The sequence below is a fragment of the Globicephala melas genome, chromosome 13 (assembly GCF_963455315.2).
Source record: "Globicephala melas chromosome 13, mGloMel1.2, whole genome shotgun sequence".
In the NCBI taxonomy this organism is placed as follows: domain Eukaryota; kingdom Metazoa; phylum Chordata; class Mammalia; order Artiodactyla; family Delphinidae; genus Globicephala; species Globicephala melas.
In genome coordinates, this window is record NC_083326.1 from 306,400 (window position 1) to 378,488 (window position 72,089).

The 72,089-nt window shown below is 41.4% G+C and overlaps 2 protein-coding genes, 1 long non-coding RNA gene and 3 pseudogenes across 4 annotated transcripts; 4 read left to right on the top strand and 2 right to left on the bottom strand.

The window, feature by feature from the left end:
* Positions 1 to 1,250: 1,250 nt before the first annotated feature.
* LOC138842950 (uncharacterized) lies at positions 1,251 to 2,287 on the top strand. Its single transcript, XM_070047073.1, has 2 exons — positions 1,251 to 1,569; positions 1,710 to 2,287. The coding sequence occupies exons 1-2, from the start codon at positions 1,251 to 1,253 to the stop codon at positions 2,285 to 2,287; spliced, it is 897 nt and encodes a 298-aa protein (XP_069903174.1).
* Positions 2,288 to 7,735: 5,448 nt separating this feature from the next.
* LOC138842951 (mucin-22-like) lies at positions 7,736 to 9,526 on the bottom strand. Its single transcript, XM_070047074.1, has one exon. It carries the CDS (start codon positions 9,524 to 9,526, stop codon positions 7,736 to 7,738), a length of 1,791 nt encoding a protein of 596 aa, XP_069903175.1.
* Positions 9,527 to 15,721: 6,195 nt separating this feature from the next.
* Positions 15,722 to 22,406, top strand: LOC115847789 (uncharacterized protein C2orf78-like; annotated as a pseudogene).
* A 108-nt stretch (positions 22,407 to 22,514) lies between these two features.
* On the bottom strand, positions 22,515 to 42,389 carry LOC115850570 (uncharacterized). 2 transcript variants are annotated; one of them, XR_009566345.1, is made up of 10 exons: positions 42,163 to 42,389; positions 40,680 to 40,755; positions 39,574 to 39,697; positions 36,557 to 36,691; positions 36,153 to 36,276; positions 33,541 to 33,727; positions 32,512 to 32,572; positions 27,450 to 27,496; positions 26,679 to 26,759; positions 22,515 to 25,135 (listed from the first exon to the last, which is right to left on the bottom strand). It is a non-coding gene; the product is annotated as an uncharacterized lncRNA (long non-coding RNA). The 2 variants fall into 2 exon arrangements; XR_009566344.2 differs by lacking the exon at positions 33,541 to 33,727 and having other exon boundaries at positions 22,517 to 25,135.
* On the top strand, positions 30,137 to 30,817 carry LOC115847790 (RING finger protein 11-like; annotated as a pseudogene).
* A 3,684-nt stretch (positions 42,390 to 46,073) lies between the features above and the next one.
* Positions 46,074 to 52,090, top strand: LOC115847796 (uncharacterized protein C2orf78-like; annotated as a pseudogene).
* The last annotated feature ends 19,999 nt before the right edge of the window (positions 52,091 to 72,089 follow it).

The following is a 72,089-nucleotide window of genomic DNA, read 5'->3' on the forward strand; positions in this document are numbered from 1 at the left end:
CACCATGTGCAATGTTGCCATGGGCACTGAAACCATGGTCACTCTCACCATGAGCACTGTTACCATGGGCACTGTCACAATGAGCGCTCTCGTCATTTGCACTGCTACCATAAGCACTATCAGCATAAGCACTGTCACCATGGGCACTGTCAACATGGGCTCTGCCACTGTGAGCACTCTCACCTTGAGCACTGCAACAAGGAGAACTGTCACCATGGGCACTGCCACCATGAGCACACTCACCATGGGTACTATTACCATGAACAATTTCACCATGGGTAGTGTCACCATTTTGCACTGCGACTATGTGTAATACCACTATGGGCACTGTCACCATTGGTACTATCATTGTGAGCACTGTCACCATGCATGTTGTCCCCATGGGTACTGTCACCATGTGCACACCACCATGTGCACTGTCACCAGGGGCACTATCACCGTGAGCTCTGTCACCACGGGCACCTTCATCATGGGCACTATCACCTTGAGCACCATCACCATGAGCACTTTCACCATCGGCACTCAGACCATGTGCACTGTAACCATGTGCACTGCCAGCGTGGGCACTGCCATCAGGAGCACGATCACCATGAGCACTGCCACCATGAGGGCTTTCACCATAAGCACTGCCACCATGGGCACGGTAACCATGGGCACTATCACTGTGAGCACTCTCACCATGGGCACTGCCACCATGGGCACTATCACCGTGAGCACTGTCACCATGAATGATGTCATCGTGTGCACTGTCAGCATGGGTACTATCAATGATAGGACTAACACCGTAAGCACTGTCATCATGAGCAATGTCACCATGAGCAGCATCACGATGGGCACTGCCACCATGGGCACTATCACAGGGTGCACTGTCACCATGAGCACTGTCATCGTGAGCACTTTCAATAGGTGAATTACCACTGTGAGCACTGTCACCGTGATCCCTATCACCATGAGCACTGTTATCATGGGCACTGCCACGATGGGCACTATCACCGTGAGCACTGTCACCATGAGCCCTATCACCGTGAGAACTGTCACCATGGGAAGTATCACAGTGAACACTGTCACTATGGGCACTATCACTGTGAGCACTATCCCCTTGAGAAATATCACCGTGAGCACTGTCACAATGAGTACTGTCACCATGTGCACTGTAACCATTGGCACTATTACCGGAAGCACTATCACCATAAGCGCTGTCACCATGTGCCATGTCACCATGGGCACTCTCACCACTTTGCACTGTCACCATGTGCACTACCATCATGGGCACTGCCACCATGAGCACTATCACCATAAGCACTGCCACTGTAAGGGCTTTCACCATAAGCACTGTCACCATGGGCACTGTAACCATGGGCACTATCACTGTGAGCACTGTCACCATGGGCACTACCAACATGGGCACTCTCAACGAGAGCACTGTTACCATGAGCACTGTCATCGTGTGCACTGTCAGTATGGGCACTATCACAGTGAGCACTGTCACCATGAGCACTGTAACTATGGGCACTATCACCGTGAGCACTATCACCATGAGAAATATCACTGTGAGCACTGTCACCATGAGTACTGTCACCATGTGCACTGTTACCATTGGCACTATTACCGAAATCACTATCACCATAATCGCTGACACCATGAGCTATGTCACCATGGGCACTGTCACCACTTTGCACTATGACCATGTGCACTACCACCATGGGCAGTCACCATGGGCACTATCACCGAATTCACTGTCACCATGGGTACTTTCACCATGGACACGGTCACCATGAGAACGGCCACCATATGCAATGTCACCACGGGGATTATCATCGTGAGCACTGTAAAAATGGGCACTGCCATCCTGGGCACTGTCATCATGGACACTGTCACCATGAGCACTGTCAACATGGTCTTTGCCACAATGTGCACTCTTACAATGGTAACTGTCACCATGTGCAGTGTCACCATGTGCACTGTCGCCACGAGAAATGCCACCTTGGGCAATGCCACCATGAACACTGTCACTATGAGAACTGTAACCATGAGACCTGCCACCATGGGCAGTTTCACCATGAGTAATGTCAACATGGGTTTTGTCACCATGGGCACTGTCACCATGAACACTATCACCATGAGCATTGGCACCATGGGAACTGGCACCATTGGGCCTGTCACCACTAGCACTGTAACCATGGGGACTTTCACCATGAGCACTGTTACCGTAGTAACTGTCAGCATGGGCATTGTCACCCTGGGCACTGTCACCGTGGACACTGCCACAGGAGCACTATCACCATGAGCACTGCTATCGTGAGTACTATCAGCATAAGCACTCTCAACATGCACACTGTCATGATGGGCAATGCCACCATGGGCACTGTCACCATGAGCAGTGTCACAATGGTCTTTGCCACAGTGTGCACTGTTACAATGGGAACTGCCACCATGTGCATGATAACCATGAGCACTGTCATCGTGGTGACTGTTACCATGGGAATTGTCACCGTGAGCACTGCAACAAAGGGCACTGTCACCATGAGCACTGTCACCACGCGCAATGCCACCATGGGCACTTTCACCATGAGAACTGTCATCATGGGTATTTTCACCATGAGCACCGTCACTGTGAGCACTATCTCCGTGAGCAATGTCACCATTGTCACTTTCACCATGGGCAATGTCTCCATGGGCAGTGACACCATGGGCACTGCCACCATGGGAACTATCATGGTGTGCACTGTCACTGTGAGCACTATCACCATGAGCACTGTTACCGTGAGCCCTATCACAGTGAGAACTGTCACCATGGGAACTATCACCATGAGCACTGTCACCAAAGCACTCTCATCATGGGCACTATCACCGTGAGCACCGTCACCACGAGCACTGTCATCGTGTGCACTGTCAGCATGTGCACCATCACCGTAAGGACTATCATTGTAAGCACTGTCACCATGAACACTGTCACCATGGGCAGCCTCACGATGGGCACTACCACAATGGGCACTATCACGGCGTGCACTGTCACAGGGAGCACTGTCACCATGTGCACTTTCAACATGTGCATTATCACTGTGAGCACTATCACCATGAGAAATATCACTGTGAGCACTGTCACCATGAGTACTGTCACCGTGTGCACTGTAACCATTGACACTATTACCAGAAGCGCTATCACCATAAGCGCTGTCACCATTAGCTATGTCACCATGGGCACTGTCAACACTTTGCACTCTCACCATGTGCACTACCACCATGGGCACTGTCACCATGGGCACTATCACCGAATTCACTATCACAATGGGTACTGTCACCATGGGCACTATCACCATGGGCACGGCCACCATGAGCACTGTCAACATGGTCTTTGCCGCAATGTGGACTGTTACAATGGTAACTGCCACCATGTGAAGTGTCACCATGTGCACTGTAACTACGAGCAATGCCACCTTGGGCAATGCTACCATGAACACTGTCACAATGAGAACTGTAACCATGAGTCCTGCCACCATGGGCACTTTCACCATAAGCACTGCCACCATGGGTTTTGTCACCATGGGCACTGTCACCATGGGCACTGACATCATTGGGAGTGTCACCACTAGCAGAGTAACCATGGACACTTTCACCGTGAGCACTGTCACCGTGGTTACTGTCATCATGGGCACTGTCACTGTGAGCATTGTCACCCTGAGCCCTGCCACCATGTGCACTGTTACAATGGGCACTGTCACTGTGAGCACTGTCATCGTGGTCACTATCACCATGGGAATTGTCACCATGAGCACTGTGACCATGGGCACTGTCCCATGAACAGTTTCACCATGAGCACTGTCACCATGAGCACTGTCACCACGCGCAATGCCACCATGGGCACTTTCACCATGAGAACTGTCATCATGGGTATTTTCACCATGGGCACCGTCACTGTGAGCACTATCTCCGTGAACAATGTCACCATTGTCACTTTCACCATGGGCAATGTCACCATGGGCAGTGTCACCGTGGGCATTGCCACCATGGGCACTATCACAGTGTGCACTGTCACCATGAGCACTGTCATCATGTGCACTGTCATCATGGGTACTATCACCGTAAGCACTGTCACCATGAGCAATGTCACCATGGGCACTGTCACCATGGGCAGCATCAAAATGGGCACTTCCACCATGGGCACTATCACGGTGTGCACTGTCACTGTGAGCACTGTCTTCGTGGTCACTGTCACCATGGAAATTGACACCGTGAGCTCTGCAACCAAGGGCACTGTCACTATGAACAGTTTCACCACAAGCACTGCCACCATGAGCACTGTCACCATGCACACTTTCACCACGCGCACTGCCACCATGGGCACTTTCACCATGAGAACTGTCATCATGGGTATTTTAACCATGGGCATTGTCACCGAGAGCACTATCTCGGTGAGCACTGTCATGAATGTGTCACCATGTGCAATGTCCCCATGGGCATTTTCACCATGGGCACTGCCACCATGGGAACTATCATGGTGTGCACTGTCACAGTGAGCATTATCACCGTGAGCACTATCACCATGGGCACTATCACCGTGAGTACTGTTACCTTGAGCCCTGTCAGAGTGAGAACTGTCACCATGGGAACTATCACCATGAGCACTGTCACCAAAGCACTGTCATCATGGGCACTATCACCGTAAGCACTATCACCATAAGCAGTGTCACAATGAGCATTGTCACCATGGGCACTGTCACCATTTTACACTGTCAACATATGAACTACCACCATGGGCACTGTCACCATGGGCACTGCCATCATGGGCACAGCTAACATGGCAACTGTCACCATGGGCACTATCAACACGGGTACTGATACCATGGGCACTATCACTGTAGTCACTGTCACCATGGGCTCTGTCATAGTGGACACCATCAACATGGGCACGGACACTATGTGCATTCTCACAATGGGCACTATCACCATGAACACTGTCACCATGGGCACTGCCATCATGGGCACAGCCACCATGGTAAATATCACCATGGACACTATCAACACCGGCACTTTTACCGTGGGCACTGTTATAGTGGGCACTGTCACCATGGGCATGACCACTGTGAGTAATGTCACCATGGGCACTCTCACCATGGGCACTGTCCCCATGGGCACCAATACCATGAGCACTGTCACTATGGGCACTGTTACCATAAGAAGTTTCACCAGGGGCACTACCACAATGGGCACTGTCACCATGGTATATGCCACCATGGGCATGGTCACCATGTTGCACTGCCAACATGTGAACTACCACCATGGGCACTGTCACCATGAGCACTGTCACCATAGGCACTGTCACCATGGGCACTCTCAACATGGCCACTATCACCTTGAGCACTGGCATTATGGGCATTTTAACCATTGGCACTTTCATCGTGAGCTCTGTTCCCATGGGCACTATGACCATGAGCACTGTCACCATGAGTACTGTCACCATGGGCACTATCACCATGAGTATTCTCACCATGGACAGTGTCACCATTTTCAAATGACACCATGGGCCCTACCACCATGGGCACTGTCATCATGGACACTATCACCATGAGCACTGTCACCATGTGTACTGTCAGCTTGGGAACTGTCTCCATGGGCACGGCCACCAAGTGTATTATTACCATGTGCACTATCACCATGAGAACTGTCACCATGTGCACTGTCACTGTGAGCACTGTCATTATAGGCACTGTCACCGTGAGCACTTTATCCAAGGGCACTTTCACAATGGGCAATGTCACCGTGAGCACTGTCACAATGGGCACTGTAATCTTGGGCACTGTCACTATGAACACTCTCACCTTGGGCAATGTCAACATGGGAAGTATCACCTTGGGCATTGTCCACATTGGCACTGTCACTGTGGGCACTGCAACCGTGAGCACTATCACCAAGCGCACTGGCACCATGGGCACTGCCACCATGAGCAGTGTCACTGTGAGCAGTCACCGTGAGCAGTCACCATGAGCACAGTCATCATGGGCACTATCACTATGAGCAGTCTCACCATGGGCTGTGTCACCATTTTGCAATGACACCATGTGCCCTACCACCATTGGCACTCTCACCATGGGCACTATCACAGTGAGCGCTGTCACCATGTGCACTGTCACCATGTGCACTATCACCATGAGCACTGCCACAGTGAGCACTAGCACCATAAGCACTGTCACCATGGGCACTGTCACCAGGAGCACTATCACCATGGGTAATGTCACCATGGGCACTGCCACCATGAGCACTGTCACCATGAGCACTGTCACCATGGGTACTGTCATCATGGGCACTGTCACTGTGAGCCCTATCACTGTGAGCACTGTGAGCCTGGGCGATCTCACCATGGGCATTTTCCCTGTGAGCACTGTCACCATGGAACTATAACCATGGGCACTGTCATGGTGGGAAGAGTCACTATGGGCCCTATCACCGTGAGCACTCTCAACATGGGCACTAACACCGTGAGCACTGTCTCCATGGGCACTATCACCATGAGCACTGTCACCATGGGCACTGTCACCATGGGCACTCTCACCATGGGCAATGTCACTTTGAGAAATCTCACCATGGGCAGTGTCACCATGGGAACTTTCATCATGCGCATTGCCACTGTGAACACTGTCACCATGGGTACTGTGACTGGGCAATGTCACCATGGGCACTGTCACCGTGCGCACCAACACCATAGTGTACGTCACCATAGGCACTACAACCATGGGCACTATCACCATGAGCACTGCCACTGTGAGCAGTATCACCATAAGCACTGTCACCATGGGCTCTATCACCATAAGCACTGTCACCATGGGCTCTATCACCATGGGCACTGGAACCATGGGGACTCTCACCATGAGCACTGTCACCATGAGCACTGTCACCGTGGTCACTGTCATCATGGGCACTGTCACCGTGAGCACTCTCACCATGGGCACTCTCATTGTTGGCACTCTCACCATGGGCACTGTCATCGTGGACACTATCACCATGAACACTGCTACTGTGAGCACTATCACCATAAGCACTGTGACCATGGGCAATGTCACTATGGGTACTGCCACCATGGGCACTATCACCGTGTGCACTGTCACCATGGGCAATCTCACCATTGTGCACTCACCATGTGAACTACCACCATGGGTACTATCACATTGGGCACTATCTCCATGAGCACTGTGACCAAGAGCACTGTCACCATGACAATTCTCATGGTGACAGTGCTCATGGTGACTGTACACTCGGTGATAGTGCCCATGGTGGCAGTGCCCATAGTGACAGTGCTCAAGGTGATAGTGCCCATGGTGACTGTGCTTATGGTGATAGTGTTCATGTTGGCAGTGCTCATGGTGATATTGCTCAGGTGGCAGTTCCCATGGTGACAGTGCCCACAGTGATAGTTCCCATGGTGACAGTGCCCGCAGTGATAGTGCCCATGGTGATCGTGCCCACGGTCACAGTGCCCATGGTGACAGTGCCCATGGTGACAGTGCTCACTGTGATAGTGCCTATGGTGGCAGTGGCCACGGTAACAGTGCCCATGTTGACAGTTCTCATGGTTGCAGTTCCCATGGTGTCACTGCCCATGGTGACAGTGCTCACAGAGATAATGCCCATGGTGGCAGTGCACATAGTGGCAGTGCCTATGTTGACATTACCCATGGTGACAGTGCTCTCAGTGATAGTGTCTACGGTGAGAGTGCCCATGGTTTTAGTGCATATGGTGTCAGTGCAAAGGGCTGACAGTGCCCATGGTGACAGTACTCCCGGTGATAGTGTCAATGGTTTCAGTGCCCATGGTGACAGTGCTCATGGTTACAGTTCTCAAGGTGATAGTGCTCATGGTGGCAGTGCTCATGGTGACATTGCTCAAGGTGGCAGTGCCCATGGTGACGTTACTCTTGCTGACAGTACTCATGCTGACAGTGCTCATGGTTGCACTGGACAAGGTGATAGTGCCCATGGTGGCAGTGCTCATGGTGACATTGCTCAAGGTGGCAGTGCCAATGGTGACAGTGCCCATGGTGGCAGTGCTCATGGTGATCATGTTCACAGTGTCAATGCCCATGGTGACAGTGCTTATGGTGAAAGTGCTTACGGTGTTAGTGCTTATGGTGATAGTGCTCACGGTGATAGCGCCCTGGGTGACAGTGCTCATGGTGACAGTGCCCATGGTGACAGTGCTCATGGGGTCAGTGCTCAGGGTTGCAGTACCCATGGTGACAGGGTTCACAGTGACTCTGCTGATGGTGGTAGTGCCCATGGTGACAGTGCTATCGGTGACAGTGCCCATGGTGGCAGTGCCCATGGTGACAGTGTCAATTGTGACAGTGCTCATGGTGATAGTGCACACGGTGGTAGTGCCCATAGTGAAAGTGCCCATGGAGACAGTGCCTATGGTGAAAGTGCCCAGGGTCACACTGTCCATGGTGACAGTGCTCATGGTGACAATGCCCATGGTGATGGTGCTCATGGTTAAACTGCCCATTGTGACAGTGCCCATGGTGATAGTGCCAGTGGTGACAGTGCTCACGGTGAAAGTGCCCATGGTGACATTGCCCACAGTGATAACGCTCAAGGTGACAGAGCTCACGGTGATAGTGGCCATGTTGACAGTGCCCTTGCTGAGAGTGCTCATGGTGATATTGCTCATGGTGACAGTGCCCATGGTGAGAGTGCTCATGTTGAGATTGCTCATGATGACAACACTCATGGTGGCAGTTCCCATGGTTACAATGCTCATTGTGGCAGTGCTCATGGTGATAGTGCTTATGTTGACAGTGCTCCCAGTGACACTGTCAATGGTTTCAGTGTCCATAGTGACAGTGCTTACAGTGATATTGCTCACGGTGGCAGTGCTCCTGGTGATACTTCTCAGGGTGACAGTATGCACAGTTCCCATGGTGAGTGTGCCCACTGTGACTTTTCCCATGGTGACAGTGCCCACGGTCACAGTCTCCATGGTGAGAGTGTGCATGGAGACAGTGCACATTGTGACATTTCCCACAGTGAAAATGCCCATGGTGACAGTGCTAACGATGACAGTGCCAATGGTGACAGTGCCCATGGTGACAGTGCCCATGGTGATAGTGCCTATTGTGACAGTGCTCATGGTGACAGTGCCCATGGTGAGAGTTCTCATGGTGACAGTGCCCATGGTGACAGTGACCACAGTGACAATGCCCATGTTGACAGTGCTCACAATTAAAATGCTCATAGTGACAGTGCCCATGGTGATACTGCCCATGGGGTCAGTGCTCACAGTGAAAGTGCCCATGGTCACATTGCCCACTGTGATAGTGCACAAGGTGAGAGTGCTCACAGTCTTAGTGCCCATGGTGACAGTGCCCATGGTGATAGTGCTCATGGTGATAGAGCCCATGGTGACAGTGCCCATGGTGGCAGTGCCCATGGTGACCATGTTCACAGTATCAATGCCCATGGTGACATTGCTCATGGTGACAGTGCTTACGGTGAAAGTGCTTACAGTGCTAGTTCTTACGGTGATAGTGCTCATGGTGATAGCGCCCTGGTGACAGTGCTTATGGTGACAGTGCTCATGGTGAAAGTACCCATGGTGACATTGCTCATGGTGACAGTGATCATGGTGATAGTGCCCATGGTGACAGTGCTCATGGGGTCAGTGCTCAGGGTTGCAGTACCCATGGTGACAGGGTTCACAGTGACTGTGCCAATGGCGGCAGTGCCCATGGTGACAGTGCTCATGGTGACAGTGTCCATGGTGACAGTGACCACAGTGTCAGTGCTCACAGTGATAGTGCCCATGGTAACAGTGCCCATGGTGACAGTGCTCACGGTGATAGTGTGCATGGTGACAGTGCACATGGTGACATTGCCCATGGTGAGAGAGCTCACAGTGAAAATGCCCATGGTGACATTGCTCATGGTGACAGTGCTTACATTGAAAGTGCTTACGGTGATAGTGCTCATGGTGATAGTGCTCACAGTAGCAGTGCCCAGGGTGACAGTGCCCATGGTGATAGTGCCCATGGTAATAGTGCCAACAGTGACACTGCTCAAGGTGATAATGCCCATGGTTACAGTTCCCATGGTGCCAGTTGCAATGGCAATGCCCACTGTGGCAGTGCCCATGGTGACAGTGCCCATAGTGACAGTGCTCATAGTGACAGTGCTCATTGTGGCAGCGCCCATGGTGAGAGTGCTCGTGGTGATAGCACCCATGGTGACAGTGCTCATGGTGACAGTACTCATAGTGACAGTGCTCATGGTGGCAGTGCTCTTGGTGACAGTGCTCAGGGTGATAGTGCCCATGGTGCCAGTGCTCTTGGAACAGTGCTCATGGTGATAGTACTCATGCTGACAGTGCCCATGGTGGCAGTGCCCATGGTCGCAGTGCTCATGGTGATAGTCACAGTGGCAGTGCCCACAGTGACAGTGCCCATTGTGATATTGCCCATGGTGATAGTGGCCATTGTGACAGTGCCCAGGGTCAGAGTGCCCATGGTGACAGGGTTCACGGTTACAGTGCCCATGGTGACAGTGCTCATGGTGACAGTGCTCATTGTGGCAGTGCTTATGGTTGAAGTGCCCATGGAGACAGTTCTCACAGTGGAAGTGCCCATGGTGGCAATGCCCATGGTGACAGCGCACATGGTAACATTGCCCATGGTGACCCTGCTCAAGGTGATAATGCCCATGGTGACGGTGCCCATGATGGCAGTTCCCATGGTGACAATGCCCACTGTGGCAGTGCCGATGGTGACAGTGCACATGGTGACATTGTCCATGGTGACAGTAGTCACAGTCATATTGCCCATGGTGACAGTGCCCATAGTCGCTATACCCATGGTGACAGTGCTCACGGTGATAGTGTCCATGGTGACTGTGCTCATGGTGGCGATGCCCATGGTGACAGTACCGATGGTAACAGTGCTCTCGGTGATAGTGCCCATGGTGCCAGTTTCTACAGTGACAGTGTCCATGGTGGTAGTGCACATGGTGGCAGTGCAAAATGCTGACAGTGCCCATGGTGACAGTGCACACAGTGATAGTGTCCATGGTGACTGTGCTCATGGTGTCAGTGCTCATGGTTGCAGTAACCATGTTGACAGTGCTCACAGTGACAGTACTCACAGTGACAGTACCGATAGTGACTGAGCTCACGGTTATAGTGCTCACGGGAATATAGTTCACGGTATTAGTGCCCATGGTGACTGTACTCATGGTGAAAGTGCTCGCGCAGCTTTGGATTTGGCCCCTCCTCTGCATGTAGGTCGCATGAGGGTGTCTGTTCTTCACTCAGGACGGGGTTAAAGGAGCCACTGATTCCGGGGCTCTGGCTCACTCAGGCCGTGTGGACTGAAGGGTATGGATATGGGGTGAGCCTGCGGCGGCAGAGGCCGAGATGATGTTGCACCTGCCAGAGGCGCGCTGTGTGTTCTCCCGGGGAAGTTGTCCCTGGATCACGGGACCCTGGCAGTGACGGGCTGCAGAAGTTCCCGGGAGGGGAGGTAGGGATAGTGACCTGTGCTCGCACACAGGCTTCTTGGTGGCTGCAGCAGCAGCCTTAGCGGCTCATGCCCGTCTCTGGGGTCCTCACTGATAGCCACGTCTCACGCCCTTCTCTGGAGCTCCTTTAAGCAGTGCTCATAATCCCCTCTCGTCGCGAACCAGGAAACAGAGGCAAGAAAGAGTCTCTTGTCTCTTTGGCAGCTGCAGACATTTCCGGACTCCCTCCTGGATAGCCGTGGCACACTAACCCCTTCAGGCTATGTTCATGCCGCCAACCCCAGTCCTCTCCCTGCGATCTAAGCTCAGAAGCCCAAGTCTCAGCTCCCAGTCCCCGCCCTTCCCGGCGGGTGAGCAGACAATCCTCTGGGACTGGTGAGTGCTGGCAGGCACCGATCCTCTGTGCGGAAAACTCTCCGCTTTGCCATCCACACCCTGGTGGCTACGCTCTCCTCCATGACCCTGAAGCTTCCCCCCTCTGCCACCCGTAGTCTCTGCCCACAAAGGGGCTTCTAGTGTGTGGAAACCTTTCCTCCTTCACAGCTCCCTCTCACTGGTGCAGGTCCCATCCCTATTCTTCTGTCTCTGTTTTTTCGTTTTTCTTTTGCCCTACCCAGGTACGTGGGGGAGGTTCTTGCCTCTTGGGAGGTCTAAGGTCTTATGCCAGCGTTCAGGGGTGTTCTATAGGAGCAGTTCCACGTGTAGATGTATTTCTGATGTATCTGTGGGGAGGAAGATGATCTCTGCGTCCTACTCTTCCACCATCTTCTCCTGTCTCAATTTCTAATTTCTGAAAGTACCTTACATACACTGTTAGTAATCTTCACAACCATTTGAGCTGGGTAAACTGAGTCAGGAAGGTCAGAATTATTGAACGAATGAATGAATGAGTAAAAAGTTCAGTAGCTTTAACGTATCTGGGACAGTCATAGTCTAACCAATTTTCAATCCACAAGCATTTTTTACAATTCTGAAAACTTCCACATAATTGTAAATGGGACAATAGTAGTAAATTACTATTTGGATAAAGAAAAGATACAAGGTAGCACAACATAGTTTACCAACTTACAAACAGACACATTCAATTTGGTGCTAAGTCATGAAATATTCTTTTGCAATTTATGAAAAATATCCAATAGGCATGTAATGGCCAAAAAGTACAAATGATACAAATATCTATACACATGACAATGTACAAATTGTGACATAAATCTATCAGAAACTAGAAAATCTATGTTGGTCTTATAGTTCCAGCTTGCTAAAAGATACAGGCTTTGGGTGGGAACACAAAAAAATCCAGACCTGGCAGGGTTTCCAGAAAGTATGGGAACTAGCAAAGAGTATGCCTCTGGATGGCAGTGGGTCCAACATGAAATAAAACAGTGCCTTAATCGGTATGTTGTATGCTGGGATGGAAAATATAGGAGCAAGGGATATTTGGAGAATCAGACAGCTAAGTATTTGACACTAACAAAATCTACCAGTATCCCATAGGGCCTCAGGTACCATGCAAGGGTTTGAGGGATTCCAGTATTTAATTAAATCAAAATGTGACAATGGGAAGAATTAAGGACAGCCTCAGGGATAGATGAACTGGGTATGTTGCAACAGGACATGTCTCAGTTAACCTGATGGGTTCAAAATGCAGGAAGTGGGTATACGGGACAAGACAATACCCTAACTGTAAGAATAAAGGTTTCGGTCAGGGTAGGGCCTCATGTTCCTAAGTGTTGAAATAGAGCTCTTTAGTTTCTTCCTCCTACATGTAAGATTCTTTTAGAGGTTAAGATGATGCTGGGCCTGCAAGCTAAATTTAAATGGCTGGAATTAGGGAGAGAAAATAAGTGACATAGGCTCGGAACCAGGAAAAGCCGAACTAACGGTTTGCCTAAATAGAATTGAATGTTGGAACTGAATATTTTAATATGTAAACATTTTACTGATACCAAAATGTGGCTTACCACACTCCCCCCAATCTCACACTGCCCACCCTAACCTGCAGTAGCTATGGGTCCCTTGATTTCCATGGAAATATAGAGAAAAGAGACACTGATCTGGCTTGCAGGTATTTAGTAAGTTGTTAGCCTCACATCACATACTAGTATCATGTAAGTAGGCCATCTGAAGTAGGAAGCTAAGGGGAAAAACCTTGAAAAACACTTAAAATCTTAAGCCACATCTCTATACTACAACACCTTTCACAATTTCTTCTCAGATAAGCATCATCCCCATCAGTGAAAAAACTAGTATCTCATAATAATAAAAACAGGCCTAAATATTAAATGTGTGTCTTTGGAGGTCCCATCTATGGGATATCTTCCTGGTACTAGAAAAGTCGCCAGAAAGATCAATCTTTGCACCCCTCCCTGAAAGCTTACCACCAAGGAAAATGACTAGATCCATAGATTTCCTCCCTCAAACCAGCTTACCTCAAACATAAATCATTAGCAACTCAGCCTTTACTCACATTATCACAGTCACAAGAGTGGTTAGGGAGCAAAGCACTAACCACGGGAACTAAAACAGAGGTCACCCAGGCCAAGTTGGGCTGATGGCAGATATCTGCTCCTTACGCTTGGGTGCATAATGCGACTCGCCACAATGCCTTTTTCACAGACCCTTTTTAAAGTTTCTCCACAAAATCCAACAGGTCATGTTCGTTCATGATGCTTCGAGATAAACAATTGTCAAGAGAAAAACATGCAGTATGTCTTACAATGTTGCAGTCCTTAAAAATATGACAAGGAGATAACCATGTAGACAAAACCAGAGCATTTAAAATAATCTGTATTCTACAAACATACCAGTGAATGCTATTAATAAGGTAATATGACATAAAACAAAATGAGACATATATGTAAGACTGTTCCCTTTAGTGTACAGAAATCATGGCAGTTGCTGCACTATCGAGCTACTTACATCTATGACTGTCTGTTCTGGTAATACAAAATGAGGCCAAAGTGTGTCAACTTGTTTCCCACAGAAACCAAAAAATCTACATGAATCACTTTTCTCCTGTGCCCTTTCACCTTATCTGCTCCCAGTTCTCCACGAATGTCCTCTTCCTTCTCTAATTATTCTCCTCTTCATTTTGCTTGGCCTTGCACCCAAGCATGCAAGACAGAGAATCCTAGAGGTCCAAGATTCTAGAGTGGCTGTTTGCAAGGGGGAGGAGATTACAGTAACTGCCACACTGTATATACTTCTGTGCAAAGAAAAAGGGACAGTATTCAGAATGTCTCTCACATATAAAAGAGCTGGATGGCAGGATACCTGTGTGGCCCAAAGAATCAGAACAACCAAAGGCTGGAAGAGGAAAGGTCTGCAACCAGCTCTGTCTGCTAGCTCTCTGGTATTTGCTTCCAACAGGCAGAGTATATTTTGTGAAGCATCAAGCACTGAAAAGAAGACTCCTGCTGCTGGAAGATGACAGCAAGTAACATTCATGAGGGTAAGAATGCAAGATCAAGGTTTGTCCTAGACACAATGCCCATAATGGAAAAAAAAAAAAAAGAAAGAAAGCAGAAGAGAAATGTTAGTCCAACCTGGCCCATCCTCGCCCTGCCCAAGGAAGGTAGGAGTCAAGGAGACGAAACTAAAAAAGAGCCTTGGACCACAACATTCTCCACAAGGTACACTCAACAAACTTCACCCTACTCTTTAACTAAGTTACAAAAAGAGCTTCTTAATCCCTACACTTGCTCCTTAAAAGCTGCTATAAGTTCACTAATTAGACAGATACGATTTCAGAACAACTGTAATAGTTCAAACTAGATGGCTCTTTCCTTCCAAAGGATATTAATTAAGATATATATAGCTCTAAGTATATGATACATAAAATATTAATACTCTGTAGGATATAAGTAACTGTTAGTAAATTATATTAATGAATGTCTGTAAGAAATGTTGCAATGATTTTCCTAATGTAGGAGCCTGGGGGAGGTAAATTGGTCTTCTAGGATTTCCTCCCCAGAGCTCAGAAATTTAGGTGTTGTTTTAGCTATCCTACACTTTCTCCATCCACCCCCGCCTTCCTGTTGGGGATCAGACCTCCCTATTGGCTATCTCATACCTTGAAACTGCCTGCTTTGTGACATCATTCTCCTACCAAACCCACTACCACTTGGTAGAGTCTTGGGGTTTCCGTGGAGTTGTCTGTAAATAAATTTGGATCATCACAAGTGACCAGTGACCAGTAACCAATGACCTTTGTACTGGACACATGCGCCATTCAGCTGCAGCCACTCAGAAATGCTCTGGTGTTGTCTCCTCATCCCTTGTATCTGCAGTTGATGCTTCTTCTTCTTCTCTGACCATGTCAGGTAAGAAAAGAAACTTTTCAAAGTTTTTCATTAGATTTATTTTGCCCCTAAATTTACTAGTAGATTCAAAATAGCACGGAATAATGAGGGAAAGTATTGAACTAGAGCTCTGGAGACCTAATTTCAGTTTTGATTTTGGCATTTACTAACTGTGTGACTTTGGACAAATCATTGACTCTCTCAGAAAGCCTGATTTTTTCCTTATCTGTTACATTAGGATAATACATTGGTTGACCACTCTGATCCCTTTCTTTTCTAATATTGAGCCTTAAAGGGTACCCATGTAGAAAATGAAATCAGAGACTTCTCAAGAGTGTTTCAACAGAAAGACAGAAAAGCCAGGTGACAAAGAAAACTAGCAATATATACCAAGATGTTTCATCTCTAATGGTCTCCCTCCACTAATATTTCGACTAGTTGAAAAGAAAAAACAGGGAGAGAGGATGGAGAGTACTCGGCTATAGGGAGGTCCAGAGTCAAATGTAAGGAAGTTTAGGATAGTTTTCATCAACTTTTCACCAGAAAAGTCATACTCTGTTTTTTTTCTTTTACTGCCTCTCTGAATACAGTTGGTACTTGACAGTTTTGAATATAAATATCTTAGAAATATGTTCTAGAAATGATGCTTCCTATATACAAGAAACCAAAGTGGTTATCTAGGGGTCTGCTTTTCAATGTTTTATTCTTTCTAATTTTTAAACTATGTAGATGTTTCTCCAATTAAAAATTTTAAACGATATCTTCTAAATTGAATCAGAAGGACTATTTCCTTTGTGTGATATGTAGGTTCTAAGGCAAGGTTGCTTTTCATCTTTACAGTTCTTTCCTTCCTAACACAGAGAGCACATTGATCAACAGCCATCATTCATTTTTAGATCTCAGCTACCTAAGAAGAAAAAGTCAAGCCACACATCTCTAATTCCACATTGAGGGAATTCGCTGGCGGTCTAGTGGTTAGGACTCGGTGCTTTCACTGCCAGGGCCACGCGGCGTGGCAAAAAAAAAAAAAATTCCACATTTATCTAGAACAATATTGTGGAGTCCTTTCAATGTTCTTACGTTTGAAAATCTCTTTTAATTGGATTCTAGTGATGATGGTGTTTTTAGGTTTTGGGATGTCATCTTCTTGGATGCTGAAGATGATTATAATCTAAGCTCTAGGATAAATACAAAAACCTTCTTGATACTTTTTAAGCTTCCTTTCTGCTTATTATATATTTCTATTCTTTGAAACATATATTTCTACCAGGCTTAATACCTGTTACTTGCTGTGTAAAAATATGAATGAGCACAATAATGAAATTCTTTTACACTTATTATTTTGCTGTTTGCTTTGTACCAGTTTTCACTGAAATACTTGCCTGCATATATTGTGGCTACCTATACATTCACATTGATTGAATTTTGTTGCTTGTTATGCATTTTTACTGATATAGCTTCTCTGTCTGTATGTATTGGCTAGGAATTCATTCAAAATCACCTTCTATCGTGTTTTTTGGTTAATAGTATTCACTAAAATACAGTGGACAAAATTCACTTTCATAACATTGCACGTATGGTACAGAAGGTCATTTGTTAGTAAACTCATTATGCTTTGATACTTGCCACATACCCCAGTTTTCATAACTATGTATTTTGTTTTCATTATGTAATATGTTTTTCATGATTTTTCTTTGTCTTTCTAGAACTTATTGCATCTTCCTGCATATAAATCATACACAATATATCAGTTTATTCATGTATTAATTATTACTGCTATTATTATTGGTGGTGGTGTTATAACCACTTTATAGATGAGTAACCTGAAGTAATCAGATAATTTTTTCTTTCCAAAAGCACTTAAGAAATTCACTTTCGGGTAATCATTTTGAGGTAGGATGAGAAACCAGGCTTGAAGAGGGTAAAAATGACTCTTTAAATTTACCAGGTGGACTGAGCTATATGTGAACTCTAGGTAATAGCGTGGGAACTGCACAAGCAAAGTGAGACACTGAAGATTACAATGGTAATAGCTGTACTGTTTTCTAATGGACAAAAAAACTGCCTATAGTATAAGTTCTATTTCTCCTGCTTTCTGGCAGTATCATGCTCAGAGTAGCGTCCTGCCAAGGAAGTCAGGATACTTAGCTTCTGAAACCTGGCTAGGATACTAACATAATGAGAGAATTTGAACAAGTCAACCCGACCTCTCTGAGCCTCAGTTTCCTTCCTCATGACACTGTGAAAATAGAAGTTCTCTAAGGACCTCCTAGTTCTAAAATGCTTCCAGTCTAGGAAACAGCATAGAAGTCAATACTAGTGCAGGCTGAAGGGAAAGATAGGGTAGGGAGAAGGTTGCTTCCAGCCTAGAGAACAATGTCTGAACCATACCACTTGGGTCTTCTGCCCATCTGTGCCCAACATGGGAGCACAGGCAGTTAATACAGAAGAGTGTAAAACTGCTCAGTCCTTACAACCATCATAACGGTCTGATTTTTGGTTTCTCAGTAAGTATTGACATTAGAGGTGTCCTGATAGCAAGAATCTTAAGATAATGCTGTTCCTCAAACATAGTGAGAATTTATCAATCTCCCTGATTTTTTCATTACCCTCTTGTTCTTACAGAAAATTTCCAAAATCCACCTGTACTTGGAACTCTAAATTCTCTGCAGCACTCTCTTCCTGCGGTGAGGAATGCAACTTCCCTAACAGGAAGGGTCTGCAACTTCTCCAGAGTCTCTGCTCCTGCCATCAGTTCGGCATCAGCTACGGCTACCTCTTTCCAGACACTCATGGGTAGTGCCTACCTTCACCAACAGTCTAGCACAACTATGTTATCTGCAGTTACTGACCAGAGCCAGATCTCCACTTCAGCTGCTTCCTATCCAGGTGTTCTTGACTGGGACATCACAGGAAGCACTGAAAAGAATTCTTCTTCACTCGGCGACTTTACTCTGGCCATCACTGACCAGCACACAGCTGCTTCCTCCATGTTTATGGCAGCCCAGTATGATAAAACTGCAGACCCCAATAACATGGTCCCTCTATATCCATCACTTTCTGCCAGGCTTGCTCAGGGAACACCATCTCAAATTCCAAATCAGGGACACAGCCTGTCACTTCCCTACCAGGAAGGAAGCCAGGTATATTACTATAACTAAGGCACATTGGGGTCTTTACTGTATGGAGAACTTGGCTCCTGCATGCAATCCTATGGCTCTGTGTCATACACATGAAGTAGGGCCTCTGTGAAACCAGAAATGGTAATGGTACTAAAGGAGATTCAACCCACAAATATCCAACCACCAGCTTCCACCTCTGGAATCTACTACCCTGTGCCTGCTCAACCCATCACAGAAACAAGTTTTCAAGGTGAGTACAAACAGCAAGAAAGTTGAACAATGAGGTCAGCATTAAAAAATGGGGTCAAGTCTACAGCTGGAAAGTGGTGTACAGACAGGTAGAATTTAGATCCTGAGCCTTTAATAACCACTACCTTCGCTCAGGGCTCTCTGTTTTTAGACTCTATATTAGAACACCTAGGGCTTCCCTGGTGGTGCGGTGGTTAAGAATCTGCCTGACAATGCAGGGGACACGGGTTTGAGCCTTGGTCTGGGAAGATCCCACATGCCGTGGAGCAACTAAGCCCATGTGCCACAACTACTGAGCCTGCATTCTAGAGCCCGTGAGCCACAACTACTGAAGCCCACGTGCCTAGAGCCCGTGCTCCGCAGCAAGAGAAGCCACCGCAATGAGAAGCCCACACACTGCAACCAAGAGTAGCCCCCGCTAGCCACAACTAGAGAAAGCCCATGTACAGCAATGAAGACCCAGTGCAGCCAAAAAAATTCATGCATAACATAAATAAGTGCAAAAAAAATAAATAAAAATAAATAAAAAAAAAAAGCACACCTAATTGAGGTGGGAAGGTGGGAGGGACTCTCTAAAGGTCATCTATGCTACATGTACAAGAACCCCGAGAGCATACCAATAGGTACCACATTTTTCACTGTTGTAGCCGATCATTCCCCCTGTACTACCACAGTGTATCACTCCCTTCCCTGATCTACTGCTAGAGTCTCTTTGGAAGGTGTTTCAGATCTCTTATTATGATAGTGCCAGTTTACCTGTCCTCACTTCCTTAAATTATACGAGGATTTAAGACCTTGTGGTCCGGGATCCTGTCCAGAGCAAGTAGGCTAAGACTCTGTCTTTGTTTATATGTTTCATCAGGAAGGGCTCTACTCCCTCTCCTAGTTCATGGTGTGAAGTGTTCTTAGCCTTTCAGGAAAGTGGGGAGAATTGAAAGGACTCTATATGAGAATGCTAGGCTTTGTAAAACATTTCATTTTTTAAAAAATAAGACTCATTTTTTATTTGACTTCTAACAATCCTATGAAATACAAAGAAAGCCAAGAAATCAGTGACATGAAATGATCACCAGTAAGAATTACAACAGTCTCCGCTTATCTCGTAGCATAGGGCACTGTCTGTGATTCTTAAGAAGAGTTAGTAGAAATGCCTTGCCCATCTTGCCCCTAAGCACCAACACAGCAATCACGTAACTTGAAAGGTACGTGATTGCTGTGTTGGTGTTTAGGGGGAGCATCTCACTTACCAGGGAATGACTTCTACCTTGATTCCTTTGTAGGGATGGAGACTTCCCTGGTGATGAAAAATTCCCTGGGATTGCAGCCTCCAAGCCAGACATTTTGTGTGACACAAACTCAAGAACTCCCCAAGTCCTGCAGGGGCAGAAATATTCAGATAATTGAGAGTAACCCACCACCTGAACTTGGGGACATTTCAGGGACAGCTCCAGTCCAGAGTGCCAGTAGTCTCCTGGCCCTGCCTCCAGCTCCAAGCCAGGGAAAAATAGACAGGAAGCACTTGGAGGATATTACAACCAAGCTTTCAAAGCCTCTGGATGCCTACCAGATCCCAAGAGAAAACCAAGAGCCTCCACTACTCCCTTTAGATATCCCTGATATTCACCAGCTCCTGGCCTGCACCGATCCCCTCAGCCAAGAGGAGAAGCCTGGTTCTGAAAATACTGATCTGGGAAAGAACAGCCTGAGTCTTGAGGACCGAGGGACAGTTGAAAATGGGATGGAATCTAGCAGTGGTTTTGCAGATATTACTACACTGGCGGAGGATATTCACCTTCCCCAGCTCTTTAATTCTTTGAAAGACCTTGATCAATCCAAAGGTCCCAACGTGATCAAAGCCAAAGACACCAGAGCCATTAAGGCGAATCAGGTGCAGGAAAAGACAAGTGTCATAAAGGTTCCCTCTGATCAACCCAGGAAGAACAAACATAAAGCCTCTGAGCCTATCAGTGGTGCTCCCAAGGCCAAAATCCAGCCAAAGAATCCAGAGGGGGAGAAGTGGTTCTATGCAATGCTGCAGTCAGTGACAGGGCTCCTGTGAACATGGTCAAGGATTCTAAAGGCAAACCTCAGAAAGCTGCATCCAGAAAGATCAGCAAAATGAAGAGCCATGGACAGGAAAGGACCACAAGGACCAGAGGAAGAAAGAAGGCTGAAGAGAATAAGCAGTCAGGGAACAAAGTCAAGGCAGAAGAGAAGCCAACAATTCCCCAGACGAAGCGAAAGCAACACCAAACTGAGCTTATCCAAGAGAGCTTTAAAAAGCCTCGAACCTCCATAGGCATGCGCATGCTGGAGTCTGTGAAGGTTTTTCATGCACTGGGGAAGAAGAATGATAAGAGAACTGGGCTCTCCTCCTGTTGGGTCTTGGGAAATTCAAGCAAACCTAAAGACCCCCAGCCACCCCAGCTATCCAGCCATGGCGGAATACCCCATGTGAGGGTAAGGGTCCTGAGAAAACTCAAGTCGAAGCCCAGAAACCAGACAGCAGTGCTGAAAGAGAGTGTCCGTCTCCACCCCAGTATGAGCTGCTGCCTCCTGGGAAGGTCAAGTTGATATATCTGCCTTTTTCTGCCTGGGACAAGCCTCAAGCTCAACCTGCTCCTCGGAGGCCACAGTCTCTGGCCTCACATCGGCCTGCTGTTGCTGACCGTGCCCACCCTGCTTCTACTAACTCAGCTCAACCTGCTTTAGTGAGTTCATCCTAGCCAGCTCCTGCCTCTTTGCCAGGTCCTGCCAAACCATCTCAGCCAACTGTGACCAACCCAACCCAACCCAACTGGGTTGGACCGACCGTACCCAGCCTAGTGTCCCTCAGTCTGCTGCTCCTAGGCCTGCACCCTAAAAAACTTCATCTTGCACTTCTCTCCAGCAAGAGCCTGTTCCCCCTGCTGTGACTAAGCGCCAGTCCCCAGCCAAGCTCCAAACCCCATTTCTACTCCAAGACTTCAGCAAGCAACCAGTTCCATGGAGGGAACGCAATGTTCCTGAGGCAGTAATGTCAAAGCCCATCGAAAAAGAGCAGAGGCCAGAGCGGGAGGTCATGAAGAGGCGGGCCCAACAACAAGGTGAGAATGCTGCCAAATACACCTCTTTGGGGAAACTGCAATTTTTCATTGAGAGGGAAAAAGAAATGGAAATTGCTGACTACTACGGATATTTAAAGTAAGAGCTGCTAGGATTGTTGGTGCCACCTTGGGGACCAGCTGTTCTTCCATGTATAGATAAGATAGGTATAAATTTCTCTATTTATTTTGATGTATTTTCAAACAATAAAACTGAATAAATAAATGTAATAAAATTAATAGGTGAGTAATAAAACTTTTGAATTTTGAGATGCTGCTAACTGTGGTGTGTGTTTTTTTTTTTTTTTTTTTTTGATGGGGTTGGAATCAAAGTCTGCATGAGAAAGGAAGGACTGAAAGTTGGATGGGACAATGAAGGAAAGGGGTAAAAACTGAGGAAAGAAAAAGGAACTTGGCCCAGGGCTAGGAAGGCCAAAAGACATTTATGGATTTATGAAAGGAAGCAGGAGTGAGGATGAAATGGCAGAAGTAAAAAGCAGGGTCAGAGGTCAGGGTTGAAAGAACCAAATCTGAGTAGAGTTGAAGATGACAGAAGGTGACTCTAGGTTTACTAGGAGAAATAGAAAAGGTCTCTTGGGGAGGCTGGCCTTAAGTCTCACAACCACCAGATAGGTATTTAAGAAAACAGGAGGTTCAGGACACATCTCTGAAAGGTTTGAGTTGCCTTATTCAGGTGTGATTATAGTGGGGGGATAGGGAAATCTACGAGAGAGGTGGCTAGGGCTCAGAGTTATCCTAGGGGTAGCTGACAACAGGGGCAGAACCAAGGGAACTGCTGCATCAGGAGGCCCACGAATAGGGCCTGGTATGTACATCACCCTGTACTCAACACCTAAGCACCAGGGCAGCTAATGCACTATTCAGTTAATCCTGGCAACGACAGGCAAGGCCAGTATTCCTGTGCCACTTCACTTAGAGAGGTGCAGCAAAGGGCTGAGGTCACGTCGCATGTGGAGGTACAAGGCCTCAACTGGAGGCCCAAATGCCTCCGAAGTCCTCAGTATTTACAAGTGCCTGCAGGCGGCCAACCTGGCTTTCAGAGCACAGCATCCTGAGGTTACTGGTGGACGAGATCAAACTTCTGGATGGGCCTAAATATTATCTTGAGGGGCTTCCTCCATTGACCAGGGCGTGTGCCGCCTTCTGTAAACATCACCATCAACTGAAACGCACAAGAAAAATCTGACGGAAGCGTCCACTCTCACGGGTGAAAGCGGTGGAGGCACGCACACTGGGCAGTCGCTCCAACAGCCACAGGACCCAGGTGCCCAGCGGTTCACGGGTTCCCTGGGAGGCCTTGTGGGGCAGGTCGAGGGAGTGAGGATGGGAGAGAGTGGCAGGGGTGGGCGTCAAAAGGAATATAGTGGGGAGAAGGGAGAGATGGAGACAGTGGATAGTGGATAGTGACCATGGGAAAACTGGCAATTTTCATTTTCAAAATTAATTTTTTGAGATGTTATTCACATGCCATAACATTCACCTTCTGAAACTGCAAATTCAGTGTCATTTCGTACATTCACAAGCCTATGCAACCATCACCGTCATCTAACCCATCACGTTTTCATCACCCCACAAAGAACCCCACGTAACCATCAGCAGGCCCTCTTCATCCCCTCTTCCTTCAGTCCCTGCAACCATTAATTTCCTTTCTGTCACTATAGTTTTGCCTTTTCTGGACATTTCATGAAATAATACAAATGTGACCACCGTGTGTGGCTTCTTTCACTTAGCATAATGTTTTCAAGTTCGTCCATGTCGTAGAATGTGTCAGTACTTCATTCCTTTTTATGACTGTATAATATTTCACATATACACCACATTTAAAAAATCCATTCATCCATTGATGGGCATTTGGTTTTTTTACACTAATAATCTCCATTTATTGACAGTTTATTCTGTGCCAGGCAGCACCAGGCTAAGTTACTGACCTTATTTCACAGATGAAGAGGCCTGGAGAGTGTGAAGAGTTTGCCCAAGATCAAGAGCTAGTAATTTGGGGAACTGGGGTTTGAACTCAGGCGAACTTCAGAGGTAATAAATTCACATGACAGAACATTAGAAAAGGTACACAAGGGTATTCAATGAAAAGTCACCCTTTTCCCCACGTTCCCCAGCCACACATTTCCCTCCTCAGAGACATCTGCTTTTGCCATGCTGTGGATCCTTCCAGAGAACAATTTATACCTCAACATGTATGTATCACAATTTATTGACTAATCTGTCCCACTGATTTGAAATGTCACTTTTATGGTATAATAGATTCTTTTTTTTTTTTTTTTTTGCGGTACGCGGGCCTCTCACTGTTGTGACCTCTCCCGTTGTGGAGCACAGGCTCCGGACGCGCAGGCTCAGCGGCCATGGCTCACGGGCCCAGCCGCTCCACGGCATGTGAGATCTTCCCGTACCGGGGCATGAACCCGTGTCCTCTGCATCGGCAGGCAGACTCTCAACCACTGCGCCACCAGGAAAGCCCTATAATAGATTCTTATACATATTTATATTACTCTTTTCAGAGCTGTCCTGACTCTTTTTTGCCTATCTTTTATGTTTTCCATTTCTCTAAAATTCTTTTTATCTTCAAAAATAATTTTTCCTTTTCCTGTTTGTTTCTCTTAAGGTATTATGTTCATTCACTCATATGATTTTATTTAAATTATTTACTTTTGGAGGTGTCGGGTATTAGTCACAGCATGTGGGCTCTTCGTTACAGTGCGTGGGCTCTTCCTTGCAGCTCGTGGGCTCTCTAGTTGTGGCGCGTGGGCTCCACAGCACGTGGGCTCAGTAGTTGCAGTGTGCGGGCTTAGTTTGTCTGCGGCATGGGGGATCTCAGTTCCTCAACCAGGGATCGAACCTGCATCCCCTGCATTGGAAGGCAGATTCTTAACCACTGGACAACCAGGGAAGTCCCCACTCTTGTATTATTTTAAATTTAGTCCTCATTTCTGAATTTTTTTCCTTTATTTTGAATTCTGTCCTGAGTTCTAACATCTTACCTAATTCTGGTTTATGCTGTTCGTTCACCTTTTTTTCATTATGGTAAAATATATATAAAACAAAATTTAGTATTTCAACCATTTTCAAGTATACAATTCAGTGACATTAAATATATTCACAATGCTGTGTGACCATCACCACTATCCAAATTCAAAATAATTATGTCTAAAGATTGAGCAGGACCTCAGAAAGATGGAGGCAGCAGCATAGTTTCTGAATCTCTCCAAACCCTTTCATGGAAGAAGATCAACTAAAACCAAACACCCATAGGTGGCATTTATCAGCATTTACCGTTTCCAGAACTTTTTCACCATCCCAAACAGACTCTAGAGCCATTAAACAATAACTTCCCATTCCCTCTTCGATCCATGTTCTTTCATCTTTTCCACTGTTTTTCCTAACGTCTTTTAGCCCACTTTGAAATAATAGGTTACAGTTTTGATCTGTTTTGTGGACCTGTCTTTTCCAAATTTATTTTATTGTCTGAAGAGATGCTATTCTTATTCTCTTTTCCCTTACACTACCTCTGTACGGGATTTGATCCCAATCCTTTTCTTTTATTGATTTTTGGATGAAAATAGGTTTAAAGCACTTTGAAAAGGAGGTGCGAGGCCATGTGGAAACATGTTCCTCATGGCTGTTTCATCAATGCTTCACTTATTCTGGTGTTTTTTTTTTTTTTTTTTTTTTTGGTACACGAGCCTCTCACTGCTGTGGCCTCTCCTGTTGTGGAGCACAGGCTCCGGACGTGCAGGCTCAGTGGCCATGGCTCACTGGCCCAGCTGCTCCGCGGCATGTGGGATCTTCCCGGACCGGAGCACGAACCTGTGTCCCCTGCATCGGCAGGCAGACTCTCAACCACTGCGCCACCAGGGAAGCCCTACTTATACTGTTTTGAAATAACTGTTTTCCAGGAGGCATAAACCAGTGGGCTTTATCATTGGACAGAGTGCAGAGAAAGGACCCCGCGAAAGCTGATCACCTTAGCAAAAATGATTTAGTTATGGTTTCACCCAAGATTGGTCACAAACCAGCCTGGGAAACTCAATGAACCAGAGACAAGGTATAATGCCATCTTTCCTTCTCTCTGCCTCAGCTCTCAAGGATTGGTCACCTACATGTTATTAGTAATTATTAGTTGGTTTCTGTTCATAATTACTATCAGAAGACACAGCACTTATGGGCCTAATTATACTGCCCAGCTACACACTATTCTTCTTCATTTTGGCTTCCTGTCCACCAGCAGGAACCTGATTTATTTTTGTTCTCCCTTCACCACAGCCCAGTAATTTCTGTGAATGACTCTCTGTCTCACCAGAATCTGTATCTCTCACTCTGCCCCAACATCCCACCCCATCATTCGTTCCCCGAAGTGTACTCTAGAAATTTAGGTAAACTGGATATTTTACCACTGTTCACCATCTCTTATGAAACCAGAAGAGCAGCTTTCTTATGGAATGATGGAGAACTTGTAAAGATAAAACACCAGTCTGCAGGAGAAAGGGGAGAAGAGAATGATGGAAATAGTTTCCGGAAAACTATTTTTACATTTTGTTTTGTTTGTTCCTGGTAAATAAATTGAAATCTTCTAAACATTAAAAGAAAATCTAAACCACTAAATTCAATAATACAGGAATATAACTTTTTAAAAAAATTTCTTTGGCTACGCAGCATGTGGGATCTTAGCTCCCCAACTAGGGATTGTACCCATGCCTGCTGCACTGGAAATGCAGAGTCTTAACCACTGGACCACCAGGGAAGTCCCAGGAATATAACTTTTAGAGGAGAAGTTATAAACCCCTTGGTTATATGAACTGGAGATTTTTAGTAAGAAGTCAGATATTTTAAATGACTTGGAGCTTTAAAGAAAGGAAGAAAGGAAGGAAGGAAGGAAGGAAGAAAAAGGGACTTCCTTGGTGGTGCAGTGGATATAGTATCAAAAATAAAGTAATTAATTAAAAAAGAAAAAAAAATGCTGAAATCCACTGACTAATTATTCAGGCTGTTATATCCCGCTATTTCCAGATACATCCCTTTAAAAACTTTTGGTAAAAGGTTATCTTATGTCAGAACAAATGAATTACAAACTTTTCTTTTTGTCCAAAATTTGAGAAATTCCCCTACACTTCTACCTTCAAATTTTATAAAAAGGGAAAAGTAGTGACAACCGTTATACTTACATCCAATTGCATCATCTGGCCACATACCTTCTACATCAATCAAATATCTACAAAACAACAAAATTCGAGTTATTTGTAAATATAAAGAAAAGAAAATCAAGGTTTTGCAAAAAACGGTCCAATCTCACTTTACAAATATAGATATAAAAATCGTAAGAAACTATCAGCACATCTAATCAATAATTATTAAAGAATGATATACACCAGGACTACAAAAAGGCATTATTCCAAGGATGCAAGGCTAACGCAACTTTAGAAACTCTATTAATATAATTATTTACATTAATACAACAACTTAACTAATAAATGAAAGAGAATAAAATACAGGACCAAACTGGCAGATGTTAAAAAGTTATCTGATAACATGCAACAGTTTCGGTGAAAATGCTCTGTACGCTAAAAAGAGGAGACTTAATATGACAGAGTATTCATCAAGAACCAACAAATAACAAAAGACAAATTAGGATAAATATTAACATCATATCTAAAAAACCCTATCTAACCAACCATAGGAGCCAGAAACTTAGGAATCACCATCACTGACAGCTATTTCTCCCTCACCCTCATCCTCAACCCACCACCAGTGCTAACAATGATACTGCCTACATACCTCTAGAATCTGTCCACATCTTTCCACCAAAATGACCACCATATCCTGGTTCAAGCCACCATTATGCCCAATTTCTACAAAAGTCTCCTAACTTGTTTCCTCACTTCCATTCTTTTTCCCTGCAGTGTATTCTCCACTCAGTAGCAAAATGATAGGTTGAAAATGCAATTGGGTATGTTCCACACACTCATCTTCAACAAAAAAAGTTCAATGGTTTCTTATTACTCTTAAAGTCTGAAACCTTAAACATAAGCCTGCACGATTGAGCTCCTACCCTCACTTGTAGCTCCATTATAATCACATGCTCCCCCAACAGCCCCACCTTCCTGGCCAGTTCCTCCAACACAACATATGCTTTCCTCTTATAGGGTCTTTTGTTATTCCTTATGCTCAGAAATCTCTCCGAAACGTCCCTATCTGCTTAATACCTACTCATCCTTCAGATATCAGCTGAAACATCCCTAAATAAACCTTCTCTAATCTCCATGATGAGATCAAATCCTCCCTAAAATATGCTCTCATGGTACCATGTTCCTCTCCTTGGCACTTGTCAGAGTTGTAATTCTACATGCAGAGTATGATTCTTGAATATCTATTCTTCCCTCTCTGGACTGTTAGAATTCACAAAGGGCAGGTCAAGTCTCTTCACTCACAAAATTTCACAAGTCTTTTTGCTAGCAACCAGCACAGTGTTTAAACATAACACATGCTCAATAAGTATTTCCTGCATGAACCACCATAAATTGGTACAGTGTAGCAACATCCACAAAAAGCATAAGGGCATCAATTCTTTGATGCAGAAGTCCCATTCTGAGTGAAGTTAACTGAGATAAAGCATATATATTCAAAGGTGTTCACACAGCAATGTTCATTACTATGACGTTTTATAATATCAAAAACTTCGGACTTTTATATGTTCATCAGTGAGCAAAGCAACAATGCAGCCTTAAAAAAAAATAAACAAATGGGACCTAATGAAACTTAAAAGCTTTTGCACAGCAAAGGAAAGTATAAACAAGACAAAAAGACAACCCTCAGAATGGGAGAAAATATTTGCAAACGAATCAACAAAGGATTAATCTCCAAAATATATAAATAGGTCATGCAGCTCATTATTAAAAAAACAAACAACCCAATCAAAAAATGGGCAGAAGACCTAAATAGACATTTCTCCAAAGAAGAATACAGATGGCCAAGAGGCACATGAAAAGCTGCTCAACATCACTAATTATTAACGAAATGCAAATCAAAACTACAATGAGGTATCTCCTCACACCAGTTAGAATGGGCATCATCAGAAAATCTACAAACAACAAATGCTGGAGAAGGTGTGAGGAAAGGTAACCCTCTTGCACTGCTGGTGGTAATGTAAACTGATACAGCCACTATGGAGAACAGTATGCAGGTTCCTTAAAAAATAAAAATAGAATTACCATGTGACCCAGCTATCCCAGTACTGGGCATATACCCAGAGAAAACCATAATTCTAAAAGACATATGCACCCCAATGTTCAATGCAGCACTACTCACAATAGCTAGGTCATGGAAGCAACCTAAATGCCCATCGACAGATGAAAGGCCAAAGAAGATGTGGTGCGTATATGCAATGGAATATTACTCAGAGATAAAAAAGAATGAAATTGGGTCATTTGTAGAGACGTGGACGGACCTAGAGACTGTCATACAGAGTGAAGTAATTCAGAAAGAGAAAAACAAATATTGTATATTAATGCATAAATGTGGAATCTAGAAAAATGGTACAGATGAACCGGTTTGCAAGGCAGAAATAGAGACACAGATGTAGAGAACAAACGTATGGACACCAAGGGGGGAAAGCGGGGCAGGGCGGGGGTCAGTGGTGGTGAGATAAATTGGAAGATTGGGATTGACATATATACACTAATATGTATAAAATAGATAACTAATAAGAACCTGCTGTATAAAAAATAAATAAATTTTTAAAAGTCAAAAATAAATAAATAAAAAATTAATTAATTAATTAATAATTAAAAAAAAAAAGAATGAGGTTGGAAGACTGTCAAAACAGCACACAGATCACATACTCAAGCCCCGGAAGATGGGGAAGTGCCGTAAGTCCCCCACTTTGGATGACATCTCCCTGCCTCACAAGTCTCAGTCTGACTGGGCTAGCTTTGGCAAGGGGACGGAGCTGGATCAGGAGCCGCTGCTGCCATATCTGGATCAAGTTCCAGTTTTAGTCTATCATCCAACACCTAGCCAGACTTGCCTAGCAACTCAGCTGAGAGGAACAAAATAGGATAGCTCAAAAGAACAGGCCTCATACAGCATCAGCCTAAAGCAGTTTATGACCCTGGAAGAAATGGATCAGAAAAAATGATCCGGGGGACTTCCCTGGTGGTGTACTGGATAAAGACTCTGCACTCCCAATGCAGGGGGCCCGGGTTCATTTCCTGGTCATGGAACTAGATCCCACACGCATGCCGCAACTAAGAGTTTGCATGCCACAACAAAGGAGCCCACTGGCTGCAACTAAGACCCAGCACAACCAAAAAAAAAAAAAAAAATCAATCAATAGAATAAAACAAATATTATAAAAAAAGATCCGGGAGTGTGTGATCTGTATGATGGACTTTGTTTATGAGAACCCAATTTGATTTCTGCTGTGTATGCAGATCACCTGGGCTGTACAGATGACTGGCTGATGAGATCCTTCACGTGCCCCTCCTGCATGGAGACAGTTGATGCAGCACTGCTTTTGTCCTACGAGACTAACTGAGCCAGTGTCTCTCACCTGACTTCAAGAGAACCATCATTTTTGGTGGTTTTGATCTTTTGTCATTGAGCCCAAAGAGCGGGGGATTAGGAATAAGATCATGCATGAAAGTTTCCTAAAAATTCCTGAATGGCTGCAGATGTTGGGGAAAAGTACGTAATAGTTTAGAAATTTAGGGGGAAAAGAAGGATGTTATTTTTATGTAAAGCCTTCGCTCAGTGTTTAAAAATATAATTGTATTTAGATCTTGTTATTGCTCCAGTACATAGGATTTGTGTAAAGTGTTACAGCAGCTATATATGTTTCAGTTGTGTGTCGAAGATTAGGATAAAGATAGTGGTTGTTTTTCCTAAGTGAGATATCTTTCTTCTTTCCCCTACCCAAATTCTTTTCTGAAGTTGCTGGCATTTAGGTCAAGGTTTTATTTAAAGCTACATTTTATAACACTGACACAAAAAAGTAGTTTTAAGCTTTTTTGCATAGTTCTTTTTTTTTTTTAGAATAAACATAGAGCATTTATTTTTTACTTTATAGGAACTCCACAAGTTAAGGTCCCATTGTTCTTTTGCTGTGATTGTTGTTCCTATTGATGCTGCTGTTTTCTGTCTTTGCTGGTTCTTTCTAATCTACCATTTGTCATTATTGGCATACGATCATCTCAGGGTCACAAGATGGCTGCTGTAAAACCAAGTATCATATTCTAACAAAACAAGGAGGAAGCAGAAAAAGAGTCCCAACGGTCATTTTCCTAATGCATATTTATCTTTCTTCAGAGAAAAATATCATTCTCATAAGCACAATAACAGTCTTCCCCTAATTACTCATTTGCCAAAACAGATTGATATGACCATTCATAAGACAATTCATGGCAAGGAGGGATATGATAATGATTGCCTCAGTCTAACAAGGATTTATCCACGAAAGCTGAATTCTTCTCTCCTCAAAGAAATCAACACTTTTCTACATACAAAACACAAGTCTCTTGAAGGGTTCTTCATAAGTGCATTATAGAAGAATTTAGTATGTCATAAGCACTTAAGGATTTGACATTCAACTGTAGTAGTATCCATGTTGGTTAATTTTCTTACAAGTCCCATGATGAGTTTGAGAAAACCTGAAAGAATTAGAGTATCAGGTTCTATTAAATCCTTACATGTATCTTGCTTAAGTTTTGGTTCATTAATTTATATCCAACTACATAAAGCAAATTTGGAGGGAAATAAATAAATAAATAAATAAATAAGATTGAGGTCTCCAAATATTTTCATAGGAAGATGTCCACCATATATTAAATTATAAACCAGAATGTCTAAATACTATACCATTAAATCAAATGTACAGTCAGTGCTGTATATCCAACGGTTCCATATCCTGCAGATATGGAAGGCCGACAATACTACATCATTTTACATATGGGACTTGAACATCGGAGGATTTTGGTATCCATGGGAAGTCCTAAAACCAAACCCCTGCAGATACCAAGGGACCACTGTATATGCTTCTATCTGCATTTTTTACATCTGAAAAAATATGTACTAAATTATTACTGGTGGTAACCTCTGAGTAGGGGGCACAATTGCCTTCCACTTCATACATTTCTATGACTGCATTTTTTGCATTCAGCTTACATTAGCTTACATTACTGCTGTAAACAGAACAATTTAAACATGGTCTGCCTCTTGGGGTTGGCAACTCACCTGCAGATATGGCAGCCAGTCCTGTTTAAATTATGGGTACAGTGGACACCAATAAGTCTGTCTATAAAACAGGGAATATGGAATTAAGTAAGCAAAGTAAATACACTAAAACCAAGTTATACAATTTTCTGAAGAGTAGCCTTTATTAATTACCACAACACTACCACTATCCTGAAAAGGAAAAACTCTGAAGAAAAGAGTGTTTTTGCAGGAATGTACTATCAAGAATTAACTACTATATGTCAAAATTCATTGTCTCTGGGAAATTTTGCATAGCCTCCAATCAGATGCAGTAGCGTGGACTGGAGAATGCCCATCAGGAATTTATGTGACTATAGAAAAAGGGAGTGGATTAAAAAAAAAAACAGGCTACCAGAAGAATAGCATTTGTTTTTGAGTGAAACAGATGGAATGCCTTCACTTTCAATGCTCAATATTAAAAAGAACAAACGGTTTCTGAAGGGCTCTTGGGGTCCCAAAGCACTTCCATTCCTTCTCTCATTCAGTGCTCCTCACATGCCACGGGTCTATGTGCTTGTGGAGTTCCCGGGTTAACTAGTACCGTTTTTGTTTCACAATGAAAAAGTAAGGCTTGAGACGTAAGCCCAAGCTGCACAGCAGGCAAACAGAAAAAAGACTAGAATTGAGTCTCAGGTTTTCCCAACTATGCCACAGTATTTCGTGGTCCAGCACTTAAAAAAATTATATGAGAAAGTAAATAAAACACAACAACACGTAGCTGATCTCTGCAAAAGATATGTCTGTGACTATGTGGTGATTGGCATTCGTCATCTCCTGCCTGGATTACTATCGCCCTACAATTCTAAAAATCTCTTCTATTTCAACTAATCCACAACATGGAAGATGTTATCTTTCTAAAATATAAACTTGGCTGGATTGCTCTGTTGCTTAAACATCTTCACTTAGCACAGAATAAAGCCCAAGTTTTTAGCACAGCATTGAGAACTCTTTACAAACAAGTATCAGTCTCTCTCTCCAACTGCATTATAAGTTCAAACTATGACTTACGGGCTTCACTGGTGGCGCAGTGGTTGAGAGTCCGCCTGCCGATGCAGGGGACACGGGTTCGTGCCCCGGTACAGGAGGATCCCACATGCCACGGAGCGGCGGGCCCGTAAGCCACGGCCGCAGAGCCTGCATGTCCGGAGCCTGTGCTCCACAACGGGACAGGCCACAACAGTGAGAGGCCCGCGTACTGCAAAAAAAAACCCACAAAAAAACCACGACTTACAAGGACCTACATCATCCACCTCCCTCCTTTGCCCTGCCAGCCTCCCTGATCTCATTCTCTACTGCCCTGCCCTCACTCACTTTCCCCTGTCCAGCCACACTGGCTTCCTTACTATTCCTCAAATATGCCAAGCACAGTTGTGCCTCAGGGACTTTGCACCTACTATTCCTTCTGCTTCAGAACACACCCTCCCACCCCATCTCCACTCTCCCAGAACACACCCTCCCACTCCATCTCCACTCTCCCACATAACCAATGGCTTGTTTCTCACTTCAAGGCTCTGCTCAACCGACATCTTATTAGAGGGGACTTCCCTGATCACCTAACACATTCCCTTACCTCTTCATCTTGTTTTGTTATTCTCCAAAGCATTTACCACCACTTGACAATCCATATATTGACTTATTTATTCATCTCTCTCCCCCACTAGAAAGTAAAGTACGTAAGGGCAAGAACTTTGTTCTCTTCCTACTTCCTAGAACAGTGCCTTCAACTTAGAAGGTGTTATACAAATATTTGCTGAAAATGAATGTATGGATTCTTTGCCCTTTCACATTACCCTCTAGTCACACCAGAGGCTGCCCTTCCAGAGCACAAGTTCAAGCCCTGTGCCTTTTGTACCTGTTCCCAATACCTGGGCTGTCCTTTCCTCATTCCGCAAAATCCTCTTACCCCAAGCCCAGCTCAAACGCTGTCTCCTCAGTCAGGCCTTCCTCAATTTCTCCTCTATATTCCTGATGCACTTGATTCTTTTATCATAATTAACCCACTTATAGTCACTACATGTTTATCTTCCTAGATAACTGTAAGTTGCTACTGAACAAAGACTTCTACTCACCTCTGTATCCCCGTGCCGTAACAACAAACCTATAAGGCTCTCGGTGTTTACTGAAACAATTTATTTTCTGAGTCTCTACCAATTCTAGGGAGTGGATAGTATAGTCTCCTCCTCATTATCAGTGAGCCTGGCATCTGTGGGAGGGGCTTATAGCAGAGGAAATCACCAAAGGATCATAACTAAGGTCCTGAGACTGCAATGGCAGAGAGTATGGTGAAGTTAGCTCACTGGAGGCAGAAGACCCACAGAGGAGTCAGCATATGCAATGGACTACACTTGGTATAACATGTGAACAATCAAGGTTTACAAACGTGTTCTCATGCACTTGTAAGGATCTTCTAGCCCATGGGGAACAGACAGAACACACACACAAAGGAGCCTGGAGGAAGCAAGTTCGCCAGCAGCTGCACCCTAACATCTTAAGAGGTAACATTTCTGTGACTACAGCTTACACAAATCAGATAATTTGCCTCCTTTCTAGACACCCTGGTTATCACACGCAAGGCCAAGCCTGTAAAGTTTTAAAGCTAAAGTACAGGGACAATCTGTGAATAGGGCTTAAGATATTTAAGAGCTAGTACCTGCATTAAGCCACCAGGTTATAGAATGAAAATTTATCTTGAAATTCCAGTCTCTTCCTCTCTCTCTCACCTCCTTTCCCCTATCTTCCCACCTCCATCTCTATTCCTTCTCCCCTACTCCCTGTTTTATGTATATATGTGCATCATTTTATATATACACGGAATATTTACTGTCTGTTAGATTTATTTAATAAAGTGCACACTCCTCAGGCTCAATTTAGAAAGAGGACAAAATGAACACTTTCTCATAGGGGTGAGTGGCGTTCCAAAGACAAAAGATTCCTCAGTCTTAAAACATGGCAAACACCATGTTCCTTCTGATAGATAGATGCTAGAAAAAGGCATGTGGATCCTTAAAATTCACAAGCTTTTAAGACCTACTATCAACAGAGTAGATCCTAAAGCAGAAACAATAAAACACCAGCCTTTTAAGTTCTTCCTGCCTGAAGATGAGAATAAGAGGTGGTAGTGTACTTCCTCACTTGCACCCAAAGTGTAAAGGCAGCAAAAATATCTTAAACAAGTATGATGAGGAAGCCACTCTTCTGGTCCACTTGTTTTGCTTTGCCTCTAGGGATCTGTCTCACTGCAAACCTTTGCTTTATGTTTTCTCTTTTATATACGCTAAGAACCTGAGAGTCTTAACCTTTTCTTCCACCGCTCAACCAATAAATAGGACAAAAGAACATTTTTATTTTTTTATGTATTTTCCATTCAAATTTTTAAAAAAGAGATAAGTAAGCTAGTTCAGTTCATATTTCTCACAAAATCACTTTCCAAACTAAATTGTTTGTGACCATGAACAGGAAAAACACCGTCCTCTATTAGCACCATCTGACATTTCCACCTTAATGTTACCAAGCACAACAGGCCTAATGTCAGAAGTATTAAAAATGTTAAAAATCCCCAACCCCACTCAAAATGCATACCAAAGTTCTGGTAAAGGAAAACAAAAACAAAAACAACTCACCATTATCTTTATTTTCTTTCAGAAACCCATTAACAGCACACTGGAATTTAAAACTAGTGTCGTCATCTGGCACCTGATACCCAATTGTACAAATTTCTAAATAAGGAATAGTTTCTGGTAAGTCCTATAAGGCAAAACCATGAAAGTATGTATTATTTCCTTTGTAGGGAAAGAATAAAATATTCATTAGAGAAGGCAGAATATAAACCAGGAGAGTACATTAAACTTAGTATGTCAGTCATTCTGATAAGAGCCATTTTTTCCAAAGCTGTTTTAACCAGTAATTATCACTTGATTTTCATTAAAACTGCAGAATGGACAGTTACTAGGCATGCAAAAGGAAAAGCAAATCTATGTGAATGAATGCACATGTAACTCAAAATGATATAAACAGTTCTACTTACATTTATGTTCTATCTTACATTTCAAGGGCCATAAAGCAGCTGTGATTTAAGTAGAATAGTAGAATAGAGTCAGAAGAACTTGGATTCGAATTAGGAAATAGAGCAAATTTCAGGCATTGTTGACAACTGGTATGCCTGGCATGGGAGAAATAGACTATCAATAGAAGACAGAAAAGGATAAGTGAAAATTCTCTAGTTCTGAATTTAAATGGAAAGTAGCAGTATGAACCTATGACATATTTTAAAAATATTAAAAACAAACATACATATTTCCTAGCTCTGACCACTGAAAAAGTCTAGAAAAAACTGATGTCATGTCAAAAGGACTCAGGAGTCACTGAGAAGCTCCAACTGGCCAAAGATAGGGTCTCAGTTAGAATAATAACTGTAACAGAGTCCACGGTGATATGAATAAATAAATTTTACAAAACTGGTCACCACTGGAGGATATTTGTGAATCAACTCATTATTTTGAAAACTGTTAAACAAAAGAAGAGAATCATGCCTCTACAACTGGGCAACCAAATAGCTGATGAGGGGAATCTTCTCCCCATAGAAATATACCCAGCTAATAAGTGAAAAAAAGAACAACGGAATTCACCAACATTTGAAGCCTCAAGTGAATTAATGGATGTAGGTATGAATCATCAGTGACTGCTAATATCACAGAAAGAAACAATTATATGTCTCCATGGAAGAAAACATCATCACCTACGAAACTGTCTTGCCAAAACAAAACATGCAAGCTTCATTCTGATCAACTACCAATTTACAGGAAATAAAAGGAGTGAAGAATATGTTAACAACACATGGAATATAATCATCAAAATCTAGATCGGACAAATTACCTGGTTTCTTTAAAAATAAAATTCAAGGAGGAAAAAAAAAGTGAGAGAGATATGGAGGGAGAACCAAGAGATTAAACAAGACTTAAGAGACCTAACAATCAAGGCAATGTGTGGACCTTATTTGGATCTAATTCAAAATTCTTAAAGACAATTTTTTATGACATTTAGGAGACAACTGCAAATTTGAGCAGTCACTGGGTATTTACTATTAAAAAATGATATTAAGGAATAGAAGTCCTAGATTTTAAATATACATACCAAAAATATATAGCTGGGGCTTCCCTGGTGGCGCAGTGGTTGAGAATCTGCCTGCCAATGCAGGGGACACAGGTTCGAGACCTGGTCTGGGAAGATCCCACATGCCGCGGAGCAACTAGGCCCCTGAGCCACAACTACTGAGCCTGTGCGTCTGGAGCCTGTGCTCCACAACAAGAGAGGCCGCGATAGTGAGAGGCCCACGTACCGCGATGAAGACTGGCCCCTGCTTGCCGCAACCAGAGAAAGCCCTCTCACAGAAACGAAGATCCAACACAGCCAAAAAATAAATAAACTAAATAATTAATTTTAAAAAATGTATAGGTGTAATTACATGTTGTCTCGGAGCTGCTTCAAGATAATATGGAATGGGGTGAAACAGGTGGGGATATAGATAAAACATGACAGCCATCAGTTGGTAAATAATAAAGCTGGATGAGTTCGTGGGTATACAAGGAATACTCACAGTATTTTGTATACTTTTGTGTATGTTTAAAATTTGTGATAATTGTTTAAAATCAAGACGACACTGTAGAAAACAGTTTGGCAGTTTCTCAAAGTTTAAACGTAGAGCTACCGTATGATTCAACAACTCTGCTACTACCTACACTGCCCATCTAAAAGAACTGAAAGCAGGGGTTTGAGCAAATATTTGTACACCAATGATCATAGCAGCAAGATTCACAATAGCTACAAGGTGGAAACAACCCAAGTGTCAATCAACCGATGAATAACAAAATATGGTATATACACACAGTGGGATTTATTAAGCCAAAATAGGAATGGTATTTTGTTACATGCTATAACATGGATGAACCTTGAAAACAATAGGTTTAGTGAAATAAGCCAGACATAGAAGGATAAATATTGTAGATTCCACTTATACGAGGTACCTAGAATAGGCAAATACATAGAGACAGAAAATAGAAGAGCGGTTACTAAGGGCTGGTGGGAGGGAAAATGGGGTTGTTACTGTTTGATGGTTACAGAGTTTTTGTTGAGGATGATGAAAACGTTTTGGTTATAGACAGTGGTGACAGTTACACAACACTGTGACTGCATTTAATGCCACTGAACTGCATATTTATAAATGGTTAAAATAAATATGATTTATGTATATTTTACCACAGTAAAAGAAAGAGGAATAACTCAGTTGAAATTTCAATTCTTCCTTGTCCGAGAGTCAGTTTCATCGTCTTTAAAATTAGTAATTGTAGTTGTCTATCCTCTGAGTTTAGTGCAGAGTAAGCACTCAGTAGGAGGTATCAGTACTACTTCCACTTCAACAGCAAAGGACTCTTGTGAAGAGTAACTAAGTCAATGAATATGAAAGAACCTTATAAATGGCAAACTGCTATACAAATGTTAACAAACATTAGGTGTTACTGTCTCCCAAGGCCATGGAACAGGTCAGAAGAAGGATAATTCTTTTGCATTGGTATGTCCTACATGGGCCAAGAGAACACATGGGTTTCTGTATTATATCAGAAGATATTAGGAAAAGAAAGCATAAAACTTAGAGAACAATTGTCTTTAACAGTGATGCTTAAACATGCTCAGGCAACAGCTTAAAATAAGTGCTAAAGACATAATGGACATACTTTTCTTTCCTTTTAGGCTACTACTATTCTTACTAAAAGTTTACTTCATTTTCAAAATATAGAACATGGAAGCTTATAGACTTTCTTAAGCATCTCTAGAGGCTACTGCTGAAGACTATAGTTCAATTCATATCTTTAATCTAATTTTGAAACAGCAATTACAAATGCGTATTTAAGGAAACGACTAGCTTCCCTTTTTGAACCCATGAAAGAAGGCCAGGATTCACCTTAGCATAAGATGATAACTACTGAATTACTATGAATTTTTACAGTATCAGAAAGAAGGTCATTTTCAACTACGGGTTCCATTTACCTCTGGCTTAAAATAGCGGCGAGTATATGTTAAGTCAATAATCAGCCCAAGTTCTTCATTGTGTTCTTGGAGTTTGTTAAGGGGGGAAAAAACATTCTTCTGGAGCAAGATTCTTTTCAAAACTCTGTCAGAAAGAATAAAATAAGAAAGAACATGCGTTTAAAATCCTTTATTATATTATCCATTTATTCAAACCCTGTGATGCTAACATATGAGATTCAAAGTAAAGTTTTTTCCTCTGGAGTTTACAAGCGGTATTACGATCCTTTCTTCCAGAGATTAGATGGAAGAAAATAAGCTCACTTCTATATAGTTATTTCTATATCTGTTTATTTCATGTTGGTCTCCTAACCAGACTGTAAACTCCCAGAAGGCAGGGACTACATCAATTTTGCCTACCACTGTACTGCCAGCTCCAAGCAGAGTGCCTGTAAATAGACACATAAATAAATACTTCTTGAATATCTACCTATATCAAGGATGGTTTTCACTGCTAAATAATCTTTTATGTATTTGGCTTATTTATGTACTCTGTTTGATTGATCTGTTTGGTTATTCAAGTGCCAGCAACACACTTTTCTTTTTAAATTAGGAGACTATCTTTAGAGCAGTTTGAGATTCACAACAAAACTGAGCAAAATGTACACAGTTCCCACTTATACCCTCTCTCCTTCATCCCACACAGCCTTCCCCATTATCAACATGCCATACCAGTGTGCTTCATTTGTGAGAATTCATGAACCAACACTGACACATCAGTATCAATCAAAATCCATAGTTTATTGCATTCATGGTACAAGTAACTGACTATTTCTTTATTTCTAGTATAGTCATCCCCAAACATTTACATACTGAGATACATATTACTCTCTTATTAATTACATTATTCTTTACTTATAGTTAGGGCATTCCACTGGTTTTGTTTTTTTTAAATTAAGTACAAAAGTAGGTTGTATTTATCTATGAATTCCATTTCTGGATAGTAAAGGCGGTATTAAAAAGTATTTGCTATAAAAAGGGAAAATGGAGTACGATGGGGTTGAGAGTCAGGGCTCTATATGGTGAATTCAGATTTCTGGAAGAATACGGTATTAACTTTTGCTTACCTTTTTTAAAGGAACTTTGAATGCAGTGAAACGAGTCCCAGGCATCCGCTGTCCAACTGGGAGATAGTCTTTCCACCTATTTATATATATTTTGTTAGGCAAATTTTATGTTTGGCTGTCTCCTTGCATAGGATGAATGCGCCTTGAAAATGGAAATCATATCCCTCTATAGTAGGTCCCTCTTCTTTCTGCTTTGCACTTTGCTGCTCCACTTATTCAACCCCACGTTGTAATAAGCTATACTTCCCTCGTTCCTGTTTTCCCATCTTGAAAACAGATAAAAGGCAACAAAACAATGCAAAGGTCTCAAAAAATTAGGGATATCTAAAACCAGAGATGCCCAGAACTTCTGTATCTCTAATAAAACCTAGCCCGGTGTTGACTACTATGGTATCATTAATACATACATGTTGACTGAAATAGTTTGAACTCAATTCTTCCCCTTCACAGTTTAGTTTTAGTCCTCACACAAAACATGATAATGAAATTCTTTAATGCTAGGAATCACAGTGAAAAATAATATCTGAACTGACTTCTGTAAGATGAGTTAGAACTAAGGTTAATTCAGTGTATCTGAAGCATAGAAAGTGAGGGCAATAGTGGCACAAGATAGGGCTAGAGAAGCAGAGAGGATTCTAGACCACGCAGAGTCTTAAAGGCCAACAGTTTGTTTTCTATTCTCAAAAGAATGTTTTTGAGCGATGTTTATGAGCAATGTTCCAACTTGCTTTTAAGGTTTCTTGTGTGAAGAATGGATTGGAAGGAAGCAAGAAATATGGACACTACTTAGGACCTAATTGCAGCACACAGGCAAGTTCAGTATTAGGATGCTGAGGAAAAGGTGACAGATTCGGAAGAAATTCAGGAGATAAACCGAAGCGGGCTTAATGGGGTATGAGATGGAGGAAAGGAAGGTCTTAGGGAATTAAAGGGTTTACTGCACACATGAGCAAAGTCTCAAAATTAATCATTTGAACGTACAGAGGTAGATCTCTCAAATGACACCGGTTAGGAAGCAACAGTACGCCCTTTATAATTCCTAGAGACAACACAAATCAACTGTTTCGATGGAAAATTCGGCAGTACCCGTGCGTATTTTCACTCAACCTTAGTTCCAGGTCCTCTTACTCACATTTTCTGTGCCAAAACAACACAGCTTGAGGAATTGAAGGGGATTCCATCCTGGTAATTAAGGAGTGTCCCCAACACTGACAGTCCCATCTTAAAAAGCAGTCCCTCTGCATTTTACCCGAGGAGCTATGGCCAGAGCCTCCCTTTGAAAACGATGAGGGGAAATCAGAACATTACACACTGTCCCTTTCAGCTACTGTGAACTGAGCCGCGAGACGACCAATACCCCCTAGCACAGCGCGGACGGGGCAGCGCGCGGGGGCAACAGTCACAGGTGACGGCACAGGAGACGAAGCCCAGGCCCAGGGGCTCTGAGCTCCACCAGCAACGCCCAGTGGCCAAGGCGTATTACCTTTCCGGGATGTGCTTTCCGCCCTTCCTCCTGGCCGACGAACCTCCGGAAAAGCCACGACGCTGACACCAGCGCCCACGGGCATGATGCCACTGGCTCACGTGACCCCCAAGATGCCGCCCACCCAACGCCAAGAGTGCTGAAGTCGCCAACCCGGCGCACTCGGTGCCAGCACAAGGCCCCGAACCACAAGCGCCAAGGCACAAGTCCACACAGCTCGCGGACCTCCTTCTACCGCGCATGCGTCACCGCCCGTTCAGATGACGTCCTCACGCCGAGACACTTCATTAGTAAAGAGGAGTCTGACGCCTGCAATTCCCTCCTTAGCCGGAAGATGGTAGCAGAGGTCCATTAGTTCGTGTGTGCACCCCTCAGAACTCCAATCATATGGGACATGGAAAGTTGCCCCACTCTCCCAGTATCTTGTGTGGTTCTTTCAGATATTTCCGAAGTGCTTACGTTCACACTTGTATCTTGTATGTAAGTATTTCTACGTAATGGAGATCCTGTATTTTATACAAGAGCAGCATACTATACATAGTCTACAATCTGTCTTGGATAGTGATTTTGCCAGTCAATTTTTGCGTACACCCATTCGATTCTCTTTAATAGCTGCGTCACATTACATACTTTACATGGCCAGTCCAATATTGACGGACTTTTAGTTGTTATCAGTTTGGGGGTATTTTGTTTGTTTGTTTTGTTTGTTTGTTTTTGTCCTCTGTTATAGATAGGCTGCAATGTGAACCTCTTTATACATGTGTATAGCTATATACAAATTTCTAGACATAGAAATTCTGGAATGAAAGAGATGCAAACTTAAAATATTGAAAGATTTTCAATCCATCTAATCTGCCTAATCAACCTTCAAAAATACTCTATCAACTTATACTCCACTCACAGTGAAACATTTATTGGGTTTCTATTATGTGCCTGGTATCATGCTGGAGGTTGACAGTATGGATTTACATTTTAGACAATACCAAAATATGCCTGAGAGAGATAAGAGTGGAGCTCAAGTATAACATTTCCTCACAGTATCAGGCATAGGGATCTGTACCTGTTAGAAAAACTATGAATCCTGCCACAAGTGGAACAGCAAAGAACAGCATGTCCTACAGTAGGTCTGAAGGTATAATAGCATACTAAATTCCATTGTTATTTATAATAACCTATGTTTTTTGTTAGTTTTACTTTTCAGTTTCTAATTTCTGAAAGTATCTGACATACACTGTTAGTAATCTTCTTCACAACCATTTGAGCTGGGTAAACTGAGTCAGGAAGGTCAGAATTATTGAATGAATGAATGAATGAGTAAAAAGTTCAGTAGCTTTAATGTATCTGGGACAGTCCATAGTCTAACCAAGTTTCAATCCACAAGCATTTATTTACAATTCTGAAAACTTCCACATAATTACAAATGGGACAATAGTAGTCAATTACTACTTGGATAAAGAAAAGATACAAGTTAGCACAACCTAGTTCACAAACTTACAATTAGGCACATTCAATTTGGTGCTAAGTCATAAAATAGTCTTTTGCAATTTATGAAAAATATCCAATAGGCATGTAATGGCCAAAAAGTACAAATGATACAAATATCTATAGACATGACAATGTACAAATTGTGACATAAATCTATCAGAAACTAGAAAATCTATGTTGGTCTTATAGTTCCAGCTTGCTAAAAGATACAGGCTTTGGGTGGGAACACAAAAAAATCCAGACCTGGCCATAACGGGGTTTCCAGAAAGTATGGGAACTAGCAAAGAGTAGGCCTCTGGATGGGAGTGGGTCCAACATGAGATGAAATAATGCCTTAATGGGTATGTAGTATGCTGGGATGGAAAATATAGGAACAAGGGATATTTGGAGAATCAGACAGCTAAGTATTTGACACTAACAAAATCTACCAGTATCCCATAGGGCCTCAGGTACCATGCAAGGGTTTGAGGGATTCCAGTATTTAATTAAATCAAAATGTGACAATGGGAAGAATTAAGGACAGCCTCAGGGGTAGACGAACTGGGGATGTTTACACCAAGACATGTCTCAGTTAACCTGATGGATTCAAAATGCAGGAAGTGGGTATACGGGACAAGACAATACCCTAACTGTAAGAATAAAGGTTTCGGTCAGGGTAGGGCCTCATGTTCCTAAGTGTTGAAATAGAGCTCTTTAGTTTCTTCCTCCTACATGTAAGATTCTTTTAGAGGTTAAGATGATTCTGAGCCTGCAAGCTAAAGTTAAATGGCTGGAACCAGGGAGGGAAACTAAGTTACATAGGCTCGGAACCAGGAAAAGCCTAACTAATGGTTTGCCTAACTAAATAGAATTGAATGTTGGAACTGAATATTTTAATATGTAAACATTTTACTGACCCCAAAATGTGGCTTACCACACTCCCCCCAATCTCACACCGTCCACCCTAACCTGCAGTGGCTATGGGTCCCTTGATTTCCATGGAAATATAGAGAAAAGAGACACTGATCTGGCTTGCAGGTATTTAGTAAGTTGTTAGGCTCACATCACATACTAGTATCATGTAAGTAGACCATCTGAAGTAGGAAGCTAAGGGGAAAAACCTTGAAAAACACTTAAAAGCTTAAGCCACATCTCTATACTACAACACCTTTCACAATTTCTTCTCAGATAAGCATCATCCCCATCAGTGAAAAAACTAGTATCTCATAATAATAAAAACAGGCCTAAATATTAAATGTGTGTCTTTGGAGGTCCCATCTATGGGATATCTTCCTGGTACTAGAAAAGTCGCCAGAAAGATCAATCTTTGCACCCCTCCCTGAAAGCTTACCACCAAGGAAAATGACTAGATCCATAGATTTCCTCCCTCAAACCAGCTTACCTCAAACATAAATCATTAGCAACTCAGCCTTTACTCACATTATCACAGTCACAAGAGTGGTTAGGGAGCAAAGCACTAACCACGGGAACTAAAACAGAGGTCACCCAGGCCAAGCTGGGCTGATGGCAGATATCTGCTCCTTACGCTTGGGTGCATAATGCGACTCGCCACAATGCCTTTTTCACAGACCCTTTTTAAAGTTTCTCCACAAAATCCAACAGGTCATGTTCGTTCATGATGCTTCGAGATAAACAATTGTCAAGAGAAAAACATGCAGTATGTCTTACAATGTTGCAGTCCTTAAAAATATGACAAGGAGATAACCATGTAGACAAAACCAGAGCATTTAAAATAATCTGTATTCTACAAACATACCAGTGAATGCTATTAATAAGGTAATATGACATAAAACAAAATGAGACATATATGTAAGACTGTTCCCTTTAGTGTACAGAAATCATGGCAGTTGCTGCACTATCGAGCTACTTACATCTATGACTGTCTGTTCTGGTAATACAAAATGAGGCCAAAGTGTGTCAACTTGTTTCCCACAGAAACCAAAAAATCTACATGAATCACTTTTCTCCTGTGCCCTTTCACCTTATCTGCTCCCAGTTCTCCACGAATGTCCTCTTCCTTCTCTAATTATTCTCCTCTTCATTTTGCTTGGCCTTGCACCCAAGCATGCAAGACAGAGAATCCTAGAGGTCCAAGATTCTAGAGTGGCTGTTTGCAAGGGGGAGGAGGAGATTACAGTAACTGCCACACTGTATATACTTCTGTGCAAAGAAAAAGGGACAGTATTCAGAATGTCTCTCACATATAAAAGAGCTGGATGGCAGGATACCTGTGTGGCCCAAGGAACTAGAGGTAGCAAATTATGGGGAAAACAACTGTAACCAAAGGCTGGAAGAGGAAATGTTTGCAACCAGCTCTGTCTCCTAGCTCTCTGGTATTTGCGTCCAGCTGGCAGAGTCTATTTTGTGAAGCATCAAACACTGAAAAGAAGACTCCTGCTGCTTGAAGTTGACAGGAAGTAACATCCATGAGGGTAAGATCAAGGCTTGTCCTAGAAACAATGCCCATAATGGAAAAAAAAAAAAAAGAAAGCAGAAGAGAAATGTAAGTCGCAAGTCCAACCTGGCCCAGCCTGGCCCAGCCCAAGGAAGGTAGGAGTCAAGGAGACGAAATTAAAAGAGAAGAGCCTTGGACCACAACACTCTCCACAAGGTACACTCAACGAACTTCACCCTACGCTTTAACCAAGTTACAAAAAGAGCTTCTTAATCCTTACTTTTGCTCCTTAAAAGCTGCTATAAGTTCACTAATTAGACAGATATGATTTCAGAGCAATTGTAATAGTTCAAACTAGATGGCTCTTGCCTTCCTAAGGATATTAATTAAATAAGATATATATAGCTCTAAGTATATGATACATAAAATATAATACTGTGTAGGATATAGGTAACTGTTAGTAAATTATATTAATGAACGTCTGTAAGAAATGTTGCAATGATTTCCCTAATGTAAGAGCCTGGGGGAGGTAAATCTGTCTTCTAGGATTTCCTCCCCAGAGCTCAGAAATTTAGGTGTTGTTTTAGCTCTCCTACACTCTGTCCACCCAACCCCACCTTCCTGTTTGGGATCGGACCTCCCTATTGGCTATCTCATACCTTGAAACTGCCTGCTTTGTGACATCATTCTCCTATATCATATAAGTGACCAGTGAGTAGTAACCAGTGACCTTTGTACTGGACAGATGCGCTGTTCAGCTGCAGCCACTCAAGACATCCTCTGGTGTTGCCTCCTCATCCCTTGTATCTGCAGTTGATGTTTTCTCTTCTTCTCTGACCATGTCAGGTAAGAAAAGAAACTTTTAAAAGTTTTTCATTAGATTTATTTTGCCCCTAAATTTACTAGTAGATTCAAAATAGCATGGAATAATGAGGGAACGTATTGCACTAGAAGTCTGGAGACCTAATTTCAGGTTTGATTTTACTATCTGTGTGACTTTGGACAAATCAGTGACTGTCTCACAAAGCCTGATATTTTCCTTATCTGTTACGTTAGGATACTACATTGGTTGATCACTCTGATCCCTTTCTTCTCTAATATTGAGCCTTAAAGGGTACCCATGTAGAAAATGAAAGCAGGGACTTCTCAAGAGTGTTTCAACAGAAACACAGAAAAGCCAGGTGACATAGAAAACTAGCAATATATACCAAGATGTTTCATCTCTAATGGTCTCCCTCCACTAATATTTCGACTAGTTGAAAAGAGAAAACAGGGAGAGAGGATGGAGAGTACTGGGCTATATAGGGAGGCACAGAGTCAAACGTAAGGAAGTTTAGGATTGTTTTCATCAGCACAGGCCAACAGGAACCAAGAGATAGGAAACAATATAAGAATGAAGAGGGAAAGCATTGAGGAGCTCTCCAGAAAAACGTAGTTTGCAATGGAATGTTGATGGGAACCAAAGATTTTAAATTAAAGCAGAAACAGCATAGAGTGAATTCTGCTCAGAGCAGGGCAAAACAAAGTTGATTGTAGCAAATCCTTATTTTAACAGACTAAGAGGAAAGTAAGGACAGAAGAGGGTATCACCAGGAAAGGCAGCTTACCAGAAAAGTCATACTCAGTTTTTTTTTCTTTTATTGCCTCTCTGAATACAGCTGGCACTTGACAGTTTTCAATATAAACATTTTAGAAATATGTCCTAGAAATGATGCTTCCTATATACAAGAAACCAAAGTGGTTATCTAGGGGTCTGCTTTTCAATGTTTTATTCTTTCTAATGTTTAAACTATGTAGAAGTTTTACCAATTAAACATTTTAAATGATATCTTCGAAATTGAATCAGAAGGACTATTTCCTTTGTGTGATATGTAGCTTCTAAGGCAAGGTTGCTTTTCATCTTTGCAGTTCTTTCCTTCCTAACACAGAGAGCACATTGATCAACAGCCATCGTTCGTTTTTACATCTTAGCTACCTAAGAAGAAAAAGAAAAAGTCAAGCCCCACATTTCTAATTCCATATTGAGGGAAATCGCTGGGGGTCTAGTGGTTAGGACTCGGTGCTTTCACTGCCAGGGCCACGCGGCGTGGCAAAAAAAAAAAAAAATTCCACATTTATCTAGAACAATATTGCGGAGTCCTTTCGATGTTCTTAAATTTGAAAAATCTTTTTTAATTGGACTCTAGTGATGATGGGTTTTTTAGGTTTTGAGATGTCATCTTCTTGGATGTTGAAGATGATTATAATCTAAGTTCTAGGATAAACACAAAAACCTTCTTGATACTTTTTAAGCTTCCTTTCTGCTTATTATATATTTCTATTCTTTGAAACATATATTTCTACCAGGCTTAATACCTGTTACTTGCTGGGTAAAAATATGAATGAGCACAATAATGAAATTCTTTTACACTTATTATTTTGCTGTCTGCTTTGTACCAGTTTTCATTGAAATACTTGTCTGCATATATTGTGGCTACCTATACTTTCACATTGATTGAATTTTGTTGCTTTTTATGCATTTTTACTGATATATCTTCTCTGTCTGTATGTATTGGCTAGGAATTCATTCAAAATCACCTGCTATAGTGTTTTTTGGTTAATAGTATTCACTAAAATACAGTGGGCAAAATTCACTTTCATAACATTGCACGTATGGTACAGAAGGTCATTTGTTAGTAAACTCATTATGCTTTGATACTTGCCACATACCCCAGTTTTCATAACTATGTATTTCGTCTTCATTATGTAATATGTTTTTCATGATTTTTCTTTGTCTTTCTAGAACTTATTGTATCTTCCTCCATATAAATCATATACAATATAACAGTTTATTCATGTATTAATTATTACTGCTATTATTATTGGTGGTGGTGTTATAACCACTTTATAGATGAGTAATCTGAAGTAATCAGATAACTTTTCTCTTAAGAAAAGAAATTCACTTTCTTAAGAAATTCACTTTCAGGTAATCATTTTGAGGTAGGATGAGAAACCAGGCTTGAAGAGGGTAAAAATGACTCTTTAAATTTACCAGGTGGACTGAGCTATATGTGAACTCTAGGTAATAGCGTGGGAACTGCACAAGCAAAGTGAGACACTGAAGATTACAATGGTAATAGCTGTACTGTTTTCTAATGGACAAAAAAACTGCCTATAGTATAAGTTCTATTTCTCCTGCTTTCTGGCAGTATCATGCTCAGAGTAGCGTCCTGCCAAGGAAGTCAGGATACTTAGGTTCTGAAACCTGGTAAGGATACTAACATAATGAGAGAATTTGAACAAGTCAACCCGACCTCTCTGAGCCTCAGTTTCCTTCCTCATGAAATGAGACTGTGAAAATAGAAGTTCTCTAAGGACCTCCTAGTTCTAAAATGCTTCCAGTCTAGGAAACAGCATAGAAGTCAATACTAGCGCAGGCTGAAGGGAAAGATAGGGTAGGGAGAAGGTTGCTTCCAGCCTAGAGAACAATGTCTGAACCATACTACTTGGGTCTTCTGCCCATCTGTGCCCAACATGGGAGCACAGGCAGTTAATACAGAAGAGTGTAAAACTGCTCAGTCCTTACAACCATCATAACGGTCTGATTTTTGGTTTCTCAGTAAGTATTGACGTTAGAGGTGTCCTGATAGCAAGAATCTTAAGATAATGCTGTTCCTCAAACATAGTGAGAATTTATCAATCTCCCTGATTTTTTCATTACCCTCTTGTTCTTACAGAAAATTTCCAAAATCCACCTGTACTTGGAACTCTAAATTCTCTGCAGCACTTTCTTCCTGTGGTGAGGAATGCAACTTCCCTAACAGGAAGTGTCTGCAACTTCTCCAGAGTCTCTGCTCCTGCCGTCAGTTTGGCATCAGCTACTGGTACCTCCTTCCGGACACTCATGTGTAGTGCCTACCTTCACCAACAGTCTAGCACAACTATGTTATCTGGAGTCACTGACCAGAGCCAGATCTCCACTTCAGCTGCTTCCTATCCAAGTGTTCTTGACTGGGACATCACAGGAAGCACTGAAAAGAATTCTTCTTCACTCGGAGACTTTACTCTGGCAGTCACTGACCCACACACAGCTGCTTCCTCCATGTTTATGGCAGCCCAGTATGATAAAACTGCAGGCCCCAATAACATGGCCCCTCTATATCCATCACTTTCTGCCAGACTTGCTCAGGGAACACCACCTCAAATTCCCAATCAGGGACACAGCCTGTCACTTCCCTACCAGGAAGGAAGGCAAATATATTACTATAACCAAGGAACATTGGGGTCTTTACTGTATGGAGAACTTGGCTCCTGCCTGCAATCCTATGGCTCTGTGTCATACACAGGAAGTAGGGCCTCTGTGCAACCAGAATTGGTAATGGTACTAAGGGAGATTCAGCCCACAAATATCCAACCACCAGCTTCCACCTCTGGAATCTACTACCCTGTGTATGCTCAACCCATCACAGAAACAAGTTTTCAAGAAATCCCTGATACTCACCAGCTCCTGGCCTGCACTGATCCCCTCAGCCAAGAGGAGAAGCCTGGTTCTGAAAATACTGATCTGGGAAAGAACAGCCTGGGTCTTGAGGACCGAGGGACAGTTGAAAATGGGATGGAATCTAGCAGTGGTTTTGCAGACATTACTACATTGGCAGAGGATATTCACCTTCCCCAGCTCTTTAATTCTTTGAAAGGTTTTGATCAATCAAAAGGTCCCAACGTGATCAAAGCCAAAGGCAACAGAGCCATTAAGGTGAATCAGGTGCAGGAAAAGACAAGTGTCATAAATGTTCCCTCTGATCAACCCAGGAAGAACAAACATAAAGCCTCTGAGCCTATCAGTGGTGCTCCCAAGGCCAAAATCCAGCCAAAGAATCGAGTGCCTGTTAGGGGGAGAAGTGGTTCTATGCAATGCTGCAGTCAGTGACAGGGCTCCTGTGAACACGGCCAAGGATTCTAAAGGCAAACCTCAGAAAGCTGCATCCAGAAAGATCAGCAAAACGAGCGAGCCATGGGCAGGAAAAGACAAAAAGCACCAGAGGAAGAAAGAAGGCTGAAGAGAAAAAGCAGTCAGGGAACAAAGTCAAGGCAGAAGAGAAGCCAACAATTCCCCAGACGAAGCGAAAGCAACACCAAACTGAGCTTATCCAAGAGAGCTTTAAAAAGCCTCGAACCTCCATAGGCATGCGCATGCTGGAGTCTGTGAAGGTTTTTCATGCACTGGAGAAGAAGAATGATAAGAGAACTGGGCTCTCCTCCTGTTGGGTCTTGGGAAATTCAAGCAAACCTAAAGACCCCCAGCCACCCCCAGCTATCCAGCCATGGCGGAATACCCCACGTGAGGGTAAGGGTCCTGAGAAAACTCAAGTCGAAGCCCAGAAACCAGACAGCAGTGCTGAAAGAGAGTGTCCGTCTCCACCCCAGTATGAGCTGCTGCCTCCTGGGAAGGTCAAGTTGATACCTCTGCCTTTTTCTGCCTGGGACAAGCCCCAAGGTCAACCTGCTCCTCGGAGGCCACAGTCTCTGGCCTCACATCAGCCTGCTGTTGCTGACCGTGCCCACCCTGCTTCTACTAACTCAGCTCAACCTGCTGCAGTCAGTTCTTCCCAGCCAGCTCCTGCCTCTTTGTCAGGTCCTGCCAAACCATCTCAGCCAACTGTGACCAACCCAACGTAACCAGGTTGGACCGACCGTACCCAGCCTAGTGTCCCTCAGTCTGCTGCTCCTAGGCCTGCACCCTACAAAACTTTATCTTGCACTTCTCTCCAGCAAGAGCCTGTTCCCCCTGCTGTGACTAAGCGCCAGTCCCCAGCCAAGCTCCAAACCCCATTTCTACTCCAAGACTTCAGCAAGCAACCAGTTCCATGGAGGGAACGCAATGTTCCTGAGGCAGTAATGTCAAAGCCCATCGAAAAAGAGCAGAGGCCAGAGCGGGAGGCCATGAAGAGGCGGGCCCAACAACAAGGTGAGAATGCTGCCAAATACACCTCTTTGGGGAAACTGCAATTTTTCATTGAGAGGGAAAAAGAAATGGAAATTGCTGACTACTACGGATATTTAAAGTAAGAGCTGCTAGGATTGTTGGTGCCACCTTGGGGACCAGCTGTTCTTCCATATATAGACAAGATAGGCATAAATTTATTTATATTGGTATATTTTAAAACAATATAACTGAATAAAAAATGTAATAGAATTAATAGATGAGTAATAAACCTTTTGAATTTTGAGATGCTGCTAACTGTGGCGTGTTTTTTTGTTTTGTTTTTGATGGAGTTGGAGTCAAAGTCTGCATGAGAAAGGAAGAACTGAATGTTGGATAGGAGAATGAAGGGGTAAAAACTGAGGAAAGAGGAAGGAACTTGGCCCAGGGCTAGGAAGGCCAAAAGAGATTTATGGATTTATGAAAGGAAGCAGGAGTGAGGATGAAATGGCAGAAGTGAAAAGCAGGGTCAGAGGTCAGGGTTGAAAGAACCAAATCTGAGTAGAGTTGAAGATGACAGAAGGTGACTCTAGGTTTACTAGGAGAAATAGAAAAGGTCTCTTGGGGAGGCTGGCCTTAAGTCTCACAACCACCAGATAGGTATTTAAGAAAACAAGAGGTTCAGGACACACCTCTGAAAGGTTTGAGTTGCCTTATTCAGGTGTGATTATAGTGGGGGGATTGGGAAATCTACCAGAGAGGTGGCTAGGGCTCAGAGTTATCCTAGGGGCAGCTGACGACAGGGGCAGAGCCAAGGGAACTGCTGCATCAGGAGGCCCACGAATAGGGCCTGGTATGTAAATCACCATGTACTCAACACCTGAGCACCAGGGCAGCTAATGAACTATTCAGTTAATCCTGGCAATGACAGGCAAGGCCAGTATTCATGTGCCACTTCACTTAGAGAGGTGAATATAATCATCAAAATCTAGATGGGACAAATTACCTGGTTTGTTTAAAAATAAAAGTCAAGGAGGAAAAAAAAAAAGTGACAGAGACATGGAGGGAGAGCCTAGAGATTAAAGAAGACTTCAGTGACCTAACAATCAACGGCAAAGTGTGGACCTTATTTGGATCTAACTCAAAATTCTTAAAAACAATTTTTTATGACATTTAGGAGACAACTGCAAATTTGAGCAGTCACTGGGTATTTACTATTAAAAAATGATATTAAGGAATAGAAGTCCTAGATTTTAAATATACATACCAAAAATATATAGCTGGGGCTTCCCTGGTGGCGCAGTGGTTGAGAATCTGCCTGCCAATGCAGGGGACACAGGTTCGAGACCTGGTCTGGGAAGATCCCACATGCCGCGGAGCAACTAGGCCCCTGAGCCACAACTACTGAGCCTGCGCGTCTGGAGCCTGTGCTCCACAACAAGAGAGGCCGCGATAGTGAGAGGCCCACGTACCGCGATGAAGACTGGCCCCTGCTTGCCGCAACCAGAGAAAGCCCTCTCACAGAAACGAAGATCCAACACAGCCAAAAAATAAATAAACTAAATAATTAATTTTAAAAAATGTATAGGTGTAATTACATGTTGTCTCGGAGCTGCTTCAAGATAATATGGAATGGGGTGAAACAGGTGGGGATATAGATAAAACATGACAGCCATCAGTTGGTAAATATTAAAGCTGGATGAGTTCATGGGTATACAAGGAACACTTACAGTATTTTGTATACTTTTGTGTATGTTTAAAATTTGTGATAATTGTTTAAAATCAAGATGACACTGTAGAAAACAGTTTGGCAGTTTCTCAAAGATTAAACGTAGAGCTACCGTATGATCCAACAACTCTGCTACTACCTACACTGCCCATCTAAAAGAACTGAAAGCAGGGATTTGAGCAAATATTTGTACACCAATGATCATAGCAGCAAGATTCACAATAGCTACAAGGTGGAAACAACCCAAGTGTCAATCAACCGATGAATAACAAAATATGGTATATACACACAGTGGGATTTATTAAGCCAAAATAGGAATGGTATTTTGTTACATGCTATAACATGGATGAACCTTGAAAACAATAGGTTTAGTGAAATAAGCCGGACATAGAAGGATAAATATTGTAGATTCCACTTACACGAGGTACCTAGAATAGGCAAATTCATAGAGACAGAAAATAGAATAGAGGTTTCTAAGGGCTGGTGGGAGGGATAATGGGGTTGTTACTGCTTGATGGTTACAGAGTTTTTGTTGAGGATGATGAAAATGTTTTGGTTATAGACAGTGGTGATAGTTACACAACACGGTGACTGTATTTAATGCCACTGAACTGCATATTTATAAATGGTTAAAATAAATATGATTTATGTATATTTAACCACAATAAAAAAGAGGAATAACTCAGTTGAAATTTCAATTCTTCCTTGTCCGAGACTCAGTTTCATCGTCCATAAAATTCGTAATTGTAGTTGTCTATCCTCTGAGTTTAGTGAAGAGTAAGCATTCAGTAGGAGGTATCAGTACTACTTCCACTTCAACAGCAAAGGACCCTTGTGAAGATTAACTAAGTCAATGGATATGAAAGAACCTTATAAATGGCAAACTGCTATACAAATATTAACAAACATTAGGTGTTACTGTCTCCCAAAGCTATGGAACAGGTCAGAAGAAGGATAATTCTTTTGCATTGGTATGTCCTACATGGGCCAAGAGAATATATGGGTTTCTGTATTATATCAGAAGGTATTAGGAAAAGAAAGCATAAAACTTAGAGAACAATTGTCTTTTACCCCGATGCTTAAACATGCTCAGGCAACAGCTTAAAATAAGTGCTAAAGACATAATGGACATACCTTTCTTTCCTTTTAGGCTACTACTATTCTTACTAAAAGTTTACTTCATTTTCAAAATATAGAACATGGAAGCTTATAGCACTTCTTAAGCATATCTAGAGCCTACTGCCAAATACAATAGTGCAATTCATATCTTTAATCTCATTTTGAAACAGCAATTACAAATGTGTATTTAAGGAAACGACTAGCTTCCCTTTTTAAACCCATGAAAGAAGGTCAGGATTCACCTTAGCATAAGATGATAACTACTGAATTACTATGAATTATTACAGTATCAGAAAGAAGGTCATTTTCAATTACGGGTTCCATTTACCTCTAGCTTATAATAGCGGCGAGTATATGTTAACTCAATAATCAGCCCAAGTTCTTCGTTGTGTTCTTGGAGTTTGTTAAAAAAAAATCCAAGGTGGAAATACATTCTTCTGGAGCAAGATTCTTTTCAAAACTCTGTCAGAAAGAATAAAGTAAGAAAGAACATGCGTTTAAAATCCTTTATTATATTATCCATTTATTCAAACTCTGTGATGCTAACATATGAGATTCAAAGTAAAGTTTCTTCCTCTGGAGTTTACAAGCGGTATTACGATCCTTTCTTCCAGAGAGATTAGACGGAAGAAAATAAGCTCACCTCTATATATTTATTTCTCTGTTTCTTTATTTCATGTTGGTCTCCTAACCAGACTGTAAACTCCCAGAAGGCAGGGACTACATCAATTTTGCCTACCGCTGTACTGCCAGCTCCAAGCAGAGTGCCTGTGAATAGACACATAAATAAATACTTCTTGAATATCTACCTGTATCAAGGATGGTTTTCACTGCTAAATAATCTTTTATGTATTTGGCTTATTTATGTACTCTGTTCGATTGATCTGTTTGGTTATTCAAGTGCCAGCAACACACTTTTCTTTTTAAATTAGTAGACTAGTTTTAGAGCAGTTTGAGATTCACAGAAAAACTGAGCTAAAAGTACACAGTTCCCACTTATACCCTCTCTCCTTCATCCCACACAGCCTTCCCCATTATCAACATGCCATACCAGTGTGCTTCATTTGTGAGAATTCATGAACCAACACTGACACATCAGTATCAATCAAAGTCCATAGTCTATTGCATTCCTGATACCAGTAACTGACTATTTCTTTATTTCTAGTATAGTCATCCCCAAGCATTTACATACAGAGATACATATTACTTTCTTATAAATTAGTATATTCTTTATTTATAGTTAGGGTATTCCATTGTTTTTGTTGTTTTTTTAAATTAAGTACAAAAGTAGGTTGTATTTATCTATGAATTCCATTTCTGGATAGCAAAAGTGGTAGTAAAAATAACTTGCTATATAAAGGGAAAATGGAGTACGATGGGGTTGAGAGTCAGGGCTCTATATGGTGAATTCAGATTTCTGGAAGAATATGGTATTAACTTTTGCTTACCTTTTTTAAAGGAACTTTGAAAGCAATGAAACGAGTCCCAGGCATCCGCTGTTCAACTGGGAGATAGTCTTACCGCCTGTTAATATATTTTTTGTTAGGCAAATTTTACGTTAGGCTGTCTCCCTGCATAGGATGAATGCGCCTTGAAAATGGAAATCATATCCCTCTATAGTAGGTCCCTCTTCTTTCTGCTTTGCACTTTGCTGCTCCACTTATTCAACCCCACCTTGTAATAAGCTATACTTCCCTTGTTCCTGTTTTCCCATCTTGAAAACAGATAAAAGGCAACAAAACAATGCAACGGTCTCAACAAATAAGGGATATCTAAAACCAGAGGTGGCCAGAACTTCTGTATCCCTGATAGAACCTAGCCTGGTGTGGACTACTAAGGTATCATTAATACATGCATGTTGACTGAAATAGTTTAAACTCAATTATTCCACTTCATAATTTACTTTTAGTCCTTATACAAAACCTGAATAATAAAATTCCTTGATGCTAGGAATCACAGTGAAAAATAATATCTGAACTGACTTCTGTAAGATGAGTTAGAACTAAGGTTAATTCAGTATATCTGAAGCATAGAAAGTGAGGGCAATAGTGGCACAAGATGGGGTTAGAGAATCAGAGAGGATTCTAGACCACGCAGTCTTAAAGGCCAACAGTTTGTTTTCTATTCTCAAAAGAATGTTTTTGAGCGATGTTTATGAGCAATGTTCCAACTTGCTTTTATGGTTTCTTGTGTGCAGGATGGATTGGAAGGAAACAAGATATATGGACACTAGTTAGGACCTAATTGCAGCACACAGGCAAGTTCAGTATTAGGATGTTGAGGAAGAGGTGACAGATTCGGAAGAAATTCAGGAGATAAACTGAAGCGGGCTTAATGGGGTATGAGATGGAGGAAAGGAAGGTCTTAGGGAATTTCAGGGTTTACTATACACATGAGCACAGCCTCAAAATTAATCATTTGAATGTACAGAGGTAGATCTCTCAAATGACACTGGTTAGGAAGCAACAGTACGGCCTTTATAATTCCTAGAGACAACACAAATCAACTGTTTCGATGGAAAATTCGGCGCTACCGGTGCGTTTTTTCATTGAAACTTAGTTCCAGTAACTATTACGCACGTTTTCCGTGCCTAAACAACACAGCTTGAGGAACTGAAGGGGATTCCATCCTGGTAATTAAGGAGTGTCCCCAACACTGACAGTCCCATCTTAAAAAGCAGTCCCTCTGCATTTTACCCGAGGAGCTATGGCCAGAGCCTCCCTTTGAAAACGATGAGGGGAAATCAGAACATCACACACTGTCCCTTTCAGCTACTGTGAACTGAGCCACGAGACGACCAATACCCCCTAGCACAGCGCGGACGGGGCAGCGCGCGGGGGCAACTGTGACAGGCGACAGCACAAGAGACGAAGCTCAGGCCCAGGGGCTCTGAACTCCACCAGCAACGCCCAGTGGCCAAGGCGTATTACCTTTCCAGGATGTGCTTTCCACCCTTCCTCATGCTGACGAACGAACGTCCGGGAAAGCCGCAATGTTGACCCCAACGCCCGCGGGTATGATGCCACTGGCTCACGTCACCCCCAAGATACCGCCCACCCAATGCCAGGAGTAACAAAGTTGCCAACCCGGCGCCCCCGGTGCCAGCACAAGGCCAAGAACCACAGGCGCCTAGGCACAAGCCCACGCAGCTCGCGGACCACTTTTTTACTGCGCATGCGTCACCCCACATCGAGATGACATCATCACGCAGGCGGATTAACGCACTTGATTAGTAAAGAGGATTCTGATGCCTGCAATTTCCCTCCTTAGCCGGAGGCTGGTAGCACATGTCCATTAGTTCGTGTGTGTACCCTTCAGAATTCCAATCATATGGGACATGGAAAGTTGTCCCACTCTCCCAGTTTCTTGTGTGGCTCTTTCAGATATTTCCCAAGTGCTTACATTCACAGTTGTATCTTATATGTAAGTATTTGTATGTAACAGATATCCTGTATTTTATAGAAGAGCAGCATACTATGTACATACTATATACTTAGTCTACAATGTGTCTTGGATAGTGACGCCGTTACCTTTCTAAAATATAAACTTGGCTGGATTGCTCTGTTGCTTAAACATCTTCACTTAGCACAGAATAAAGCCCAAGTTTTTAGCATAGCATTGAGAACTCTTCATAAACAAATATCAGTTTGTTTCTCCAACTGAATTATAAGTTGAAACTATGACTTACAAGGACCTACATCATCCACCTCCCTCCTTTGCCCTGCCAGCCTCCCTGATCTCATCCTCTACTGCCCTGCCCTCACTCACTTTCCCCTGTCCAGCCACACTGGCTTCCTTACTATTCCTCAAATATGCCAAGCACAATCGTGCCCCAGGGACTTTGCACCTACTATTCCTTCTGCTTCAGAACACACCCTCCCACCCCATCTCCACTCTCCCAGAACACACCCTCCCACCCCATCTCCACTCTCCCACATATCCAATGGCTTGTTTCTCACTTCAAGGCTCTGCTCAATCGACATTTTAATAGAGGGGACTTCCCTGATCACCTACCACATTCCCTCACCTCTTCATCTTCTTTTGTTATTCTCCAAAGCATTTACCACCACTTGACACTCCATATATTGACTTATTTATTCACCTCTCTCCCCCACTAGAAAGTAAAGTACGTAAGGGCAAGAACTTTGTTCTCTTCCTACTTCCTAGAACAGTGCCTTCAACTTAGAAGGTGTTATACAAATATTTGCTGAAAATGCAGACTCATCCACCAGAACACAGGCACCTGTTCCCTCCAACATGAAGCCTACACAACCCACTGAAACAACGTTAGTCACTGTGGGCAGACAACAAAGCCTATGGGATCTATGAATCTGTAGCCTGTGAAAAGGAGACACAAAACACAGTAAGTTAAGCAAAATGAGAAGACAAAGAAATACACAGCAGATGAAGGAGCAAGGTAAAAACCCACCAGACCAAACAAATGAAGAAGAAATAGGCAGCCTACCTGAAAAAGAATTCAGAGTAATGATAGTAAAGATGATCCAGAATCTTGGAAATAGAATGGAAAAAATACAAGAAACGTTTAACAAAGACCTAGAAGAACTAAAGAGCAAATAAACAGTGATGAACAACACAGTAAATGAAATTAGAAATTCTCTAGAAGGGATCAGTAGCAGAATAACTGAGGCAGAAGAACGGATAAGTGACCTGGAAGATAAAGTAGTGGAAGTAACAACTGCAGAGTAGAATAAAGTGAAAAGAATTGAGAACAGTCTCAGAGAACTCTGGGACAACATTAAATGTACCAACATTCAAATTATAGAGGTCCCAGAAGAAGAAGAGAAATAGAAAGGGACTGAGAAAATATTTGAAGAGATCATGGTTGAAAACTTCCCTAATATGGGAAAGGAAATAATCAAGTCCAGGAAGCACAGAGAATCCCATACAGGGTAAATCCAAGGAGAAACATGCCAAGACACATATTAATCAAGCTATCAAAAATTAAGTACAAAGAAAAAAATTAAAAGCAGCAAGGGAAAAGCAACAAATATCATACAAGGACATCCCCATAAGGTTAATATTTCAGCAGAAACTCTGCCAGCAAATAGGGTGTGGCACAGAATTCTCTTGCATTCCTATACACTAATGATGAAAACTCTGAAAGATAAATTAAGGAAAGACTCCAATTTACCATTGCAGCAAAAAGAATAAAATACCTTGGAATAAACCTACCTAAGGAGAGAAAAGACCTGTATGCAGAAAACTATAAGAAACTGATGAAAGAAATTAAAGATGATGCAAACATGTGGAGAGATATACCATATTTTGGACTGGAAAAATCAACATTGTGAAAATGACTATATGACCCATAGCAATCTACAGGTTCAATGCAATCTATCAAACTACCAAGAGCAGCTTTCACAGAAATAGAAGTAAAAATTTCACAATTCCTATGGAAACACAAAAGACCCCAAATAGCCAAAGCAATCTTGAGGGAAAAAAATGGAGCTGGAGGAATCAGGTTCCCTGACTTCAGACTATATTACAAAGATACATTAATCAAGATAGCATGGTACTGGCACAAAAACAGAAATATAGATCAATGAATTAAGATAGAAAGTCCAGAGATAAATCCATTCACATATGGTCACTTTATCTTTGATAAAGGAGGCAAGAATATACAATGGAGAAAAGAAGGTCTCTTCAATAAGTGGTGTTGGGAAAACTGGATAGCTGCATGTAAAAGAGTGAAATTAGAACACTCCCTAACACCAAACACAAAAATAAACTCAAAATGGATTAAAGGCCTAAATGTAAGGCCAGACACTATCAAACTCTTAGAGGAAAACATAGGCAGAAAACTCAGTGACATAAATCACAGCAAGATCCTTTTTGACCCACCTCCTAGAGAAATAGAAATAAAAACAAAAATAAACAAATGGGACCTAATGAAACTTAAAACCATTTGCACAGCAAAGTAAACCATAAACAAGATGAAAAGATAATCCTCAGAATGGGAGAAAATATTTGCAAATGAAGCAACTGACAAAGGATTAATCTCCAAAATATACAAGCAGCTCATTTAGCCCAATATCAAAAAAACAAACCACCCAATTCAAAAATGGGCAGAAGATTTAAATAGACATTTCTCAAAAGAAGGTATAGATTGCCAACAAACCCACGAAAGGATGCTCAACATCACTAATCATTAGAGAAATGCAAATCAAAACTACAATGAGGTATCATCTCACACCAGTCAGAATGACCATCATCAAAAAAATCTAGAAACAATAAATGCTGGAGAGGGTTTGGAGAAAAGGGAACCCTCTTGCATTGTTGGTGAGAATGTAAATTTATAGAGCTACTATGGAGAACAGTATGGAGGTTCCTTAAAAAATTAAAAATAGAACTACCATATGACCCAGCAAACCCACTACTGGGCATATACCCTGAGAAAACCATAATTCAGAAAAAGTCATGTACCACAATGTTCATTGCATCTTTATTTACAATAGCCAGGGCATGGAAACAACCTAAATGTCCCTCAACACATGAATAGATAAAGAAGATGTGGCACATATATACAATGGAATATTACTCAGCCAGAAAAGGAAACGAAAGTTAGTTATTTGTAGTGAGGTAGATGGACCTAGAGACTGTCATACAGAGTGAAGTAAGTCAGAAAGAGAAAAACAAATACCGTATGCTAACACATATGTATGGAATCTAAATATAACCAAGAATGGTTCTGAAGAACCTAGGGGCAGGACAGGAATAAAGGTGCAGACATAGAGAATGGACCTGAGGACGCAGGGTGGGGAAGGGTAAGCTGGGATGAAATGGAAGAGTGACATAGACATATATACACTACCAAATATAAAATAGATAGCTAGTGGGAAGCAGCCGCATAGCACAGGGAAATTAGCCTGATCCTTTGTGTCCACCTAGAAGATTGGTATAGGGAGTGTGGCAGGGAGATGCAAGAGGGAGGGAATATGGTGATATATGTGTACCTATAGTGATTAACTTTGTTATACACTAGAAACTAACACACCATTGTAAAGCAATTATACTCCAATAAAGATGTAAAAAAAAATACAGGGGAGACAGAAGAAAGAGGCCACAAACACACATATAGAATGATCTGGTGCATGATAATAAACAGCAACAGAAGAGTAAAACAACAAACAAACTTCCTAATATTGATGTAGTGAGGAAAGAATGACCTTTTCAATAAATGGTACTGCATCAATTCAGTATCCATAAGGAAAAAAAAAAAACAAGTCTTGAATTTCTACTTTATATCACCACCTAATTCAATTTCAGATGGACGGTAAATATAAATATAAAAGGTAAAATGAAAAACAAAGACCTCTAAATATCCATCAAATGATGTATGGATAAACAAAATGTTTATATCTATACCATTAAATATTATTCAGTCACAGAAAACTAGAAAGTACTGATAAATATAACATAGGAAAGCCTTGAAAATATTGTTTAGTGAAAAGAAATCAGTAACAAATTACATATATTATTTGATTCTATTTTTATTAAATGTCCAAAATAGGTAAATTAATTGTGTCTAAAAGTAAATTTGTGGTTGCTTATGGCTTGGGGATATCGGGAATTACAAGAGTGATAGCTAAAGTGTACAGAGTTTCTTTTTGAAGTGACAAAAATGATCTAAATTGACTGTGATGATGGTAGTCCATATCTGTAAATATGTGTAAATATCTGTAGCCCATATCTGGTAGCCCATATGGTAGCCCATATCTGTAAATACGTGTAAATCTTTAAATATAAAAAGAAATCTTAATTGTTCTCTAAACAATTAAATGAGTAGATTGTATGGAATGTGAATTTCATCTTAGTAAAGCCACTATTAAACAAAAGTAAAAACTTCTAGAGTAGTAAACAAAGATGAAACCTTTCATGGCCTAGGTCTGTAGTCAAATGTTTTGAGGGAAGTTTATGAGGGAAGTTTATCATGATACAGTCCTACTTCAAGAAAAGAAAAATCTCAAATAAACAACCCAACTTTCTAGCTAAAGGAATTAGAAAAAGTAGAGGAAAAAAAGCCCAAAGTAAGCAGAAGGAAGGAAATAATAAAGGCCAGAGTGGAAATACATAGAGACCAAAGAGTAATAGAAAATATCAATAAATTTAACAGCCAGTTATTTATAAAGATAAACAAAATCGATAAATATTTAGCCAGACTCCTCCAGGTAAAGAAAGAAGACCCCCCAAAATAAAATTAGAAATTAAAAAGGAGACATTACAACTGATATCACAAAAGCACAACCATAAGAAAACACTATAGACAGTTACACACTAACAAACTGAACAACCTAGAAGAAATGGATAAATTCCTAGAATGTACAATCTCTCATGACTGAATTAGGAAGAAATAGAAAATATGAAATGACCAATTACTAGTAAAAAAATTAAATCAGTAATCAAAAACTCCCAACAAACAAAAGTCCAACATCAGAAGTCTTCACAGAGGAATTCTAGCAAATATGTAAAGACAGTTTCTCAAACTATTTCAACAAATTGGAGAGGAGCACTACCAAACTCATTCTACAAGACCAGCATATGTGATACCAAAACAAGACAAAGACACTACCAAGAAAGAAAACTACAGACCAAATCTCTAATAAACACAGATGCAAAAATCACAAACAAAATAATACCAAACTAAATTCAACAATATATAAAAAGGATCATATATCATAATTGAGTGGGATTCATTCCAGGGATGCAAGGATGGTTCAATAACCAAAAAACAATCAATGTGATACACCACATTAACAAAATGAAATATAAAAATCATACGATCATCTTAATACATGCATGGAAAGCATTTGACAATATTCAACATCCATTCATGTTTAAAACTCTCAACAAAGCTGTTATAGAGGGAACCTCCTTCCACATAATGAAGGTCATTTATGACAAGCTAACATCATACTCAAGGGTGAAAAGCTATAAGCTTTTCCTCTAATATCAGGAATAAGACACATGCCCACTCTCACCACTTCAATTTTACATAGTAATGGAAGTCTTAGTAACAGTAATCAGACAAGAAACGAAAAGAAAAGGCACCCAAGTTGGAAGGGAGGAAGTAAAACTGTTACTATTTCCAGATGACATAATATTATATATAGAAAACCCTAAAGACACCACCAGAAAACTATCAGAACTAGTCAGTGAATTCTGTTAACTTGCAGGATACAAAGTTAATATACAGAAATCTGCTGCATTTCTATACATTAACAATAAACGGAAGGAAAAATCAAGAAAACAACCCCTTATAAAATTATATGAAAAGGAATAAAATACCCAGGAATAAATTTAACCAAGGAGGTAAAAGAATGTACTCTAAAACTGATAAGAATTGATGAGGGAAATTGAAGAAAATAAAAATAAATTGAAAGATATTATGTGTTCATGCACTGGAAGAATTAATATTGTTAAAATGTTCATACTACTCAAAGCAATCTACAGATCCAATGTAATACCTATCAAAATAACAAGGGCATTTTTCACAGGACTAAAAAAAAATAATCCTAAATTTGTGTGAAACCACAAAATACCCTGAATAGTCAAAGTAATTTTGAGAAAAAAGAATAAACATGTAGGTATCACACTCCCTGATTTCAGAGTATAGTAAAAGCTATAGTAATCAAAATAGTGTGGTACTGGAACAAAAGTAGACACATAGATCAATGGAGCAGAATAGAGAATCCAGAAATAAACCCATGCACATATGGTCAATGGATATACAACAATGAGGTAAGAATATATAATGAAAAATAGACAGTCTCTTCAATAAGTAGTGCCACTAAAACTGTATAGTTACATGTAAAAAATGGTACTAAAACATTTTCTTTCACCATGTACCACAATAAACTCAAAATGGATGAAAGACTTATATGTATGACCTGAAGACCTGTAAGACCTGAAACCCTAAAAGTCCTAGAAGAAAACATAGGCAGGATGCTCTTTGACATTGGTGTTAGCAATATATTTTATATCTGTGTCCTTAGGCAAGGGAAACAAAAGCAAAAATAAATGGGACCTAATTAAACTTAAAAGATTTTGCACATCTAAGGAAACCATCAACAAATCAAAAAAGACAACCTACTGAATGGGAGAAGATATTTGCAAACATGACATCCAATAAAAGTTTACTATTCAAAATATATAAACAACTCAACATCCAAAAAACCAAATGACCAGATTAGAAAATGGGCAGAGGACCTGAATAGGCACGTTTTCCAAAGAAGACATAAAAATGGCCAACAGGCACATGAAAAGATGCTCAACATCAGGGAAATGCAAATCAAAACCACAATGAGCTGTGACCTCACACCTGTCAGAATGGTTATCATCAGAAAGACAAGAAATAACACATGCTGGCAAGAATGTGGAGAAAAGAGAATCCTCTTGCACTGTTGGTGATAAAGTAAATTGGTGCAGCCACTATGGAAACAGTATGGAGAGTCCTCAAAAAATTACATATAGAACTACCATGAGACTCAGCATTTTCTCTCCTCAGTGTTTATCCAAAGAAAATGAAAACACTAATTTGAAAAGATATATGCACCCTCAATTGATATAGCAGCATTATTTATAATAGCTGAGATATGGAACCTGAGTGCTGTAAATCAACAGATAAACAGATAAAGAAGATGTTATACACACACACACACACACACACACACACACACACACACACTGGAATATTACTCAGACATCTAAAAGAATGAAATTATGCTATTTGTGACAACATGTATGGACCTGGAGTGTGTTATACTTAGTGAAATAAGTCAGACAGATAAAAACAAATAATATATATTTTCACTTATGTATGGAATAAAAAATAAAACAAATGAACAAATATAACAAAACAGAAACAGATTCATGGATATAGAGAACAAACTAGTGTTTTACTAGAGGACAGTGAGGTGGGGGTCCAGGCAAAATAGGTGAAGGGGATTAAGAGGTACAAAGTACTAGGTACGGAATAAATGTTACAATCATTTGATATACAGCACAGTTAATATAGTAAATATTTTGTAATAACTTTTTGTGAAGTATAATCTATAAAAATATTTAATTACTATGTTTTACACCTGATACTGATATAATATTGTATGTCAAGGATACTTAAATAAAAATAATTAAGTTCCATCACAAGAAAAATATTTTTGTAACTATATATGGCGATGGATGTTATCTAGACTTATTATGGTGATCATCTTTCAGTGTATACAAATATCAAATCATTATGTTGTACAGTTGAAACTAATGTAATGTTAAATGTCAATTATACCTCACTAAAAAGTTAATTAAAAAGAAAAGAAATAGCCTAGAGGAAACTCTGCTGAGGAGACTCTTAAACAATTTGCAATTTACTCTCTGAATATCAAGTACAGTATGGAAGTAGAAATATACTCGCAGTTCATATTTCTATACCCTTTATACACCATCTTCAGGTACTTTAGTTCTTCCTTTGGTAACTAAGGTGTAAATAGGTGGCGAGATTTCTATGTTCTATTACTAGAACCCTTCGTATAAAGCTAAAATATCCCATTGTGCTTAAACTAAAGCCATACATTTGTAATGATGAAATTGCAGGTTTCACCAAACTAAAATGACAGATATGAAGGATAGGGTTTTGGGGAGGTGCTAAAGAGACTTTTGTAGTAAATCAATGTGTCTAGATTTCAGCAAAAAGTTTAAACACAGAATTAGACTAAGGATGAGACCAGGCTACCTTTGGGGCAAAAGGCACTGTCTTTGACTTACAAATGTAAGGACTGTCGTACACATCCTAAGGATTCAAAGCCAGTTATTGAATCTCTGATTCAATTTTAATTTGCAAATGTTTCTAGGTGAATGGTATGTATGTATGTTTTTATGTATCTATGTATCCCTGAAAAACAGGAAATGTATAGGCAGGACAGTGTGATGATTTGCCTCTCTATTCTCCTCTCACGTAAGTCAGGTCTGTGAGGCAATTTATAAAACCTCTTCATCATTCACAACTTTTTTTTCAAAATTATATGGAAGTATACATTTGAGAATTAGCTTTGACATAGAACCAAGAACATTCAGGAGAATTCTATTTGAAGATTCTTTTCAGGTATTCTTAAGAAAAACTATTCAAGGTAAGCATCTTATATAAAAACCTCTCTCCCTAAAGGAGCTCCCTCAGAACATAAACACTTAGTTTCTCTCCTCAAATCTAAATATTTACCTGCAATGATCCTCTTTGCGCCAATCACTCCTTTCTATTCCTGAGATTTAGGTACATCTTGCTTACCTCATAAATATGTTTCTGAAAAGTTCCTGCAAATTCAATGTCTTAAAATGAATTATATTTTAAGTGCACTAGGGGAGTTCATTATTTACAGAAACCTTGAGATAAATCCTTTTGTAATTTGAGCAAACATTTAATAAGTAAATAATCATCGTTTCATTATGCTTGGTTTATTTGTAGTGGTGTTAAAGTGAGGGTTGAACTAAATTGATGCCTTGACATATCTAGTTATAGCTCTCCAGATTTCTCCATGTTTCTCTTCAACAGAGTTGTGTGTATTACGTACACCAAGTTCCTACCAAGAATATTCATTTTTCAGTGTGCCCAACCTACTGTTAGGCCTCAATATTCATCCCATTAATGTACTCATGATGATAACAATGATAAGTCTCAGACCTATCCTAGTCTGCTAGGATATCTGAGTATGTTTTTTGACTCATTTCCTTCAGCTTCTCCATTTAATGCTGAAGTTCTCCAGGAATCTAACTGATGTATTCAGTTAAGTTTTCTAAACTTTACCTTTTTTAGTGGATCCCTGAAGTAGAGGTTGTTATTTCTGTCTTAGTATCTATTTTCCAATTTCTATGTAGTAATTAAATCTGCAATTTTTACCTGAGCAATAGCTCCCCAGGAGGAAAAATTAAAACACAGCATTTTCCAGATTCCTTTGAAGGTAGAATGTCATGTGACTAAGTACTACCAGTAGAATGTAAGAAGAAGCATTGGGTCCAACTTCTAGAGAGAGTTCATACCAGAGTAACATACTTTAGTTTCTTCTTTTCTGCTGGTTGGAATACAGACACAATGGAATTTGAAAAGAACACCAGATGCTAAGTATTGCAGAGAAATAAATTAGAAGGAAATTGGGTCCCTTTAGATTTATTTGAGATGAAAAGGAAATGCATTAACATTATTTAACTCACTATTGTGTTGAGGGATCTGTCACTCACAAGAATTTAGTAGCAATTTGTTCATTCCTGTTCTCCACTTTTTAGCTATGTGAACTTTCGCAAGTTACCTAAGCTTTTAAAGACTCTTCCCTTTGACGTTTATAACATGTAGGATTATCCATGCAGAGAGATTAGTTTGTGTCCTAGCATATAATAAGTACTCAGTAAATTCTAGTTTTATTATCTAACTGTTTCTATGGCTTAACCATACTTAAGCTTGGGATTATTAATTCTATATTTCAAGATTCATATTGAATAAATATTCAACACCTGACATCAGGACATATAGCTGCCTACCGTGATAGCCCTAAATACTTCAAGCTCATCATGTCTGAAAACCAACTCATCATACTATTTTCAACTTACATTTTTCCTGAATTTTCTATTTTAATGAATAGAAACTGTACATCTAGTTATGTAAACAAGAATGTCAATTATTTTAGGCTACTTATAATCCAAAATATAGTTCCCAAAAGCTATAGGTTGTCTTTATAATCTTTAATATACATTCTCACTCCTCCACTTCCCTTGTTTCTAGCTCAAGTATTTATCTTATTTGCATTATTGTAAGGAGCTCAAAATTGAGTTTCCTTCCTATATATCACCATCAAGGAACTTTTTATAGATGAGTACTTAATTAGGCAATCATTCTACTTAAAAGCACTTCTAAGGCATGATCTTGGATAGAAATAAAATCCAAACTTCATACTACAATCTTCAGTTATGCTCTATACCTTCCTAAGTTTTAATTTCATTCCTGTCTCTTTCCCAAATCAGACCCTTAATTTCATCTATAAAAATCAAGTCTTTTATTGTCACTTTTCCATCTCTACTTTGAATCACCATGTTTCAATAAAACATTTATGTAGTCATTCATTTTTGTAAGAACTTCACAGGATCTAACTGTTTTAGTCTGCTGAACAACCTTATGAGGTAGATATAATTATTATTGCCAGATGAGGAAAGTGAGACACAGGGAGGTCAGAGGCTTATTTAAGTTCCCACAACCAGCCAGGTAGACCAGGGATTAAGCCTGCTTGGTGCTTACCCTCTTTAACACGGGGCTTTGTTACTTGCCATACTAAACCCCAAGTGCACTGTGCGTTCTATTTTTCTATTTCTTTTTCTAAAATGTAAACTTTTTAAAAATATAGCTTACAACCTGGAAAATCCCTTAATATTCGCTTCAGTTCCCACTCCTGCAAAGGTTTTCTGACACTTCCAGGAAAAGTAAGTCACCCTCTTATTTGTGTTCCTTTAGCACAAGGTCCATGTTTGCCTCTCAGCCCTTACCCTCTACTGTTACTATTCCTTTGTCTCTCTGATCAGGTTTTGAGCGTGTTATTCAATATCATATCCCAGTACTTAAAGAGAGCAAGGGACTTAGTAGGTACTCTACAATCATTTGCTGAACAAATTTTTTTAAAAAAGAATAGTAAATTAATGAGTGAAAGAAAAACATCATGATGATGACCTATGACCTACACAAAGACACACACACTTGTACATGCAACAAAACAAAAACTATACTGTGCAGTGGGAAAAGCAATTTACTGAAGGCAATCTGTTGTTTAGATTTACATTTGGAGCTAAAAATCTGTATTGATTTTATGAAATGATCTTTTTTCTGGGTCTTATATTAGTTTTTAAAGCAGCTTATTTAGCAGATCACACTAAGAGATTAAAAAATAAAATTGACAAATTATGCCAAGACAGAAATATTCTACATACTCTCTCAGTTGCATGGAGCAGTTACTCTTCTTGGTGGACACAGCCACTGAATGATGCTATGCACAAGGAAATTTGGACACTTTCTTCAAGCATCAGCTTTTAATAAAAGGACAACTTTTTTTGCAAGGACATGAGCATAGGGTCAATCTTCACCAAAACTAATACAGCAGAGAGCTAGCAATTATACTGCTGTTAAATTCCACCCACGCTCATGAACCCCAAGCCTACCTTATCTGCTAGAAAAGAATCCAGGCAGAAATGTGTCTTCGCTCCTGAACTGTATTAATTCTAGGCTCAGTTTATCACCTAGCGACAGCTCCAACTCTTTGATTGCCACTGCCCATCTCTACTTTGAATCACCATGCCTAAAAAGGCGCTTCTCAGGGATTTATAACCCCCTGGACCACTTCACAGTAGACTTTTCAAAGCAAAGTATACTCAAGTAGATAGTTGTTAATCTATTACATATCTAAATAATGTGATTTATTTAGCCACCTTGGCATTTGGTATCTAGGAACACTTTGAGTTCTATTAATAGATGAGTTCAAGAAAGGATCTATTATTGTACCTTTATTTCGATAAGAAAGAAAATCTTAGAATTATGATGTAATCTTCTCCAAAATAATATATAGAAATGGAAGTTTAAGAAGCTGGAGAAAAACTTGTGCTTTTTGTTAAGCTTACTGGTAACATTAATGTGTTTGTGCTACCAACTGAAGTGCCACTGACATTTAATCAAAGCAGGAAAAAATCAAATACATATAAATTGACTAAACTAGTGAAACTATCAGACCTGAAAGGGTAGAACCTGAGAGGGTAGAACACAGATAACAAGCTGCAAGCAGCCACATCAAAAGCATAGGAGAATAGGAAGAAGTATAATAACTTCATGGAGGTTCTAGAGGCCCAAGTTCAATAGCAAGTGGCCAGAGTATTTCAAAGATATCCTGTTTGAATTTTCATGACACACCTGCAGAAGATTTGAAAGGAATTTGGAAGATGAAGATGGAAATAGAGAAACTCACCAATAATTCACTGGTGCAGGAGGTATTATTTTGGTCAATGCTGTATTTATTTTTATCTTTTTCATGAAAAATGTTCATTGATATTTGAAGAATGAAAGATGGGAGTGGAATTATTGGCCTCTTTCTGAGTTTCAAGTGATCTTCTGTCCATTACTCCCCATCTCCTGATAGGTCTTTATTATTAGGTCTGGTGGGTTCAGGGGAGGAATTACTTCTCATAGGAACTACAGCAGGACCTAGAGATAAAACCTCCAGTGTAAATCTGCAGTACATTGATTCAGAAGAAAGAGGCCAAAAATCTCAAGAAGAAATTAAGTCTTTTCTGTGCTAAAGGAAGTGAGAATGGTGGTCTTCATTAGAATTAGGGCATAGGACCTCAATAAAGGGGAAGGTATGTCTAGTGTGGTTGTCATATGCTGGTGTATCAGTACCCTAGAATTTCTTCTGCTTAGTTCTTAGATATTAAGAATTCTTTAGGTAGTATTATGTCCTGCCCCCTTTGGTTGCAGTATTCTTTTGGTTATCTTATTTCTGTATAATAAGTCATCCTAAAACTTAGTAGTTTAAAACAGCAATTTATTATTATCTCTGTGGTTTTGTGGGTTGACTGAGCTTACCAGCCCAGTGTTTGCTCAAGGCCTTATACGTAGCTTCAGTCAGACAACAGCTGGAGCTGGAACCATTGATAGAATGGACTAGTTTAGATAACTAAGATCACTTATGTGGTTGTAGTTTATGCTGGCTGTTAGCTGGAAGCTGGGACTGTCTATGGGAACACCTATACATGATTACTCCATGCACCTTGGATGTCCCAGCATGTTTACTGGATTCTCAGTGTCACTACTACCAGATTATATTAGATAACAGTCACTGACCCCATGTCATACAGATTCAAAGAAGAAGTATGGAGATACAGATTTTACTCTTGATGGAAGACCAGCAAAGTCACATTGCAGAACAAAGGAATGGTAGATACTGTTGTGGTCATCATTGGAAAATATAATCTTCCACAATTATTGATATGCAATCTCTGGGTTGTTAAGCTTCAGATAGTATGTGCCAAATCCTCCATATATTACAGCCTTGTCTTTTAGATCTCTTTCTGCTTTATATGTTCTACTTCATGAAAAATTCTGAGCTTTCATGCTCTTTTGAGCATCATTCTTTCAGCCTCTTCCCCTATCAAAGTTATCTGATCTTGTTTCCATTCTGTCAGGATGGGTAATCATACATGATGTGGGACATTTTCCTTTCTTTTTCTATATACATCTTCCCAGGTCTTTGCTGATAAAATGAGAC

Bases quoted from the DNA above. Each gene is read 5' to 3' on its own strand.
- LOC138842950 (XM_070047073.1), top strand. From the start codon at position 1,251: ATGTGCACTACCATCATGGGCACTGCCACCATGAGCACTATCACCATA. The intron at 1,570-1,709 runs GTACTGTCACCA...CACCATGGGCAG, and splicing joins TGTGAGCACTGTCACCATGA to TCACCATGGGCACTATCACC.
- LOC138842951 (XM_070047074.1), bottom strand. From the start codon at position 9,526: ATGAGCACTATCACCGTAAGAACTAGCACTGTAAGCACTTTCACCGTA.